At 35.5% G+C, this 72,089-nt stretch overlaps 1 pseudogene; it reads left to right on the plus strand.

Annotated features, from left to right (window-relative positions):
- Nucleotides 1-45,601: 45,601 nt before the first annotated feature.
- Nucleotides 45,602-46,002, plus strand: LOC112820860 (mitochondrial import inner membrane translocase subunit TIM14 pseudogene; annotated as a pseudogene).
- The last annotated feature ends 26,087 nt before the right edge of the window (nt 46,003-72,089 follow it).

Raw genomic sequence — 72,089 nt, forward strand, 5'->3', positions numbered from 1 at the left:
TTATTCAAATTCTTATTTAAAAGAACCCCCCTCTTTGGTGACAGTTACAAAGTGGAAACATTTTGCAATCCTTGCACAACTAGTCTTGCTTGTAAATTGTCTTCCACATAAAAACGATTACTTAATATAATAATGTTTTGCAGAAAAGATTTCAATCTCTGTCTCCCATTTACCAAACACCTTCTGACAATATGTTTATTAGCATATCACCCCTAGCCATTGTTAAAATGTGATTTTTAAAGTCATTACCTTCTTTATACGCAATTTTTTAATATCCTAGTTTCAACCAAATAAAGAACCATGTGTTTTATAAAATGCTACCTATTTATTGTCATAAGAAATTTCAGGTGAAGTTTAATCCTGGAAGACTACTACTCACATGCCTCTCTCTCTAGGATATAAAACAATGGTGTTTACAAACAAAGAACTAGTGCCAAATGGGTGTCATTTTGTAAGATTTATTCACAGTATCATAGCCTGTTATGTTGGTCTCTCTGGCAACAGCCGGGTGGGAGAAAGTGACGGATCTTTATACATTCCACCCAGCATTGAATTTAAACTGACCCAGAGCCCTGAGATTTGTCCATCTAATCATGGTAGAGAAGTTGGAGGTGATGGCCCTCCTGAATCATACCCTACTTATTCGACCTGCTGTGCAGGACCCAGCATCCATATTGACTGGATATACCTGTGAGTGTGCTATGTATGAGTAATGACCTTTATTACCTTAACTCTGTCCATCAGGCAGTGTGGCCCCATACCAGAGCTAGCACACACATTGTGGTTCATTATTATTACTGTCTCCTAGGGTTGTATAGTACTCAGCCTGCAAGGCCATATACAGAGGCTGAAACCATATACTGGTTACCTAGGAATAACCAAGAGGCCTACTTAAGAACACAAGTTTATGTAAAGAAATTTATTTTACAATAGTTGAATATTCAGTAGTGTTATTAAAGCCTGTACATTTGTGCCAATAAATTAGAAAGTTTAGATGAAATAGGCAGATTCTTAGAAAACACAATTTACCAAAGGTAAGGCAGGAATGAATAAAAATATGATTTTTCTAGATATGTTAAAGAAATAGAGTCCATAGTTTAAAACCTTTGTCCCAAGAGAATCCTATGGCAAGATGGCTATATTAGTGCATTCTTTTAAATACTTAAGGAAAGATATAGCACCAATCCACAGGAATTAAAATTTTCTAAAGAAGAGAAAAAAGAATATGATCCCAATTTGTTTTATGAGTTTTGGGCTTCCCCAAACCATACAAGGGCATTATGGGAAAGGAAAATTATAAGCCAACCTCTTTTATGAACATGTATAAAAACAGCCTAAACAAAACATAAACAAAACAAATGCAACAATATAAAATGAGCAACAGCTTTCAGTATTAAGTAGTGTTTGTTCAAAGAATGCAAGGTTGGTTTGACATTTGAAAATCAATGAAATTCAATGCATTAACAGAATGAGAGAAGAATCATTTGATAAAATCACAGTTGATAAAATTTTACTCCCATGTATTGTAAACTTCTGTAATAAAATTGGAATAGAAGAAAAAAATTTAATCTGACCTACATTTAAAAACAAACTAGCACAACTATACTTACTACTGAAATACTGAAACCTTTATCTAATTAGAAATGAGACAAGGACACCTTCTGTCCATTTGTTTTCAGCATTCTTTTGGAACCTCTCTTTGGGGACATGAAGAAAGAAAATTAAATAAAAGTTATAAAGATGTTAAAGCAGAAACAAAGCTGTCAATTGTCAACTTTGCTGTTTCTTTTTTAAGATTATTTATTTATTTATTTATTTAATTTGACAGAAAGAGAGAGCACAAGCAGGGGGAGTGGCAGAGGGAGAAGAAGAAGCATGCTCCCCTCTGAGCAGACAGCCTGATGTGGGGACTCCATCCCAGAACCCTGGGATCATGACCTAAGGCAAAGGCAGACACTTAACTGACAGAGCCACCAGGCACCCTTCAACTTTGTTTTTTATAGACAACTTTGGTTTTACCTAGAAAATCCAAAAGAACCTAATGATTAATTAGAATTAGTGAGTTTAGAGATCTTCTGCATACAAGGCTAATAAACAAGCATCAGTTGCATGACTACATTGAACTACAGTTGCATCAAGTAATGAAACTATTACTTCAGACAGTAAGAAGAACAAGTTTCACAAATACAATTTGAGCAAAAAACTCCAGAGAGAAAACAGTTCAAAACTGTATGATTTCGTTTGCAAAGTGTTAAAAATGAAAACAAAAACAAAAAACCGTGTAAAACCAATATATATTGTTAAAGTCAGGACAGTGGTTGAATCTGGGCAAGAGAGGGGGGTATAGAGGAGGCTTTGGTGATGCTGGTCACACTTTGGTTCTGGGTCATTGAGACACTCTTGTGTTCACTTTGGAAAATCTTCCCAGTTGATCATTTATGATTTGGGTAGTTTTCTGTGTTTGTATTAAAATTCAGATGAAAAAAAAATTTTTTTTTTTTTTTTTGAAATTTACACACACACACACACACACAAACACACACACACCCGTCTCGGCCTTTTTTTTTTTTTTTTTTTTTATCTTTTAACTCTTCTCTCTACTTATGCCCAAGGCTACCACTTTCTTATCTCAATATATTAGCTAACGCAATCCTGATAAACCACATCAGATCACTTGGCTCCATTGTTCAATCTAGTGATTTCCTATGCCACTTAAAAACCAAATTTCTTATTATTAGTCAAAAGATCCTCCAGGATCTGCCCCCATGCTCTCTGTGCTCATCTCTTCTGACACTGGTCATGTACCCATTTCTCAAACTCATTTACTATACTTTACCCTGGAGCCTCTTTCCCCAGATAGCCAAGGCATCCATCCCTCCTCCCTTTCCTTTTTTTACTTAATTCAGTTCTTTCAATTCTTTACTTAAATTTTACTTTTTCAGGGAGGCCTCCCTAAAGTTCAACACTACAGTGTGAGTACCACATATACTCCCCAAATTTCCTGATATCCTTTTCTGCTTCTGTTTACCTTTTAGCACTTATGTTTGGTATCCAAAACTTACAATGTTTATTTTCATTCTATTCCATAGGAATATAAGCTCTAAAAAGACAGAGATTTTTTTTCCTGTTGTGTTTTTGGCTGTATCTGCAATGCCCCATATATAGAAATGTTCAAAAAAGCATTAGTTGAATAAAGGAAGGAGCAGGACCAAGATGAGACTAATGTTAAGAATGTTTAGATGGTCACTTCCAGATATTAGGATAAAACACCTGAAATGCTGCCTCAGGTGAGAAGCATTCTAGAAACTCAGGGAGGAGTAAAGCCTTAGCTGAATCATTTGTATACTTTTTACTGTTAAAGAATAAGCCAGCAAAATGGTTTGTCCATAACTTGTAGCTCATTAGCTAGAAGGGTGCCTCCTGAAAAGAAATTTGATGACTTAATTTCACTTTTTAATAATAAAAAGGGGGATAATATACAAATTCCTGTTAATCTGGGATTCGAATCTGCTGAATTTGTTTTGAACTTTAAATTAAAATACTCACCAAAAAAAAAACAAAAAAACAAAAACCTAGCAAATTACTGTACCTTAGAAGTCTGTTCTTGGAGCTAAATACTCTTCTCACACATATGGGAGAAAAATCCCAAAGTAATTGAATTACTAGAAGGATTTTTAGTATTAAAATGATATTTTTCCAGACTCCAAAATGCCATTTTGACAAGAACTGATAATTTAGCTTGAAAAGTTATTTGCTAAGCAAAATCTTTCAAGAGTGACAATTTGGATAGGACTGAAGCAGAATTAAGTCGCAACAGGATTGAGGGGAAATAAGCCAAATAATATGAGATTTCCTGGAATTTGGTTAGGGAGTAGCTGAGAAGCTTGTCTGATTCATTTCCAGTTATAAAAAGGATTTTTGCATTGCCCTTTCATGGAGACTTAAGTTCAAAGAGTTTATTAGGAACTGTCACTAGGAAGGTGTGGGAGAGACCCTCGTTCACACCATCGTTTTCAAGAGCATGAACCCTTCACCATTTCATAACAATTAATTAGATTGTTAGAGCAGGAACTTGGCCTCTGTATGAATACTTTAAATGTAAAGCATTCTTTAGAACAGTAGTTTTTGATCCAAGATGCCAAGAGGCATGCTTAGGGAATTTAAAAAAATAGCTGATGCCCATTTTTTTACCTCTGTACCCTGATCTTATATTTTCAAGAAGTAGCATCCAGTTATTAGAATTGTTCTAAGTTCTTTTAAAACTTTGAAACTAAAAAGTGATTTTTATTTATTTATGTCAGATTTTTAAGTTGTTCATAGTTTAAAGAAGCACTAGGAATTGAGAACTACTACTTTTATTGGGGTCATAATTTCATTTCTGAATAAAATACTTGGAACTCTGACGTTAAAGCCAATTGTGGCTAATGTACCTGTACGTGTCAAGGGCAAAATGGGATAATAAATCTGTTACATTTTAATATAAAACTCAAAAGAATCTAATGTTTTCTCAAACACATTAATAATTTTAACACCTGAATACAGATCATTTCTGTTTATTGACTCTTTTCATGTGATTTTCTCAAACAGTAGATAAGAACATATTGAAGGCAAAGATGAAGATGATTTGCTTTTGTAACAATTTAAACATTTCCTTTGCTCTTCTATCATTACTCACTCTTACTTAACAATGGAATCATTTTATTTACCAGGAACATTACTTGAGTCTTGTCATAAAATTATCATAATTGATTAGGACTAGAATTTAATAAAAAACAACTTAAATAAGTGGCACAAAAGAGCACACTAAGAACTTGTTTTCATCAGAAATGGAGGGTGTAATTGAAGACGTATGTGAGGGAATAAGTCATTCGTAGTGGTATCAGTTACAACTACTTGAGTACCCAAATCTCTGCACTCTTGAATCATTCCTGGTAAAACGGTTTCATCCTTGTTATTAATTTTCTCATCATGAACACATTACTCAGGGCAAATCTTTCCCTTTAGCCAATGGAAAAACTCTTTAAATAAGAGTCTTAACACCTTTCCATGACAGAAGACTCTCTTTTGGAAACTTTATATTTTAGATCGCTTTCATGTCAAAACTTCCAAATGCCAGCTCTTAGGCCATACGGTTAATTAAGGTTCTGAACATGATTTATTCCTCTATTCTTTGGTGCATATGCTTATTCCTCACTTTATGAATGCTTTTTGGGTTGTGAATGTAGTTTCTATCTCTACCTTGTCTTTCTAAATCCCATTTGAGGATGGATTGAAGTCACTGTTTTTCTCTGTGAAGGAAAGGTTGGTATGTAGAGTAAAATATCATTATTTAATTTGGAATTTGGCCAGACCTCTGGAACTTGTGACCTCGTTTGGCTGAAGTGTTCAGGGATTTTTTTTCCTCCCTAATCACAAATAGTCATAGAGTGCTCTCTCAGGAGAGCTTAAAGGGCTTCCTAACATAGTAGAGAACTAGTTTAGTACAAATTTGAATGGGAAATTTCCAAATACAAGGCTATACATATACCATTTTTTAGAGGAGTGAACTTTCTTGTCTGAGTTAAGTGTGATAATTCACTATAGCTTATGGTATAATTGCTCTAGATTATATATCCTAGGTGCTGGGAGGTAATTGAGGATTCTAGAAGAGTAGGTCTTTTTTTTTTCTTTTTTTTTTCTAACATACATTTGCTGGGACATACAAAATTAAATAAAACAATTCAATTTATAACCAAGACTTATGATCATAAAAATACTATTGAGAGGAAATTCTATATTTTAGTAGAATTCAAGCAACATATTTGTGCTACTGTATACATTTATACTATCTAAATCTTTTTCCTACTTATTTCCCTGAAGATTGGGTCAATACAACACATAATCATAATAATAATGAACAGCAGTTTTGCTAGGCACTACTGTAAGTGTTTTGCATATATGATCTCATTCATTCTGTGAAACAATGCTATAAATAGTTGTATTTATCCGCATTTAAACATGAAAAGCAATTCTTCAAAAAGATAAAGCAACTGGCCCAATGTTACACAATTAAAAGTGGGAGACCTGGATTGATGAGTATGACTTATCTGACTCCAAAGTCCATGCACATTTCACAATGGGGTTCTACCCACTATAAATTATGTTCTGTATCTCACATTGCCAAGGGGACTAAACATTGAGTGCAAAAACTTCTCTAATCCTAGGAGCATGGTACTACCTAGTTAAAGCCTGTTTATAGAACATATAATATATTCCATAGTGGAGAATCCAGTTACTGGCATATGATATATATTCAACATTTGATTGGTTAAACAATTAACAGCAAAATAAAGTCAATCAGTTTACTTGATTATGATCACCTTCATAGTAATAGAGACAGGACTAGAATTCTGAATCATGACTTTTATTCCAGGACTTTATTAGTTTGGATAAGTTTAGCTTGTTACATGAAACTGTAAAGTACTAGCTGAAAAAAAAGATATCCTTGTGGTTTTCTGTCATGTATACACCCAGATAGATATTTCAGGGCATTCTGGTGTCAGTGACTAGGCTCTTCTGTCACCTTGGCTGATCTCTTCTTTGGAAAATCAGGGGTGATGCACATACCATCTGCTGACTCAGTATTACAGATCACAGGATGGGAAAGAGATGAAGTGAGGGCACATGCTCTTGCCTTTTAAGAGCATGACCCAGAAATTGAGCAGCAACATCATTCACATTCCAAAGGTCAGAAATCTGTCACATGGCAAATCTAAATGCAAGGAAGACTAGAAAATGTAGGACATTAAAAAAAGTATGAAGGATACAACGGATAGGAGGGCAAACAAGTGTCTCCACTAAAAAGATATCAAGCAATTGTTTTGATATATTATTTTCTGATATTTGTACATTTAATCATTATCACAGTTGTGGATCATGGCTAGAATACAAAAAAGTCATGACCTTTAGTATTTTCCCCCCTCACCCCCAGTTAATTATCATCATTGACTAACTGATTACCAGGAAGATAAAATGAGGGAAGCATTACTTTTGAGAAACTGATGAAATTTCATGTCCTAATGAAAGACACATTTACCATCTAGCTTATCTTAGCAGAGTATGAATTTCAAATAAAATTGTAATTATGATGCACACGGTGTATTAGAATTAACAATCATAAAATAACCAGTATTTGGAAGTGTTGTATGTTTACTTTTAAGTGTATAATGCCTTGAGTACATTTCTCAATTTTATTAAGCAAGGGATTTTTTTTCTGTCTTGTCTGACACGTCATTTTTTCTGAATATTTATTTATGTGTTTATTCATTTATTGAACAAAGATTTATGGAGCACTCTTCTAGACTTTGGGAGTTGAGCTGCAAACAACACAGACAAAAATCCTTCCTCTTATGAAGCTTAACAATCCATAAAATAAGTAAGATATATTTTATGTAGAAGGCGGTAGTTGGGAGGAAGAAAAGCAAAGCAGCTAAAGGGAATAGAATAGGGACATCACTGGTAGAGAAGAGGTTAGAATTTTTAGAATAAATGTCAGGGGAACTCCTCTCTGAGAAGGTAACATTTGAGAGAAGATCTGAAGTAGATGTAGTATTTAGCCGTGTGAATATCCGGGGAAGAAAAAACAGTAGGTTCAGAGCCTGAGGCTGAAGAATACCTGGAGCTGTTGTGTCCCCAGAAGGAAGAGCAGGTGGAAGAGAGAGCAGGTAGAAAAGAGAGGAGATGAGATCCAGGAGTGAATTGAGAGCTGGGTCCTGTACACAAGCCGCTGTCAGGATTTGTGCTTCTAACATGGAGTGGGCTGGAAAACCACTTCGAACAGAAGAGTCACTTGAGCACATATTTTTAAAGGCTTATTTTGCCTTTTCTGTTTGGAATGGACTTCAGGAAAGCAAGAATTGAAGAAGAGAGAATACTTAAGGGGCTATAATTTGGCTGAGAGATGATGGCGATTTGTACCAGGGCAGTAGCTGCGAACATGGTGTCAGGTCGTCTGATTCAGGATCGATTTTGAAAATAGACCTGAAGGATTTGATGGTGGCAGAGAAGTAGTCACCAAGTTTGGAGGAAAGCCTTCAAAGAATTGTATTAGAAGCTAAGGAAAGGCAGTGTCTCACAGGAAAGAACCACAGCACAAAAAAACAAGGCAAAACAAAAACCTGAGAGTAATCAAGAGTGTAGAGATACAAAGACCATATTGGTCAGTGTATTTAGTTTTCCTGTCTGGATAGAGTGCTGATTTGCAGATGATTCAGGTTTTTCTGTTTTGTTTTGTTTAAAGATTTTATTTACTTATTTGTCAGAGAGAGCGTGAGAGAGAGAGAGCACAAGCAGAGGGAGTGGCAGGCTGAGGGAGAGGCAGGCTCCCCACTGAGCCAGGAGACCAATGCAGGGCTCAGTCCCAGGACCCTGGGATCACGACCTGAGCTGAAGGCAGACGCCCAACTGACTGAGCCTCCCTGGCATCCCGATGATTCAGGTTTTAATGAGTGTGTGTGTGTGTGTGTGTGTGTGTGTGTGTGTGTGTTACATCTGAGTGATTGGGAGAGAAAGACTAAACCTTGAATGTATAATATTGACAATGATAGACAACTCGGAAAGCAAAGCAGGGAGTGGAGAGGGATGGGATGCAATTTTAGGAAGGATGGTCAGCACAAATCAGTGAAGAGCTAACAGTTGAGCTGAGTTCAGAAGGGAGAGAAGGAGCTGTGATGATTCCTGGCTGAGGAAGTGAGCCCTGTCCTGGAGCTCATGTGCCAGGAACACCTGTTGGCTGGAGTTGAGTGAGACAGCACATGGAGTCTGAGAGGTAACCTGCGACTACAGCACCACAGAGTCTTGAAGCCAGAGTGAGGACCTTAGGTACTATTCTCCTCAGGACCTGGTGAAAAGCCATCAGAGGATTTATGGCTAGTCGGTATATGATTTGAGGTATGTTGTCAGATAAAAATAAATACAATTAAAAATGCTGAGAAGCATCTTAAAATATGTTGCTATCATTTTATTAAACTCAACTTTAAACTTTTTTTTCATGAAGTTTAAAATCCTCATTAAATACTCAAGGAACAAGCCCTCTGAAGGAATTAGTTTTAGTTATTAGTGAATGTAGATAGTATGCTAGTACCAAGAGAATATGAAAAAAGAGCTGTAACAAACACCCGGTTTAATGGTTTTAAAGAATTTAATAGCTATCATTTGATAGAGCTTGTCATCTGGTCCCAGATTCCTTCTAATCAATTATTTGTGTAAAGTGCAAAAACATTCATTTTAAATGCTAGCACATCAAATACCTGCTGGTGATTGACCTGTACAGTAAAATGAATGACAAGTGAAACCCATTATGGAAAAGGTAATTGATCATTTTTCACTGAAACATGGCCTTTTTCTTCTGTTCTGATAGCACACTTCCTATGGTGTCCATCCTTCAAAATATGCAAGATATGTACTGTAGTTAAATTATTTAGTTGCTTAATGTACAAACAATATTCCTGACATAATTTAAATCCTCTTTTTTCTCTTAAACATGACAGAACTATGGCACTGCTATTTGATGAAATGTTTAATCAAATTACCACAGCTTTATATTATCTTAGATATACATAAATTTTTAAAGCTGGTTAGTATGCCATCCATTAGTATATTTTACCATAATATTGAATGATAATATTTATGGTATTACCATAATATATTTATGTTAAATAAACATATTTGTGTTAAATAAATATATTATGGTAAATTCCTTTAGAATCAACTTTGGTTTGCTTTATAACTAGTTTAAAATGTTACTTAATTTTCACCATCGGTGACTCAATAGTCAAAACTCAATCTGAACTCTGCCACTTGATCATTTGGTTTCAAAGCATATGGCTCCAACCAATGTCATAGAGGTCCACAGTAGCACAGAAAGGTACACTAAACTCTTGTCAGAAAATAAAATTTTACGCCATCTGTTGTAAAATTCTAGAAAAAGGAAGTAGTATCCTTCACTGATTTGACTGCTGTAACTTGTATCCTTGTATGAAGATAACCATACATTTTTATCACTGGCTTTGTCTCTCTATAATGGCCTTTACTAAGTTGCAGGGCAATGTTTTGTTTCGTTATATTGTAAGCCAATATGTGTTGCTTTTTTTTTTTTAACCACTGAAGAATATAGCAACAGTCTACTGATACAGAATCTATCGACAAGGATAAAGCACAGTTTTTAAAGAAGATACTATTTTATAGGTAAATCTTGGAAGAAAGGCTATAGTCAAAATCTGTAAATGATGATGAGAGTGTATGCCTACGTTCCACCTGACTTTGTGGAGGAACTGAAGTTAATATGAGGAAAGTGGTAAGGTACCTGAAGATCTGGAGCTGTGGAGAACGGGAGGAACGAGGTGCAGTATGTGAATGGTTTAGGTTGTAGCAAAAGAAATATTAATATATAATGATGGAAGAATAGCCATCTGGTTATTCAGAATGAGGAGCATGATGGTCCCATCCCTGTAGGACAAGGGGAGTGGAAGAAGAGCTTTCTCTGGAGAAGGAAAAGGAAAATTACTTAATATTTTATTTTTTAAGGATCATTGCCTCATTGGCTGGCACACTCTCATCTCTGTGGTGAAAGTGGATTTTTCATCTTTGTGTGTAATGAAGTTGAATTATCCTCTTCAGAAACAATATATTAGGAAAATGCTTTTTAAAAGCAGAGTTTTATTGTACTAGCTACCTTTCATTCTGCTGTCTTGTTTTCTTTCTTGTGAAATATTTCATATTAGTGGTTTATTTCTACTGACATTATATTGGCAAAATGTATTCTCTCTTTAACCCCTTAAAATCTTATTTCCATCCATATCATTTTGTGGAAATCACACTAACAAAATTCAACACTGATTCTTGAATACACTGATCTTCAACCTGTCCTTCAAACTCAGTAGATAGGTGTAAAGAAGGCATTTGTGAACTTTTTTGACTATGAAATCACAGTGTGCTTATTTAATTCTTACTCTTTATCCAGTCTATTTCACTCGTTTATGAGATCATAATTCTACTACTTCCAAAAGCCCGGCTAGTCTAGCGCTGATTCACTTTTTATCCCCAAAAGAAATGCATGGTGACGCTCATATCGGTTTTCAGGACTTTAAAAGTGTGCATCTCCTTTAAAACTCACTGAAACTGGAGTTTCATATTGCAACCTACCTATGGAAAATTCCACTTAAATATTAATAAATATGTCTTTTACTTATTTATTAATAAAAAATCTTTCTTACCTTGTGCTCACTAAATCTAAATTTGAATACATTATATTCTTCCTCCAAACCACTGGCCATTCCCAACTTTACCATTTCTGTTGACATCATTACTATTTTTCCAATATCCATACTTAAACAGCTGGGCATCATTTTATATCCTTATACCTCCCTTTCTAGCCTCCAATAATAACATATATTTCAGATGTGAAGGCCATATCCTCTTTATTCTGTAATGAATCTGGAAAATATTGATAGATAAATAGTAAATTACATATTTGGAATTAATATTTATTTGTTTTCTTTTTACTTCTGTGACACAGCCTAATAATGGCTTCCTTTCCACAGTAAAACCAAGATGAATTTTAGCTGCAATTTTGAGGTTCTTTTCTGATCCAACATTCCTTATATTTCCAGGCCATGCTCACTAGGCATTGGAATCAATCCAAAATTCTTGGAACATTTTAGTCTCTCATTATACATGAAATTATGGCATCTTGGGGTCTGTGTGGCAAATAAAAGGGGTCATTGCCGAAAACATATTCCCATGCAATTTCTTAAATGACACAGATTAATTTCTGTATTCAGGAGATGGAAGTTGCCAAGTCAACCTATGAGGTACTCCAAGTTCAATACCTGACCCCGCTAATTCATAACAGTGTTACTATTTTTAATGTAACAATGGAGGAGTGAGCAGCTTTTAACTGCTGCTTACCGTTTTTACAAGATGGCAATCATAAGGGCAGAACAGTTTCTAGATTCCAGGACATTTTTAGCTGGCAGACTTCAATAATGTTTCCTTCTCTCTACCACCACAACTATACCTCCCTCCTACTGTGGTTAAGATATTCAGGTCACTTCTGAATATTAATAGTAGGATTTCTAAATGGAAATCTTTGTTTTGGACTATTGGATTTGATACATTGCCTATCAAGCTATTGGGATACTATTTTTATAAATTTCAGATCCTAAAATTGTAGTTCTTGAAGTATGTTAAGCATTTCCACAGAAGAAAATATGATATATCAATTTGGTCTAATTGCTTCCTTGGGAAATGATGTGACCACAGAAATTAACAGCTAAAAGAAAGGAAAGGGTGTCATAGGTAACTTGACCCATCAACTGACTTACTTTTCACTGAACAAAACTATAAATAAATTTCACGTTTCATTCTAAATTAGGAAAGGAAATGAATCAGATAATTAAAATGAAGTTGGGTTTGAGAAAATTCAGGAAGTGAGAAACAAATCTATTTCCATTCTTATTGTTATTTGAAACAATATGTTCCTTCCTACTTTGGACTTTTATCACTCTCAAGGTAAAAAAAAACAACAAGACACAAAGCCTTTTTATAATTGAAGAATGTAAGACAAAGGCATGGCCCATTTGAAGATTTTCATAACTATGCCTTTACTTCTGGTCCTGAAATTGGTTCTTGAATGAAGAGTAACTTGTAGAAAGCTGGCCCTTTGGAATTAGAAGAGGCAAGAACTCTTAATCCCAACTTCATCACAGACATTCTGTGTGGTCTCATTTGCAGAATCCATACTGGATCTGCTTACCTACATCAGACATGGTATTTGAAAATGCTTGAGGGTGTAAAACCCTAATTACCAGAGTTATTATTTTTTAATTAACAAGCCTTTATATTCTTTTCAATTCTCTTTTCTCGATAGAGCAATCATGCTCAAAAAAATGTGGAATCTACTTTTTTAAAATGTTTTTTTCATTAACCTAGCCAGAAGACTATTTCTTCAAAATCATTTTAGTATATAATGAAATCTCTTCAGAATCATGTTCTTTAATTTAATATGACCTCATTCTTCTCTACAGTAACGATTTGTCTCTTAAAATAACAATGGTTCCAGAGAGATCTTTTCATAGGAGTAAACTCAAAAATTTCTGTATCTTTACTAGCTGGCCTTCCTTTTGAACTTTGTGCTGTCCTAAATGGTTCCTGGAGGGAATTATAAAAATAACTCAGGTCCTAATGAGAAAACAAGTCTCCAAAGCATTATTCAGAGATTGTCATCCCCTGGCTTTGTATTTATACGTGACAGAGTTCTATTGTCCAATGTCTTTATTCATGATCTCAAACTGTCTGTTCTAATTTCCAAGAAATGCTAAGCAAAGGAGGGTTCAAATTCAGGAAGAAGTTTTTCCCCCTTCAATGAAAATGAAATTGTAACTGGAAACATGGTTGATTAGATAAACACCATTTGTTTACTTGTGAATTATCTCCAAATGCTGCTGGCCACCCTTTGTTACAAAGATGAAAAGGTATCATTTGGGCAAAGGTTAGTCATAAGAAATTCTCCTAAAACTATGAAACATTACAAATGTTAAGTTTTCTTGTTGGTTTCCCATTAAACCTTTTGTTTTTAATGTGATCTTTGCAAAGGATAAGCATATGTCTTGGGAAATGTTTTGTGTCATTAGTTTTTACATATATGCTCAACTGAATCTCCAAATAAAGAAAAGTAAAGTTTCATTGTAATATAGGAAATGAGATTATATTTTTAAATTTTTTTGATATAGAAAGTAAAGAGCATTCTACATTATTTTAAGAATATTATTCGTCTTGAAGCCAGTTGTTGCAGAAAAGTGAATTTGTCTATTTCAGCAGCTATTATAAATCAGACTAAAAATCACCGAGACAATGCTGGCCAACATGTTGCTTTTTGAAAGAATTTTAATGGGTAAAATTATAATTTTGAAGGAATTTTAATGGGAAAAAATCATACCTCCATGAACATAGCTCTTTGATTTTATAACATTTGAGAACTGTTCTATTGCTGATTTTTCTTGCTGTGGGCTTGCTCCTTATGCAGGAACTAATTTTAGTTGCATGCGTACCTTTGGGGGAAAATGTAAGGAAATCATCATGTTGTATAGTCATTGGTATACAAAGCCATAAGGTGGTATATTGTTATCTGTCCTCATCTTGAATTTGTGGAATTATTACATGGCCTCCAGCATTCAGTGTACTGGAAGGAAAGGCAGTGTAGGTGAACATATTGTCCTCCATATATAAGTTTATACCCATCATGAAATGTATATTATCCAATCTTAAAAAGGTCAAGATTTATTTTAAATGCTATTGAAAGAAAGACCAGAGCAGGTTGGTATCTGGCATTGGAACCCAGTTATTTCAGTAAAACTTTCGCTCAAAGTGAAAGTTCAAGTTTCAACTTAAACTTTTTTAAAAGTATCAACCCTGTCTTAAACATTTCTGGTCACAAGATTCAAAGAAAAGAAAAAAAAATCTCTGTTTTATATAGTGTAGGTTTATCATTTTTATCTGAATATAAAATAATCAGAAGAAACTTCATGAGCATTCACTGAAAATTGAGCTTTCATTCCTGGGGATGAACTGGAAAGTTCTCAGGCTGCCTGCAACCTACCTGGTCAGATTTTTCACCCTTGGTACACTTCCACAATTTTCAACCTGGGCCCATCGTCTTGACCTGTATTCTGTTTCTACTGTTTCTGCGCCTTTAGAAGGTTCTACCAAGGCCCAGCTCAAGCGTCACTTCCTCTATGTAACCTTTTCCGGTCCCAGGTAATATTTCCCTCCTTTGTTTTCCACACCATTTGCCCCACATCTGATTTAGTTTCTGCAACAATGCTTTCTATTTATCTCTTTACATATTTGATTTGCCCACTGTCTTGTGGGCTTTCTAAGAGCTATGACTGTAACTTATTTATTTAAGTATGTATGTATGTATGTATATATGTATTTATTTATTTACTGTGACTTATTTTTTCTTTGTGTCTTCAGACAAAAACTAGCAAAATGGCTAGAACATAGAAGGTCAATCTTAAATGTTTGTCGAGTAATAAACTTCTAATGCCAAACTGTTAAATTCTTTTATTTATCCTGTTCTGTCCATTTTTAGAGTCTCACATAGACTACTTCAAAATGTTGTTTCTAAAAGTTCTCTGGATATCAAAAATTAACAGGACCTCAAAGTGAGATTGGATTCTTGACTCTTCTATCTTCCGTGGACTTGGTAGTCTTATTTATTTCTGTAACCACAGTTATTAGTACTCTGTTTGGCACATGCCTATTGCTCAGTAAGAGATTTTAAAGCAGATATTTTCTTTATATTGCTAGCCTAATACCATAAGTGCTCCCTAGTTCTTTTGAGCCATTTGTATTTCCATTACCTATCTGATCCCATTCAGACTTTCATTTTCCTACCCTTCAGGTAAGCCCTGACCTGTGTTCTTTGTACCTCACAGTGTCAGTGTCCTTGGCCAGATAAACAAAAGGGCAGCAAAGCTTTGAGAATGGCAATCATAATTACAATTTTCATAGCCTTTATCTTTGTATATTAGCATTTCCTATCCAGTTTATAGTATTTGACATTACCTAGGGTTGAAATGAAGATTTAGTCTATCAGACATTATGGATGTGTGTGTGTTCTGTATATCAGAGGTATATACAAGGAAGTGTTTAGATGTCTTTAATCTTGCATTTTATATTGAAGGCTGTAATGATGAGGATTTTATGAATATTTACATTTGTAAAGGTAGCCAACAGACTTAAATCAATGAGAGTACTTAATACAAATATGTGATTAAAAATATGCCAATGTTTTCTTAGAGTTCCAGCCAAGCAAAAACGCTCATCTCCTTTTAGATGAAAGGTATACATTGGGGTCAACATCTACTCTCTTGACTTTCACTTCACATGTTTATACATCATCAAACATCAGGAGAGTTAGATTTTCACTGCTGGATGTGGCTATTGTACAAGGACCACAAATGGATCAAGTTAGCAGATGTAGATATTTAAGACATAGTGAGCTGGATGACATGAGATGCCTGGGTCTCCTCCATGCTCATCTTCTGCTGTCTCAGTTCTATCATCCCCAAAATGTGGGATTTGGATTAAAACATTTACAAGGCTATTTACAAATCACTACATATGTGATTTTTTTTCCCATCTCTTTAATTGTGGGAAAAAACCTGACATATCACCATATTACCCAGTTTAAAGTATATAGTTCAGTAGTATTAAGTGTATTCACATTGTTGTGAAATAAAATCTCTAGAACTTTTCATCTTGAAAATCTGAAACTCTATACCCACTAAGCAACTCCTTTTTCCTCCCTCTACCCACCTCTACCTTGGTAACCACCGTTCTACTTTTTATGATTTTTGACTACCTTAGACCCTTATATAAGTGGACTCATTTAGCATTTGTCTATTTGTGACTGGCTTATTCCATTTAGCATAATATCCTCAAGGTTTATCCATGTTGTAGCACCTGACAGGATTTTCTTCTGTATTAAGGCTGAAGAATATTCCATTATAGGCATATACTGTGTTCAGTTTATTCATTCATCTATCAATGGGCATTTGAGTTGATTCCACCTTTTGAGTTTATGGATAGCACTGCTAGGAACATAGGTGTGCAAAGATTTCTTCGATGCTCTGCTTTTTGAATTTTGGGGAGTATATACCCAAAAGTGGGATTCCTAAGCTATATATTTCTGTTTTTAACTTTTGGAGGAAATTCCATACTGTTTTCCATAACACTCATACTATTTCATTAGGGTTCCAATTTTTCCACATGCTCGTTAGCACCTGTTATATTCTATCGAATTGATAGTAGTCATCCATTAGTGAGGTGACAGCTCATTGTGATTTTCGTTTTTATTTATCTGGTGATAATGATCCTGGCTGCTTGTGTATTATCTTTGGAGAAATGTCTATTCAAGTCCTTTGTCCATTTTTTTGATCATCTTTTTATATTCTGGATATTAGCCCCTTATCAGATATATGATTTGCAAATATTTTCTCCCATTCTACAGACTTTATTTTCACTGTGGATTGTGTCCTTTGATGCACGAAAGTTTTTAACTTTGCTGTAGTCCCATTTGTCTATTTTTGCTTTTGTTGCCTGTGTTTTTGATGTCATATCCAAGAAATTATTGTCAAGTCCACTATCATGAAACTTCTCTCCTGTGTTTTCTTTTGGGAGTTTCAAATGTGTGATTTTTAAAACTTTGTCTTTTTTTAATCAAAGAAGGATGCACTGAAAAAAGAAGAAGAAGAAACTACTCATTTAGTATGCATCATGAAACTAAACAGTAATGTACTTTGACAATGATTAGAATTGCTTTACATTTTTTTGTCTCAATGATCATGGCTATGACAACTAATCAACTCACTTTGCTGTGTGTATTGTAAACCTGTTCTTGAAAGTGTTGGCAATCTATTTCAGGACAGGAAAAATGCTTCAGTTGAATTATCTATGTCAGGTTGTGGTCACATAAGAAGTTTAATTATCCTTATAACAATATTTGTGCATTTCTTCTTTTGTACCTTTATTAAGTACTCTCCAACCTCTCTCTGCTTACTTAAGTTAAGCCTTCTTTTAAGGCCAGATAAAACCCCACACATGATGCTTTCTTCTTTGTTTTCATTATCTGTGGATCTTTTTTCTCTCTGAGTTAGCTGATACTATTCTTACTATACTTAAACTCTCTATACTAACTGCTATCATTACAGTTTTTTTTGAAATGAAATAAGTTCAATAAAATGGAATTTTATTCCTGGGTGGTTGAAGAGGATCTATACTATTATTTTCCCTAAAAGTTCTGTCTCTTAATTGTTAAACTTAAGAATCAAATACCAAAATATTTATAATATCCTGAGATGCTATTATGCCTATGACGGCAGCACCATTGATGGAACAAGGTCATAGTTTCAGGGATGGGGTAACAACAGATTGCTACAACAGCTGTAGCCTCTGGGGCACACTAAAATAGAAGCCATGGATAAATGGGAACATCTGTTTGGTAGGAGCAGCAACAGGTGCAAATCTAACACTGAAGTAATTGCAGAATGACAAAGAGGAAATAACCCAAAATATTAACACTAGTTGTTTTTGAATTATGAGTTCATACATGACTTTTAATTTATCTGGTTCTTTATTTTTGAAACATTTTACAAGAACCTATATTGTTTTAACAGTTAAGAAAAAAGTTAATTGAAAAGGATGCAGATTACCAGAAAAGACCTCAAATAGCCAGAGGAATGTTGAAAAAGAAAAGTAAAGCTGGCGACATCACAATTCCGGACTTCCAGCTCTATTACAAAGCTGTCATCATCAAGACAGTACGGTACTGGCACAAAAACAGACACATAGATCAATGGAACAGAATAGAGAGCCCAGAAATGGACCCTGAACTCTATGGTCAACTAATCTTTGACAAAGCAGGAAAGAATGTCCAATGGAAAAAAGACAGTCTCTTCAACAAATAGTGTTGGGAAAATTGGACAGCCACATGCAGAAAAATGAAACTGGACAATTTCCTTACACCACACACACAAATAGACTCAAATGGTTGAAAGACCTAAACGTGAGACAGGAGTCCATCAAAATCCTAAAGGAGAACACAAGCAGCAACCTCTTCGACCTCAGCCACAGCAACTTCTTCCTAGAAACATCGCCAAAGTCAAGGGAAGCAAGGGCAAAAATGAACTATTGGGACTTCATCAAGATAAAAAGCTTTTGCAGAGCAAAAGCAACAGTCCACAAAACCAAAAGACAACCGACAGAATGGGAGAAGATATTTGCAAATGACATATCAGATGAAGGGCTAGTATCCAAAATCTATAAAGAACCTATTAAACTCAACACCCAAAGAACAAATGATCCAATCAAGAAATGGGCAGAAGACATGAATAGACAGTTTTCCAAAGAAGACATCCAAATGGCCAAGAGACACATGAAAAAGTGTTCAACATCGCTTGGCATCAGGGAAATCCAAATCAAAAACCTCAGTGAGATACCACCTCCCACCAGTCAGAATGGCTAAAATTAACAAGTCAGGAAATGACAGATGTTGACGAGGATGTGGAGAAAGGGAAACCTTCCTACACTGTTGGTGGAAATGCAAGCTGGTGTAGCCACTCTGGAAAACATTATGGAGGTTCCTCAAAAAGTTGAAAATTGAGCTACCATATGATCCAGCAATTGCACTCCTGGGTATTTACCCCAAAGATACAAATGTAGGTATCCGAAGGGGTACGTGCACCCCGATATTTATAGCAACAATGTCCACAGTAGCCAAACTGTGGAAAGAGCCAAGATGTCCATCGACAGATGAATGGATAAAGAAGATGTAGTATATATATACGATGGAATATTATGCAGCCATCAAAAGGAATGAAATCTTGCCATTTGCAACTACTTGGATGGGACTGGAGGGTATTATGCTGAGCGAAATAAGTCAATCAGAGAAAGACATGCATCATATGACCTCACTGATATGAGGAATTCTTAATCTCAGGAAACAAACTGAGGGTTGCTGGAGTGGTGGGGGTGGGAGGGAGTGGGTGGCTGGGTGATAGACATTGGGGAAGGGTGTGTGCTATGGCGAGTGCCATGAATTGTGTAAGACTGTTGAATCACAGACCTGTACCTCTGAAACAAATAATACATTATATGTTAAAAAAAAAAAAGAAGGGGAAGAAGATAGCAGGAAGGGATGAATGAAGGGGGAGAAGTCAGAGGGGGAGACAAACCATGAGAGACTATGGACTCTGAGAAACAAACTGAGGGTTCTGGAGGGGAGGGGGGTGGGGGGATGGGTTAGCCTGGTAATGGGTATTAAAGAGGGCATGTACTGCATGGAACACTGGGTGTTATGCGCAAACAATGAATCATGGAACACTACATCAAAAACTAATGATGTAATGTATGGTGATTAACATGACATAATAATAAAAAAAGGAAAATTAAAAAAAAAGAAAAGGACACAGAGAGTGAAGGAATTTTAATAGTTAATAGGTTTCATAAAAAAGAACTTAGGATCACATTGTTTTACTACGCTTCAGAGAATAGAAATTTTTATTGAATAGTGATAGAGAGATATAAAGAGCGTGTGTGTGTCTGTTGGGGTGGTGAAGAATAGAGTTGTAAGACTGGAGGTTGCTAGGATTTCAGTGACTATTTTGTGTTAGTAAGGGCTCAGTTACCTGAATTTCCTCCTTATACTGGTATTTTGGTAAAAACAAGTTTAAATGTCTCCTGAGTCTCTTCATATAAATTGTAAATTCTTAAAATTAAGGCATAATTAAGACCCAATAAGTTTTAAACTCTAATACATAGAGACGGAGGGAATGAGTTTCTTAATTTATTTTACAATAAATATTGTATTTATTTGACAACTCTATCAGTTGGGGTATTTTTACAATAAATATTGTATTTATCTGACAACTCTATCAGTTGAGGTCCAATGCAAGGAGAGAAAACCACACAGTAATTAGAACAGAGAAAGCTTAATATAAAGAATTATTCACTATAACAGGGGATTGCTGTAATGAGGGGCAGATAGTAAGAAATGAAAAAGACTCTATAGAGTACAGGAGGAGAAAATGCAAGGGTAGGGAAGTACTCTCCAAAACCCATGGCTAAAATAGAGCACCCAGGAGGATGGTTCCTCCCCAACAGGATGGGATCCAAGCCTTGTTGCACATGGCTCATCGGATATCAAAGAAGATCCTGAGGTGCTATATTGACAGAAATTGCTAGAAATATGCCCTCCTTGGTTGGCAAGAAATCCTCTTTCTAGGGCATCATGGAAAGCCAATCATAAGAAGGTGTCTGTTCAGAGACATCCAACTACAAAACCACATGAGAGACGTTCAAGGGGAGGTTGATAGCCACTGGGTGCTGCTATTCTTCATGCACTGTAGGAACCAGGTGCTGGAGAAGCTGTGCCCCATGGAGATAGTCTGATGAAAGAGTACACTGGAACCAGGGAAGAAACTCCTTCTACTTCCAGTGTCTCTCCTCTCTCTCCTGACAAATCTTTACATTCTGGAAGCTATTTAAAAAGTCTCTTGGGACGTGTGGGTGGCTCAGTGGGTAAAGCATCTGCCTTTGGCTCAGGGTCCTGGGATCAAGTCCTGCATTGGCATCTTCTGCTCAGCAGGGAGCCTGCTTCTCCCTCTGCCTACCACTCCCCCTGCTTGTGCGCTCTCTCTGACAAATAAATACATAAATAAATAAAATCTTAAAAAATTATATATATATAGAGAGAAATCTTAACATATTATATAATATTATATAATATTATATATTAATAATATTTTAACATATATATATTTTCTGAGAGCAGGCAATGAATAGTGAATTTGGAGTTGAAAGACAACAAATTGATAACTGGCATAATCACCATGTTGCAGAGAACAGGTGTTTATTTTAGGATCTTTTTTAATTGCCATTTCCTTGGTTGTTTTTCTGGATTTTAAGAGAGAATTTTAATAATTAAAGAGATATACAGCATTTTCTATGTTTGAAATTCAAAATTCAAAGCTTGTAAATAGGCTAAAAGGTGAGCAGCATATACTTCTAGTGGGCGTAAGGAAGCAAAGACCACCCTGGCTTTATAAAGGGCAATAATTCTAAAAGTGTGTTTTCTAGAATAACAGTTTTAACATGACCTGGAAACTTAGGAGAAATGTAAAATCTCAGGCTCCATCCGATGCCTACTGAGTTAGGAACTCTAAGGGTGGGTCTTAGGAGTTGGTATTTTAGCAAATCCTCCAGGTTGATCTGATGTGTGCTAATAATGTTTGAGAATCAGTCATCTAGGGTAAAGTTCTTAGTTCAATTTAGTATTTACTATTGAGTAAAATTTCCAGACTTAATGAAGTTACATGTTAAGTGTAGAATTTTTTCTAGTCAACAAATCTATTACATGGAAGAGATAACCCCAAAAATTTATGGTCTTCATAAAAACAAATAAAACAATTTTTCTTAACCACACGTCTGTTTTTATACTTTCTTAATGTAACAATATTTAACATGTTAATTCACATGACTATAAAACGGAAACACTATACAGCCTAGAAAAATAAGAAACAAACATAAATAAAGTTAAAATTATATCTAGTAATCAATGTTAGCTTCTCAAATGCTCTTTGAATCAATCATGAATCTGACTCACTCACTCATCACTTACTAAGATCGATAAAATCTTTGACATTGTTGGCCTTTTATATTTGTATGACATTTGTATTATTTATTTATTTATTTATTTATTTATTTTTAAAGATTTTACTTATTTATTTGTCAGAGAGAGAGAACACAGCAGGGGAAGCAGCAGGCAGAGGGAGAAGCAGGCTCCTTGCTGAGCAGGGAGCCAGATGTGGGACTTGATCCCAGGACCCGGGATCATGACCTGAGCCCAAGGCAGACCCTTAACCCACTGAGCCACCCAGGCATCCCTGAAAGTCATATTTTGATGGTTTGGAAATTATAATTTTTATTTTTATTTTTAATTTAATTTAATTCAAGGTAGTATTGTTTTCAGGAGTAGATTTTAATGATTCATCACTTACATGTAACACCTGGTGCTCATCCCAACAAGTGCCCTCCTTAATACCCATCACCCATTTAGCCCAGCCCCTCACCTCCCTCTAGCAACCCTCGGTTTGTTCCCTTAACTTATAGTCTCTTATGGTTTGTCTTCCTCTTTGTTTTTATCTTATTTCATATTTCCTTCCCTTCCCCCTTCCCCCTTCCCTTCATCTGTTTTGTTTCTTAAATTACATATGAGTAAAATAATGTGGTATTTGTTTTTCTCTGACTGACTTATTTTGCTTAGCGTAATACACTCTAGTTCCATCCACATTGTTGCAAATGGCAAGATTTCATTTTTGATGGCTAATATTCCATTGTATAAATATACCACATCTTCTTTATCCATTCATCAGTCAATGGACATTTGGGCTCTTTCATAAATTGGCTATTGTTGAGAGTCATGCTGTAAACATCAGGGTACATGTGCCCCTTTGAATCAGCAGTTTTTTTATCCTTTGGATAAATACCTAGTAGTGTATTGCTGGGTCATAGGGTAGTTCTATTTTTAACTTTTTGATGAAATTCCATACTGTTTTCCAGAGTGGTTGCACCAGTTTGCATTCCCACCAACAATGTAAGAGGGTTCCCCTTTCTCCACATCCTGGCCAACATCTGTTGTTTTCTTAGTTGTTAATTTCAGCCATTCTGACAGATGTGAGGTGGTATCTCAATGTTCTTTTGATTTGTATTTCCTTGATGATGAGTGATATTGAGCATTTTTTCATCTGTCTGATAGCCATTTGTATGTCTTCTTTCGAGAAATATTTGTTCATGTCTTCTGCCCATTTCCTAAATAGATTATTTTTGGGGTGTTGATTTTGATGAATTCTGGATGAATAGATTCTGGATACTAGCCCTTTATCAGATATGTTATTTGCAAATATCTTCTCCCATTCCTTTGGTTGCCTTTTAGCTTTGTTTATTGTTTCCTTCTCTGTGCAGAAGCTTTTTATCTTGATAAAGTCCCAACACCCTGGCTTTTCTCTCTCCCAGTTTATGTTTCTGAACCTTGAATCTGCAATATTATCTCCCTCCAATTGAACAGATTGTTTTCTTAAGCCTCAGATCAATTTCCTAGTTTTTCAAAATGATTTGATGTTGATCTAGCTGTGTTTGAGGGATGAGACAAGCCCAAGATCCCTATTACTCCTTCATCTTAACTCTATAGTTTTTTATTTTTAATAGATATATGTTCAATCATTCTTATTTGACATATTTTGAGTTTTAATATCATTGATTTCATCTGTATTCATTTGAAAACATGCAAATTTAAAGTGTTTGGTTTTCCTATAATTTAAGCCAATTATCTCACACTGTAAAGAGTTAGAAATTCTTTCTAGTCATTTCTTAATGTTCAGTTAAGTCTTCAGCTAACTAAATTTGGTTATAAGTAATCCTATTTTTAAAGTTAGTTAATCAATTTTAGTAAGCATTTCAAATTATATTTATTTATTTGCTATTACTAGTCTTCTCAAGCACTTCAAATGCCTGACATGGTATACTTATAAATCCAATAAGTAAGATCTTTCTAAGCACTTAACTACATATTTATTAAATCAAACTTATATAGTCAATCAAATTACCTTGTTGTTAAAATAAACAAAAAGGCCAGAAAATACACAGCATACATAAAGCTACCAATGACTACACATTTTATTTTGCTTATAAAATTAGAACACATGCAAAATTATCAGTTATAGATTCATTTCTTCATTTTGAGTTTAGAAATTTGCTCTCCCAATCAAAAGGTAAAGCATCCCATGTCCGGCCATAGCAACTGTATTTGCAGATTTGGAAGTTTAAGATCCATACTAGGGTTTGGACAGTCCTTCAAGACATTTCTTTTCTTTCTTTTTTTTTTATTTTAAAGATTTTATTTATTCGACAGAGAGAGCGAGAGAGTACAAGCAGGAGAAGCAGTAAAGGGAGAGGGAGAAGCAGGCTTCCTGCTGAGCAGGGAGCTCGACGTGGGGCTCAATCCCAGGACCCTGAGATCATGACCTGAGCCAAAGGCAGACACTTAACCATCTGAGACACCCAGGTGCCCTGCCTTCAAGACATTTCTAACCAAGGTGCCAGTGAACAGACTCTTCTTATGGACAGTCTCTGCCTGCTCACCCAATGTTTCCTTTCCAGTAAATTCCTTCATACTTTTCCACTGCCTGGTTTTTCATAACGAGGTCCTTTACTCTATCTTATTTTACATTCTTATTCATCTTATCATCTATCATTTTATATTCATGTTATAGTCCTTGTTCTAGTAAACATTCAAATAATAATTTTCTATCTCAACTAATGAATGTTTCCAGCTAGGTCTTTCGTATCACTTTATATTCCCATATAAGAAGATTGGACATCAGTAACACTTTTGAGATAAGTGTATCTTCAACATAGGCCATATAATATACTTACAGGAGGAAAATATTAGGTGTCACTTTATTTTCATAATTGAAAGAAGAGCTACCTTTATTAACCATAAGATCATTGCAGTAACAGCTATGTGAAAATTGAAACAATGATTTTCATGATAGTAGCAGCAGAAATAGAATGAGGAGAAAACATATACCATCTCTTATTCAGTGTAGACACTGTAAAATTAATAATTAATAATTAGTTAGTTAAAATCTTGATTTTCCTGAACTTTAGGTTGGATTAGATTATCTCTATGATCCCTTGTGCCTTATAGCATTCTATGATTCTGTGATCAAAGAGAAGAGAAGATTTAAATGCCTAAGATTTCAAATGTTGGAGAAAAAAAACAAAATAATGGGGATTGATGAAGGAAAGGAGTAAACATGTTGAGTATAATTTTGAATTGGGTTTATTTTTTAAGTTATCTTAGGACATCTAAGTGGGAAGTTCTGGTAGACAGACTTATAGGATTGGGTCTTAGGTGAAATATTAGTTTTGGAGATATACTTCTTGGTATTTTTGTCAAAATATTTCTTAATTGTGGCATTCTCTGTAACAAAATTATAAGGCAATGAGTACAGATACCAATAATTTTTATTTAAAACAAAGACCACATGAAATAGTGCTGGAACCAAATGGAATTGGAATGAATTTCAAGGGGTTCATCTGGATCCAATCATGGAGTGTTTGAGTCTGCAAACTGGCACAAATAATGATCAGATTTGAATTGCCTGATCTTTGGTTTTTACTGAACCAGAAGCAAGATTTGCATAAGAGATAGGAGTAAAGAATGAGTATGAGTAAAGAAAACAGTAGAGTTTCACAGCTCTTCCATATATCTCTAATTCCTCACAAAGACATGGCAGACCTATTGTGTTCTCTTACAGTTAATGTCTTCCAAGTAAGGATAATCAAAGAAGTTAAGAAGCAATGACATTAATATGGTAGAGAGACCACCTTATCATTCAAGAAAAATCCCAGCTCCTTCACAATTACATACTCAAGGATTCTAAGTTGTACTGTGTCACCAGCCATGGCCTTCAAAGGGCCATACATTAATAAGAATTTCTGGTATTTGTACAATGATATATCGAAACATCTTTATGAATAAACAGATTTGAGATTTTAGTTAAAAACATAACTCTCGAGTCCGATGTCATGAATTTGAAACTCGAGTCTATTAACCTACCTAATGACCGTGGACAAGTCATTAATATTCCTGAGGCTTAGTTCCTCATACACATAATGAGATAAAAATAGTACTTCTCTGAAAGTGTTGCTGGAATCATAAAACTAGTTGACATTTGTACAGGTTTAAACAATGTCTGGCATAAAAGAAGTCTTCAAGAAATGTTCACTATTGTACTATATAACCCAATTGATAACAGTTACCCTGAATTCCAGGCTCTACCACTTCACAGACAAGGAAACTGAGAGAGGGGTTATGCATAGCCTAAGAAAATAAAGATATAAAGTGAAAAGGCAGAACAGGGAAAACTCAGAGTTTCTAGGCCAGGTGATTTTGCCTTAATAACATTCATGCTCCTTCTATCAAAATTACACTGGGGTTTTTGTTGAGACCCATTAATCCCCAGGGAAGGAAATAGTCTAAAGATAAACGGGAATCAAGAGTCGTTTGATAGAAAATTAATCAATTGTACAATTATAAAACTTGCAAATTTGTAGTTTGAACAAAATCCTTTCTACAAAAAATTATTTTAACCAATATGGGTGCTTAAGTGTTGTGCAGAATACAATAATTTGTTATGTCTCAAAGTTTCTAAATCCCAAAGACAAAACCTAAGTCAATGTAGAACATGATGTATGCCTCTGATTGGTGCATGATAGTATAAAGAGAGTCAAGAGATGTGGGCAATTTTTTCAGTTTAGGAGAATTAGGATAACATTATTTGAATTTGGTTTTGAAGACTGAATAGATACAATATGAGCAGGAAGAGAAAACAGCATGAACATATGTTGGCCACATGTAGAGAGAAAAGAGAAACGGAATGGAGAACCACAGAGGAAGAGAAAGAAAGACAAAGGAGAAAAGATTGAAAGAATGATGGATGGACTATAAAGAAGTAAGAGAAGCAGGAAGAACCAGGGAATGAATCTCTTTAAGTATTAATCAAAGAAGTTTTCTCAGGTGATACGTCACCATTATTTTGGATGGCATAGACTTCTTTTATTACTGCTTCTTTAAGAAATCATTAGCTAAAAAAACAAAACAAAAAGCACTCTTCTAAATTCTCCAACTTCCATTTAAATTGCATTAGTTTCTCTGTGAATGGAGCAGCCACTGTAGTTTTTTCAAGGAAATATTTTGATTGACTATAAGGGTATTGGTCAGAGTAATGATGGGCCTTTGTAGTTCTCAAATTCCCATTGTCCACAAATAATATATAATGGGCTAGTTCAAGATTTCTCTAGCTCTTACTTAGACCACCTTGGGCTATTGCTATCTTTATGCAAAGTATCACTGTTGTGATATATATATATATTTATGTGTATACATATATATATATATATACATATATATATATATATGGCAGATAAGCACTGTCCTTTGTAGAAATTGCATGCCATTAATACATATGAAGTATCCAGATATTGGATAGATATTTTATTTTATTCAACAGAAGGGAAAAGAACTAGCAAAAACAAATGAGAATGGGAGTATGAAATCAGAAAGTTATAAATGTATTGACTTGACTTTGCATTAGCCAGATTGCCTTGGATGCAAATAGCAGAAAACTCTGACTACACTAGACTAACATTATATTAAGGGAAGTTATCATCATACATCCCCAGGTATAAAGAGGCTCCAGCCATGGTAGTTGAAAGATCCAGCCACATTTTGCTCTAGTTATCTTGGCTTTTTACACCTCCTTGTGTGGTCTTTACCCTCAGGATGATATCAGTGTGGCTTCCACTGTTCCAAGTCTCAATTACAGACATGCAACATTCAAAGGAAGAAATACCCTTTCTTAAGCCTGTGGAAACCCTACTTAAAGTGATTCAGTGTAGCTAACTCAGGATCCCTTCTGCTCCCCTCCTCCATACTCCAAAGCAGCCTTGTAAGTATAAATACCCAGGACAGAAACTAGGAAATATATGCCCAACTTTTATTCAGGAAAGCCGGCTCATACCTCATATCTTGCAACCTCAAGGTGAGACCGTTTTTAGTGTGGAGGTGTGTAGCAGAAAATGAGTGCTGTTTCTGCTCAATAGTCTTCTCTTCTTCTGCGGTAAGAATAGCTGGCCACCATGTCTACCTGGCTTAAGATTCCCTAGTTTCTCAGATACACTGGGTCTGGTTGCTATGTGACTAAATTCTGGGCAATTTGTGATAAAAGTAGAAGTGGTGTGAGTAACTTCTGGGAAGTTTTCTTAAAGGGAGTGATTTGCCCTTCTCCTACTCTTGTCTTCCTTTCTGCTAGAGGATGGTGACATGACGGATGGAGTTGGGGCAACCATCTTAGACCATGAAGTGAAAGTTGTGTGCTTAAGATTACAAATCAAGATAGACTTTTCCTCTTTCCTGTTAATGTCCAGCTTCCATACAGGCTGTGAACTAACTACATTTGTGTGAGAGAAAACTAATATCCTGTGTTGTTTAGGCCACATTATTCGAGGCTTGCTGTCTCTGATTTCTTAACCTAGTAGTAATAAATACTTATGAATATATTAAGGAGAAGCAGGCAGGTAAATGATCAACTTCTGCTTAACAAAACCAAATCTTTAGTACCCCCTTGCAACTTACAGTAGAAGACTTTATTCAGTATACATGCACTACCATTTTTGATCACTTCAATTTATTGTTAAAGAAAACAATTATTATGGGAACAATATCATCTTGAATGATAATCATTCCAGAAATCAGTGATGCAATGTAAAACATTTCAGATCATCATTTTATAGGATCCTATTTGAAAGTTGGGGGAAATATCTGTTGTTTCTTACAAGTGAAAAATTTCTAATCTCAAAGCAATTATGTGGTACATTGCACAAGCAACCTTTTCTCTTGATAATTTTAATCTTAATGTGTATTTTCCCTGAATAAGCTTCATGTTGATTTTGGTCCCGGTTGCAACATATTTTGCTAATGAATTGGACAAAGCTATATAGCAAATAGCTCTATTAAATTAAAGTATAAGCTAATAAATGTTTTAATAGTTTAATAACTGATTAAATTGATTTTCATTCTATGAGCAATGATACAAACTTAATGAATTCTTGTTCTTGCAAAAATTTCAGATTTATTTAAAAGTAGACTTTTGTTATTACTTATATCATCCTTACATAATAGAAGTCTGGGTTATATGACAGTGTATTTTAAATATTGTGGTGGGGAACGATTACCCAGTACCTAATGTTATGTGTATGAATTTGATAATATAGAAATTATTTCTTCTTTCTAAAGTATTTTATAAAATTTTCTTGTTTAAACCAGTATGCTTTGTCACTGTATTTTTTTTTAATATTTTATTTGCTAGAGAGAGTGCAGGCAAGAGAGAGTGAGAGAGAGCACAAGCAGGGGGAACTGCAGGCAGAGGGAGAAGCAGGCTCCCCGCTGAGCAAGGACCCTGATGCAGGACTCAATCTCAGGGCCCTGGGATCATGACCTGAGCCGAAGGCAGCTGCCTGACTGACTGAGCCACCCAGACATCCCCACTGTAAACATTTTTAAGAAATAAGAAAAATATATCACCATTTTCAAATGTGAGCCCAACTGTGTACTGTTTTTTTTTTTAAAGATTTTATTTATTTTTTTGAGAGAGAGACAATGAGGGACAGAAAGCACAAGAGGGAAGAGGGTCAGAGGGAGAGGCAGACTCTCTGCTGAGCAGGGAGCCCGATATGGAACTCGATCCCCGGACTCCAGGATCATGACCTGAGCCGAAGGCAGTCGCTTAACCAACTGAGCCACCCAGGCGCCCCCCCCCCCAACTGTATACTGTTAAGTTATCATGAATCACTTGAAGGAATAAGTAGGAGTACAGCGAGGCTAGCCAGATTTACCAAATAAAAATACATTGTATTTTTTGATTTTATCAGGCAATTGTTAAGTACTGACCCTTAGTAAGCTTAACATTTGATTAGTTAGTATGACCTGGCCAATTGCTTCATATTTCCAGATTAAAAAGCATTAGTGCAAAGGGGAAAGGAAGTGAATTATCATTTATTAAAGGTTATATGTCAGGCATTGTTGTATGTGGAACTTTTAGAACATAGTGTTCTGGCCTGATCACAGCCCTATGTGAAAGGTATTGGTCTCGCTTATACATAGAAGAGACATCTAAGATAATCTATTAACACATTTATATTAAATACCCAAAGTCTACAGAGAGAGAGCAATGAACTTGGCATTTGTACCCACTTCCACTGGACTCCAAAGTCTTTTGATTTCTGAACAAAGAAATAGTCATTGTTCTTTGAGTTCTATTTTTTCTTCTTTGCCACCCTTCTGTATGTCTCAGGAGACTGGCATTTGTGAATATAAATCAGTGCCTCCCTTGTTCTTTGGCATCTGATTGCGTCCAGCTAGTGGGGGTTACCAGCAGGTGATTAGGAAGACTGACCCCAGATTTTAATCATTTACCATGGATAATCCTTTTTTGAATAGGGAAAACAGCAGGGATATGAGTAGGATATGAGTAGACTATGGAGGAAAGGAAGGAACTGGGGTATGTCTGTCCTTGGGGTGACACTGGATGAAGGTAGGCATTGTTATATCAAAGTTCTCTCTGAGATGCTGTCATTTAACACAGTGGTAAATAATTGTATACTCATATTATTCATGATAGAATGATATGATTTAAAAAAGCAAATGAACTAGTTCTCAGGGGACCTTTTGTCTAGTGTGGAAGATTTAGAATAGATTTTTACAAACAGTAATAAATATTACTTTAAACTATAATAAATGCTTTGAAGAAAGGCTGTGAATGAAATGAGCAATTTAAACACAGAAGTTTGATTTAGAAAGGGGGTATGCAGGACAGTCATTCCTGAATTCTTGTCATTATTCTCAGGCCACAAGGATGAATAGAAGTGGTTAACAAAGAATGGGAGAGGCAGTATTCAAGGGAGAGTCAAGAAACAATAGAGATGCAGGGAAATACCTTAGTGGTGCTGTGGTTAAAGACATAAACAGGGAAGAGATCACATAGATTTATTTTGGTGGGTGAGTGTGGGGAAAATAGAAGTTCGGTGGTATGCAACGAAAGTTGGATATACAGGCCTAGAATTTTAAATGAGAGGGAGTATGGAGATATAAATGACAAAGAATAATCATACTGAGCAACAGATGAAAAACAAACATGTGTATTTTAAGTTTTAGCACAAAATCTTTGACAAACAGTTTTAAAGCTTTCAAGAAGCATAGTGTTTATTCTTCTAGACTCCCCAGAGGAAAGCTTTAAGTGGAACCATAATGAGCCTGAAAATTTTGTCAGTCCAATCACAAGAAGCAATGGAAGCAATATTGCTGAGTCTCTAGCTCATCATCTGAGATGAACTATAACACATCAACAAATCAGATATCTTGGGCTCTTTGATCTTGCCATGATGTCCAAAGCCAAGTCTACATGGCTACGCAAACATTTAGTCTGGGTTCAGAAGTGTCTAGCACCTCTCTACACAGTAGCAAACTAATATGTTTGAGGAAAGAAGCAATTGCATGGGTGGCCCCAACTGCATGCTCAAACTGGAATTAATATCCCCAGAGTTCTTTGAAGCCCTGACTTTCATAACATAAACAAACAAGGGAAGATATCAGTAGTTGCAACCAGTAAAATGTAACTTAATTTAAAAAATTACCAAAGAAAGTTAAGCTGTTTCAAGTAAATATGCAATGAAAATAAACACATGGAGATAAGTGAGCAAAAGCAGTCAAATTAATGTCTCTTTTATGATGGTTTATTATCAAACACAGTAAACATAAATACACACACACTCATAGACATGCACACATGCACATACACACCTACACACACGAACAGCATTTTTAGTTGAGACTTGGAACAGTCCTGGGTAAATAAATGGCCCACACAAGAATTGGAAGATTGGAGGACGGAAGAGTTTAGAATTAGACTGGATCATAGATTGGGTCTGAACCTAAGGAACCAGAACCTGATGGAGGTTATTAATTTGAACTTTAATACAACAAATAGAGTCCAGTATAGCTGACTTTAGCAGGCATGAAGAAGGTCCAATTTAGGGAAAGCCTATCCAAATAGACAGTGATATCTATAAATTGAATTCCCACACAGATCATAAGGGGGATGATTATCATAAAGTAGCAGAGTGTCAGACACTCTGGATTAGGATTAGGACCTTAGTATTAGGAAGATACCAGGAGGAATAAGATGCTTTGATTCAGGTTCAAAGTATACAACAGAAGACCACTCGGCAAAAGTGAGGTGTACATCTCATCTCTGGAAATAGGCATTAGTACAAGTATTGCAATACAGCAAAAAGTTAAGGGGGCCTATATTCCCAAAAATGAGGGGTAAGTTTGAGTTACTCATCTTACTCCTGAATGGCCATTGTTTCCATCATAAAGATGGAAGAGAACCAAAGCTATAAATGAGAGCTCAGTGCTTCAGCCTCGGATAAAGAAGTCTGCAGAGACTGGGTGTCAGTCTGGGTCTAAGTGGTAGCTTGTGTTAAAGTGACCAGAAACTAAAATAAAAGGATTTAATCACTTTATTCATGAATTAATATTGATAGATAGGAATAGAATTATGGATAAGCACACAGACATACAGATATATTCATTTATATCTTAAGCTAGTTGATTAAATGTAAAGCATTTATCACAGTCTCTCAAATATTAGCTAGTACTTTTATGTATCTAATACTTAAAATGTCTCTAAGACAGGAAATAACAAATGTTGGCAAGGATGCAGAAAAAGGGGAACCCTCTTACACTGTCAGTGGGAATGCAAGCTGGTGCAGCCACTCTGGAAAACAGTGTGGAGATTCCTCAAAAAGTTAAAAATAGAGCTACCCTACAACCCAGCAATTGCACTACTAGGTATTTACCCCAAAGATACAAACGTAGTGATCCGAAGGGGCACCTGCACCCCAATGTTCAAAGCAGCAATGTCCACAATAGCCACACCGTTGAAAGAGATGAGATGTCTATCGACAGATGAATGGATAAAGAAGATATAACAAGTAGTGGCCAGCATAGCTGACCTGAATAGGACTGTAAGAATGTAGAGCCAGACAGAGCCAAATGATGAAAGGAACCTCAAACCAAAATTGCCACTTGGAGGGAAGAGTTGTCTTATCTCATGGATCAGATCCATATTGGACCATTGTATAAGCAAGAAATAATCTTTTATCTTGGTAAACCATTAAAATTTCAGGGCTGTTCACCCTACTCTGAACCCTGCAAGTCTTAAATTTTATTATAAAAGAAATATATTATCTATAAATTGTTTTAATAAGAACAAATTCATCTTTTTGTATTTGAAGTGGCTTTTAAATAAATATATCCTGTTATAATACAGGAAGGAAGTTTCCAGTTACATTAAATAAACTATCTATAAATTCTAAATGACCAGGTAAGGACTATTTTTGAAGTAATTTAAAAAAATATATAGGGGACTCCTGGCTGGCTTAATCGGTAGAGCATGTGACTCTTGATCTTGGGGTCATAAGTTCAAGCCCTACATTGTGCCTAGAGGTTACTTTAAAAATAAATAGCATGCAAAAATTTGTTAATAAACACAATGTCAAAGACAAGTGATTGACTAAGGAAAAATTTGCAATGCATGAAATACAATAAACATTTTATAAGTAGTTAAGAGACACACAAGTAATAGAAAAACTGTAAAAGATGTTTACCACTACAAGACCACATGAAAGGCAAAAAGACCTCAAATGTATGAAGGCCTAAACCTTCAAAAGTAGTCAAAGAATTAAGTGGAAAATGAAACATTTTCAGCTCACTTCTACCTATGAAAAAAAGTCAATTTTTTCTTCCCCCACTATTCTCAGTGCCAAAATGCTATCTTTTAATCACATTACTAGTACTTAATGATTTATTGCAATAAATGATTATTGAAAAATATGGGACTATTCCTAATGCCCATTAGTGGAATAGAGATTGAGTAAATTATGGCATCTTTATTATGTAATATTGTGTAGCTTAAATAAGAACAACAATGAGCTATCATATTAATGTGGAGGCATAGTCATAAATTATATTAATGAGTAAACAAAAGCAAACATACAAAGAAAAAAATCCATAGTATAATCCTATCTTTGTAAAACATAATGCAAAACAAATGAAAACATTTACAGGAGTATGTATCTATGTGTGTGTAGTGAGGTGTATGTGTGTATGCATTTATTGATGCATTCCAGGGCCATTCAGGGCCTCAGAGGGTCTGGGCAATATTAGAATTCATCAGTGAAACAAAAGAGAAAAAGCCCTGAATGTGGAAAATACAGACAGTAACAACAAAACCAGTGAAAGTAAGATGTAGAGTACAATAGAGAGTGAGATGTGCTATAAAAAGGAGGGAAAGCAGTATTGAAGAAGGGAAGCTTTGGGGGAGCTAGGAGTTACTATTTTGAATGCAGTGATGAGGATTCATTTCAGATCACATTAGAGGGATGGGGCCTCAGCAGATGCTAAGACATGGGAACTAGACAAAGCAAAGCCTGATCAATAAAGATAAAAGCCTGCAATCATCACAGACCACTTAAGATTGTGAATTCTTCCTTAAAAATGGTAAACTGAAGGCACATCTCAAGAAACTGCATGCTTTAAGACCCTTAAAATAGCTGAAGACTATCTGAAACAATAACAAAATTTTAGCAAGAAAAAGATTCTATAAATTATCCTTTTGAAAAGAGAGATAAAGAGAAAATAACCAGATCTGTTACAATATTACAAAATGGTAAAAGTGTTATAAAGCAGTAAAAGGAAAGATGCAATTTTATCCTAAAGATTTTTTAATGGAAAATAGAATATAAATTTAACAAATGGCTGTCATCTCTTCTTATTTAGATGTGGGGGGATGGGGTAATTGGGTAATAGGTATTAAGGAGGGCACGTGATGTAATGAGCACTGGGTGTTATATGTAACTGATGAATTACTGGACTCTACATCTAAGACTAATGATACACTATATGTTAATTAATTGAATTTAAATAAAATAAGTTATAAAAAAGAACACTATAACTTTTAAATGTGAATAAATTAAAGTCAGTAGAACAAAATGAAAGTGATAATATAGCAGAGTAAATAAGTTAAAGTGTTGATGGTTTAAAAAAAATCTAATTCAAAGTAACTCAACCTTTAGAGAACATATATTGTCTCACTTAACTTGAAAGTTCATTTAGGTCAGGCTTCAGGCAGGGTTTGATCAAAGCGCTTGCTTGGTGTCCCATTTTTCTCTGGGTACTTCTCTCCTTGTGAGTTTGAATTTGGTCTCACCTTAGCTTCTTTCAAGGTAGCCGAATAGCTAAAGCAGTTGCATCATTTACATTTATAAACCCCAAACACTGTCCAGAAAGGAAAAGTTCCCTTTCAACAACTTCGCTCTAGTCTGATTGAAGTAAGTCAGATTGAGTATCCAACACTGAACCAGTGATCCCAAGGGGATAATATTTTATAGGTTGTCTCAGACCATCAGGTTCTATCCCTGAAGCTGAGAGAAGAGTGAATGAAACACAAAAACCTCATGACTCCTACACAGTGGGGGGTTGGTGGAATAGATGCCAGGAAGTCAACTAACCATGCCCAATAAAATTAACATTTAGAACCACTAAGTAGCAAAAACAGCTTTATGGAAAGCACAAATTAAAGAGGAGAAAGACTAGAAGAGCTCTCCCAGAGAGCAGAAGGAATTAATTGGAAACAAGAGACTATTTGGTACACAGAAAAATAGATCACAAAGAGGCAATCTGCAAATGAGAAAACAGAATACACAAAACAAAAATGACAATCAAGAGCATAATGGAAGAAAACTTTCCACATTAGAAAGAGAATTCAGATAGGAAAGCAGAAACTAACAAAATACAGTGTGGTAAAATTGTTAAAATCTCAATGGAAAGAAATGATCAAATATCTCTAGAAGAAATCATTCCCTAATGAGTAGAAATTAGGCACTATACTATATATATTTCCATACATGACCTTATTTAGTTTCGATCCTCACTATCATAAACTGTGAGATAAGTCCTATCATCTCCACTTGGCGCTTGATGAAATTGAAGCTGCAAAGTATTTAAACAACACAACTGATAGAATTGCCAAGCTTCCATTTGAACCTAGTCCCACCCAAAAACAAAATCTGCATGCTTTCAATTGTCCCATTTAAGAAAGTGAAATGAAAGAACAGCTTGCCAGAAGTTTGCATAAAAAATAGAACTCTGTTAAAACACTGTTGCTGTTGATGTGAACTTGCCATGACCATGGAAACTAAATACTCATTATACAGATAAGGGAATAGGAACACTGTCCTCTCCTCTTCCCACTGAGTGACTTTCCACTAACATGAGCCAAAACTGGTTTTTAACTAATCCACACTCAGCAAATGAATAGTGTCCTAAAGTCAAAGAATCCTCTCCTCTGTGTTTCTTTTACTAGACATACCTAACAGACGGGTAGTCAGTCTTCTCTGCAACTAATAAAAGGATATATTCAGTACTATTAAGACAAGTTAAAACATGGTAGTGGGAAGATATTTTAGCAGAACTATTTCTAACGATTTCCAACTGCCAAACCACTAGCTTCCTTTAATTTGGGCTTTCCCTTGTTAACGCACAACATTCTTAGCGGTTGGAAAATGTTCAAAGAAAAACCAAGAAAGAAAAAAAAATAAGTAAAATGAAACAAAACATTTTTTTTAATGCCAAAGAGCATGAAAAACAATAAAATCTAAACAGACATAATCTAAACAGACAAGTTTTGGTGCAAAAGAAGATGAGATACAATATTCTTTCTCTTTCCCAAATCCACCAGCTACAATGCATTGGCTTGGGAGGAAAGTCTTGGCATAGAATGCAAGAGTTTGCTTGTGGTGGTGGGTTACCTAGTGTTAACGTTGACATTGAATGAAGTCTTTTTTCTGAGTCACCATATTGTGATTAAGGAATGTTTATTGTATACAGACCATTCATTGAAACCAAAACAAACCAAACCAAAAAACCCCACAAAACTTTATTCAACATCAATTGCCTGTGTTGTGGGTTGAATCCTATCTCCCATCCCGCACCAATTCTTTAGTACCTCACAATATGACTTTATTTGGAAATAGAGCCACTGTAGATGTAGATTGTAGATTGTAGATGTAATTAGCTAAATGAGGTTGAGATCTTACTGGAATAGGGTGGGCCCCTACTGGTGTCCCATACAGAGGGGAAATTGGAATTAGACATACAGGGAGAACATTATGTGAAGACGAAAGCGAAGATCAAAATAATACAGCAGAAGCCAAGGAATGCCAAAGATTGCCAGGAAACCTCCAAGAGCTAGGAGAGAGGCGTGGAACCAATTTTCCCTCACAGCCATCAAAAATAACCAACTCTATTGACATTTTGGATCTGGGACTTCTAGGCTCCAGAACTACAAGGCAATAAATTTCTGTGTCTTAGCACCCAATCTGTGGTCTTTTGTTATGTCAGCCTGAGCAATCAAATACAGTATTTAACATACTCTTCCTTGGGGAGGGGGGTGTTTATACTAAGATGATTCATAGATGTAAACAACGGACCACAATGCAGGTGTATCCAACAAATGTACTCCCTGGGTGAGAAAAAGATGAGTGAACTGGAGAGGAAAACTGAGAGGCCATTAGCTGTACACTTTGGCCAAAGAAGGGGTTCAGGGGCCGGTATCTTCAGTCACTTTTAAGATCAGGCTGTTGTGGTTTTTGGCATAATAGACTTAGTGGGCAGTGAAAAGCCAAAGAGCTTTACAGGGGCCTGTAAGTATATTTGAGATGGTGACAAAAAAAACAAAATATCAATCTATATAAGTACCATCACAAAATGAAAATCAATACAATTTTGATTGGATATGTATACATGTAACATGTGAACTTGGTTAATTTTGAAGTTGATATTCAAGAGTAGTTTATAAAAATTGAAAAGTATTTGAAGGTTAGATTATGTTTGATTCAGCATGAACTCCCACAGTTGTATGATAATTATTAAGAAATAAAAACCAAGCACAAAGTAAACATAACTCATTCATAGCTCAAATAGCAATTTCAAAGGAAAAATTACACAAAATTTTGTCAACACTTTACAGCACACATTGATATTTGATTTGAAGTGTGGTTGTGTTTTAATATGCATATATATGGTATTAAAAAGGATATCTAAAAGTAACAATGCCTAGAACACAAGTGGCTCTTAAAATGCAGCATATCTGGGGTCAAAAGGAATATTCAGTAATGAAGCTCTTCTTATAGATTTGTGAAAAAATAATTAAAAATACTTAAAAATGCTATTATTTTACAAAGCACGTAAATTATCAGCAAACGAAATGGTTCATCTTAATCCATATATGGTGACAGATGGTAACTACATTTATTGTGGTGAGCATTTTATAATGTACACAGTTGTCAAATCATGTTTTTGTACACCAGAAATTATTATAATATTATGTCAACTATACTTCAATTAAAAATAAGAAGAGACTGAAAACATAAGATATTTGTATAAACTTTAAATGAAAAAATGAAAATTTTCATGGATTTTTTTTATATTTCAGCAAGGCAGCTCCTCAAAATCTCCCCAAATTTTAAATCAATGTGACATGTGGCAAAAATAAGAAATCAAGATTTGTTTCCTAGAGTGATTTTCAGTGAAAAAGTGTTGACTTTCCAAATTTAACAGAAAGGCTAGAAGACATCTTAGACTATTTCAATTGACTGAACTTTATGTTCTTTGAATGTTTCTTGTTACTAATATTTTCATCAAATCAAGTATTTTGATTTGAAGAAAGTTCTTTTCGTCTCCTTTCCAAAAGTCTTTTCTTTGATTAAAATAATGCTGATCATAAGTATTTATGAGTATTTTGGCCTTAAAAAATTGTCATTGATATTTGGATTGGTTCTCAATCCCCATTTCATCTTCCTTCTATTTGAAGGTTGTGTCTCCAAGCTTTCTTGAAGTTTGGCTATCAGAAGTGCATTAGGGTCATCTAGGCAGAGGCCCTCAAACCAAACCAGAAGGCAGATTATAACAAACAATCTCCCTGCAACTCCTTAATGATGTTGCTCCTTTGAAAGATCCAAGAGGTAACAGGGTTCATTCTTCAGCAAACTGGTGTCAGTAAAAAGAGGCTTATTGATCTGGCTCCCTTTCTGTTAGAATGAGGCTTTAGAAATTCATTTTTTCAGGTTCTTAGTGTTGAAACGAATATGACTTCAATGGTGGCCATAAACACATAGCTTCCCTTTCGGATCCATTTTAGAACTTATTCCTTCAGCTCCTCCAGTGCCTGTACATCTACACCTAGTTCCTGCCTATGTGCCTTTTTCCATAAGATACTTAACATGGTTTATGTTTTCTAAACTGAATCCTTACTGATACATAAATTTAAATCAAAATACATCAGTGTATATCATTGAAATATTGAGAAATATATTCTCATTGTTTTATTAATCAAAGTTCCAAGTGAGATTAAAGATTGATATGAACTAAAAGCCTTTGACTCTAGACCATTGCGTCTATGTTGTGGAAATCATGGATGAACCTTTAAAGATGATAATGAGTGAAAAACAACAAGTGAGAAATAAAATATATATTTTCTAGAGACTTTTAAAATAGTTTGTAAAAAGCCGCTTTTATATCAACTCTGTTCATTTTCCAGAAAATTGTCAAGACTTCACTTAGAAAGTCATGAGATTTTGCAGTAGTCTTCCTGTAGGGGAAAGGAGGAGAGTGGGGAGAAGAGAAACAATAGTTCACGGCTACCATGCTTCTTTCTTTTAAAGAAAGACAATTCAGTAGGACCTCATGTGGCATCAATTCCAATCCAGTTCAGGGTCTCATTAAATCTACATGACTCTTGATTCACACATACAACTCAGTACTCTATTGATGTTAAAAAATGATGATTCTTATATGTCAATAACATGCAATAAACTAGAAAATGTTGATGCTGGTAGTTGACTATGATGATCACCTTGGTCAAGGCCAGAGATCTATTTAGATTCCAAGAATATTGATTTCATTCCATTGGTTCTATTAGTCATATTGTCTCCTATGGTCATCAGGCTCTGTTTAATTAATTTAAAAGAGCCTTTCAAGAATGGAAAAAAAAAAAAAAAAGAACCTAGCTGTTAGGTGCTATTTGGAAGCACAGTCACCCTTCCAACATTTGGAAAACAATGAGTAAATATGGGGCTAGTCAAGGGAAACTGCCACACAATCTATGGCTGTTCTTATGTTGCCCAAGCCCTTCTGTGACTAGACTTGGCTCACCTCCGATGGCAGGAGACATCTTAGTGTTCTCCAGTCAGCATAGTCTTGAGTCTGTCTTACCTGGAGCTTAGCACCTGAACTTCCCCACAGGCTAACAAAAATAATTTCATCACTGCCCTTCTCCCTTACCAAGTCTAAAGATCACTTTTCTAGTGCTCATTTCCTGCCCCTGGATTGGCTGTTTTCCAAGACGACTGGACTTGACATTTCCAACTCTCATCACAGAAAACAGCCCTCTCTCCATACAGAGCTTGGCTGTATCTTAGGACTTCACAAACATAATCCGTCAGAACATATGAATCTTATATACCACTACATTTGTCCATATTTGCGTTACTTCATATAAAAGTAACTCCATGAATGGGTCTTTAATTGTAGATTCTACAGTAAACGTTAGCAATCCCAGTCAGATCATCTTTAGTATATGTGCTGCCGAAACGAGCACTCAGTCAGATCATCTTTATGGTCCCTCAACTAGCATGGGATCCAAATACATCACAACACCCTTGCTTTCTGTATCTTGAGCAAATGCGAGAACAAGACCACAGACACAACACATTTGTCAAGAAACAATAAATGTTATTAGGGGAAGTGCAGTCTAAGTCCATATTTATAAAAGAAACATTTCGAAGCGGGATGCTAATCTACAGACATAATGAATGAAGAGTCTTGTATATTATCAAGTAGCACGGTTCAGTTTCTTGGAGCCAGGATGTCTGGACAGTCAACATCCCAGAATGGGAACTTTGCTTAAACATTGCATAATTGAAAGCCCATTAAAGTGATTATCTGCAAATTGAAAGCCCATTAAAGTGATTATCTGCAAACAATAAACTTCCCTGTTCTGAAGGTAACTTTGTCTCAAACTCAAAAATCATAAACCTACTTTATAGCGTTCAAGTGTTTTTTTCTGTCTTCTAATCAAAACAAAACAAAACAAAACCTGGTGTCCAGCATCAGCTGTTGCATATAGGAACCTTGAACTTTTGGAGAAGGTGAAGTATTGAAGAGAAACAACCAGGCCGGAGGCACAGAGACAGCGCACATAAAATGCATTGACCTGTAATGGTTTGGTCCTCCCAGTTTTTAGTCATAGTTCAGTTGTCATATAGAGATAGTGATTTGTATAATCAGCAAATTCCAGTCATGCTTATCTTCATATTTAGTAATTATGTTCCATACTAGCTTACCAGGGCTGCCAAAACAAAGTACCACAGACAAGGTGACTTAAACAACAGAAATTTATTTTCTCTCCATTCTGGAGGCTGGAAGTCTGAGATTAGGGTGTTAGCAGAATTGGTTTCTTCTGAGGCCTCTCTCGTTGGTTTGCAAGTGGCCACTTCTCTTCGTCTTCACATGGTCTTTTTTCTGCTCATATGTGTCTGTGTCCTAACGTCCTCTTTTTAGGGACACTAGTCTTATCAGAATAGGGCCCACCCTAACTATCTGTTTAATTTAATTACCTCTTTACATACTACTCCAAATATAGTCACATTTGAGGTACTGGGTGTTACTGTTGGGGACATAATTCAACCCATAACATGTTCCTTGTTCCTATTTGTCCTTTATCCCTCTAATTTCCCTAAAAAGGTCTGTCTTCTTTTAGCCAAATTAATGCAGATATTGAAATTAATATGGTGGTGTATCTTCTCTCAGTTTATGCAATGTCAGTGTTTAAAATTCATATTCTATAATGCTTTTTGTGTCCTGTGGTCTTTTCTCTCAAAAATGAATTATAATAATATTAAATGTCAAGACCATTGCTCAGGAAATTGGGGTATAATGAGTATATATAACCACTGCATGAGATAAATGCATTGAATATTTTTATCACCCCTTATTTTGACCATGAAAGATGTACATACTATTTTCTGCTATTACAAATAACATAATGAATATACTTACACAGACATACTTGTGAGTACATTTAATTATCCTATAAGATTAATTCCTAGGAAGGCACATTACTATTTCTAAGAATGTGTGCATTTCTAAAGCATTTAAGATATTCCTCTAAAATTGCTTTTCAGAACGAAGTTATTATACATATCACACCACAGTAAATCACTCGTAAAAAAATAAATAAGTGTTTTTTCATAATGATGTGCAAAATAGAGTGCTTATTGTTCAAGTTGCAATTTTTTCACTTAACTTGATAATATTTTGGCATTTTATTTAGTTTTTTCATATATACATATCCTTTACCAATTTTTCCATTGAAATATTTATGTTGATCTAATTGATCTGTACAAAGTTACCATAAAGGTCAATTTGAAAATCGATTATACTGGCTTGTCCACACTTCCATTTCAGTATCGAAAATTTACCCACTTGAATTATCCATAGATTATTTTATAGGACAAGGCATCATAGAATTTTTGAAACACGTTTTATAAAAAAGAAGAATTGCCTACATTTACAGAGTCTATGTACCTATTTTGTACATATTTCTGTATGAGACAAAGTTCAGGACAGTTCAGTTAAGTCTTTGTCCTCTTCATTTGCTATTTTAATAGAAAATAAATTCTCTCTCTCCCTCCACTGCTCTGCCTGCTTGTGCTCTCTCTTTGTGTCAAATAAATAAAATCTTGAAAAAAAGGGCGGGGGCACCTGGGTGGCTCAGTCGGTTAAGTGTCTGCGTTCGGCTCAGGTCATGATCTCAGGGCCCTGGATCAAGCCCCACATCGGGCTTTCCATTGAGCAGGGAGAGAGCCTGCTTCTCTCTCTCCCTCTGCTGCTCCCCGTTTGTGCTCTCTCTCTTTCTCTCTCTCTGTCAAATAAATAAATAAAATCTTAAAAAAAGAAAAAGAAAATAAATGCTATCTCATCATTTCATTTTCTTCTTTCTTGCCTTAAATCAGGGAACTCTACATTTAAGAAAGATAGAGCAATGGAGTTGCTTTATTGTCATCCTCTTAAATGAAGGTAGATCCACTTAACTGCTGACATGGGATATCTCCTTTATGAGATAGTCATGGCTATATAGTATCAGGGCAAGGGAAATATAGAAAGATTAGCTAGATGCAGTAAAAATATAAATCCCAAGGAAAAGGAAAAAGATGTGTGGCAAGGGCTGGAGGCTGCAAGAAATGTGTAGAAGTATTGATAGAGATAAGATACTTATGGAAGGGCATGATGGTCCTTAATATTGGAAGGATTGTTGTTCAAGAAGGTCAAGCTTACACTAAATGACTGCATCACTGTTTTGTTTCTTAAATTCCACATGAGTGAAATCCTACGGTATTTGTCTTTCTCTGACTGACCTATTTTGCTTAGCATAATACGTTCTAGTTCCATCCATGTTGTTGCAAATGGCAAGATTTCATTCTTTTTGATGACTGAGTGAGACTCCATTGTATACATATACCACGTCTTCTTTATCCATTTATCAGAAATAAAACAGATGAATAAAGGGGAAGGGAAAGAAAAATAAAATAAGATGAAAATAGGAGGCAAACCATAAGAGATGCTGAACTCTAGGAAACAAACTGAGGGTTGCTGGAGGGGAGGAGGTGGGTGGGAGGTTGGGGTAACTGGGTGACGGGCATTAAGGAGGATGGGCATTAATGATGGAATGAGCACTGGCTGTTGTATGCGACTGATGATTCACTAAATTCTACCTCTGAAACTAATAAAAAAAAAAGAAAAAAATGACTGCATGACTGCTAATACAAACCATCAGTAAAAATTGAAAGTAGGAATTGGTTTAATATGAGATGATCCTTCTAAAATTAGAGCTTTTAAAATAACAAAGTGTAGAGGTCTCCTTCTGGTGTAATGAAACACCTGTCACTGAAAGAATTCAAACTGTAGCTATATGACAGTCCTTCAGTGATGATTTAGAATATTTACTTATAGTCCATAGCATTGGCTAAAATCAGGATAAATGGCTATTAAGATCATTTTCAGTTCATTGATTCCCAGTTCATACTCCGATAATTTGGCTGTGTCTTCCTATGGTTTCATGGAAAATAACAGGAAGCATTTTATTTACTGCAATATATTAAAATATAGAAATTATGCCAAAGGAAAGTTTGTAATATGATTAGATGAATGCCCCTCTTTATAATTACTGAAATCTTGGGAACATGTTTTTGTTAAATCTGAGGATAATGATTTAACTGGCGATAAGGCAATTATATTAAGTTCAAAGGAAGCACATAAAACCGGCTTTTGTAAAATAAATGTTTGGAGCATGATTTTAATGGTGATATTTTATCACAAATCATTTACATAAATGATAAGTTGAAAAGGGGAATAATATTGAGTCTTTGTGTGGCTCCAAGAAAAACTGATTGTTACAAAAAGAATGTATCATAAATATTAAATCATTTCATTTTGTTTTCTCCTAACCCCATGTTCCTTTAAGCTTTCCACATGCAAAGTAAAGCCATGTGTCCTAAATATTCCAGGGTATCAGGGAGCAAGTAATGGATCCCTTTAACAAGCAAATTACTGAAAAACAATTAGGCTTGAAAATCCAGGTATGGTAGATAAAGGCTCTTCTTAATTTCCTTTGAAATATCGAGAACCGAGCCTAGAAGTTACAGGTTGTGTGTGTATTGCTGTTTTCGTCAGTATGAGGAACATACTGCTTCCATAGTGACATTAAAAATAATTTTGTTGGGACACCTAGGTGGCACGGTCAGTTATGCAGCCAACTTTTGGTTTTGGCTCAGGTCATGCTCTCAGGGTCATGGGATCGAGGCCCATGTCGGGTTCTGCGCTCATCGCAGAATCTGCTTCAGATTCTCTCTCCCTCTTCCTCTGCCCCTCCTGTTTGTGCTCTCTCTCTCTAATAAATAAATAAGTCTTTAAAAAAATAATAATTTTGCAGAATGACCTTTATATTGGTAGAAAACTATAGACAGTTGGCAATGACATTGCAACAAAAATTGAAAAAATCATGTCAATATTCAGATTAATATAAGGAGGTATTTTTTTAACACTACTGTTATAATCTAGTAAAAATTCTGTTCATTTAAGTAAATATTCAAAGCAAGCATTTAATTTTGATGTTACTACTATGTAAAGATCCGTTTTTGGTTTGGTGCCTTGCTGGGGGGGGGGGCACATGGCGGCATGCTAGAGGCATGAGCATTGGTGGCTGCCGCCTTTGGGCTGGGATGAACCGCCCTCAAAGGGGAGGCTGAGGAGCTGAGTCAGAGCTATGGCCAGTCCAGGGGTAGCAGCTGGACTGACCATTGCTGCTGCAGGATTTGCAGGCTGCTACATTTTGCAAGCCATGAGACCCATGGAACTTCAAGTAAAACAAGTTTTTCAAAGCCCACCAAAATCTGCCCTCAGTGGTGGTTATTACGGAGATGGGTTTGAATCCCAAATGACAAAATGAGAAGCAGGTAAGCCCCGCTGCCAATAAAGGAACAATATGAGATGCTCAACGACAGATTATGCTTTTCAGTCACCTGGACAAGGGAGAATCTCCTTGTACAGCAACCAAAATCAAGGAAGCTAAAGATTTACTAGAAGGTGAAGCTAAGAAATGAAGTAAATGTGTGATGAATTTTAAGTTCTTGTTAGTTTATGTAATAAGGGCCAGCTTTTTATAATAAATTACCTCAAAGCTAAGAAAAAATTCAACTTTTAAAACTAGATGTTCATTTCTTGCTGTGGCATGGGAAGGTGGTAATTTGGCAGATTCAAGGCCCAGATTTTCACGTAAGCACAGGAGAGCATCACTACTCAATCATCTTCTTAAAATCAATTACAAAGCTTTTCTAAGCCAACCTTCTCCTCCAAGCTTTATCCAAGCATCCTCTCCACATCAAATTTCATGGCAACACTACAGTTTATAGAAATGTGTAGCTAAAATAACTTAGATGTGAGCTAGGCCATTTAAAGAGAGAGAAACCTTGGAAGAGGCGAAAATCTGTGCGGATATAAGGCGATGAGAAAAAAGGTAAGTGTGCGCACTCCCAAAATGTTTCATGAGAGTGGTCAGGTTGGGACACAAGTTGCAAGAGCCTTGGTAGGAAACAAGTTTACTGTTGAATGAAATAAAAAAATGGAACTATTGTAATACTGTTGTAACTAATGGTACTAATGTAAGTTGAAGTTTTCCCCCCCTCTGTCTTCTGTTATTCTTCCTCTTTCTTTTTTTATAAGAACTACCAGACAATGTTTTAGACTTTGCTTAATATTGGTATTATTTAATATTTAAAGAATTAATATGCTACAACCATGTATTTTCTTGTACTTTTCTTTAGAGGAAAATTTTTGATAAATTCAATTGGGTTAATATAGAAGTGGATATAGACCTTTCAGTTCCTTTTTTAAAAATTCTTTCTTTTTTTCCCCCAAGTTTTTATTTAAATTCCAGCTAGTTAATACACAGTGCAGTATTAGTTTCAGGTGTACAATTTAGTGACTTATCATCTACATACAATGCCCAGTGCCCACCATTTATGTCAGTATTGATATGTTTTATTTTTCAAAGAATTGTCTTTATCATTGAAGTCTTCGAGTTTGTTGAAATAAAGTTGTTCATATATTCCACTATTACACATGTATTCTTAATAGGATTTATAAAGAGATCCCTGCTATAATTCCTGATATTAGCTATTTTCTATTTCCTAACTTGCTTTTTCCTTGACTAGTCTTGCTAGTGGTTTATCAATTAATTGATCTTTATTTTTTTCCCAGTTCAAATTACTTTATTTTTTTTTATTATTATGTTCAATTAGCCAGCATATAGTACATAATTAGTTTCTGATGTAGTGTTCAATGGTTCATTAGTTGCATAAACACCCAGTGTTCATCACAACATGTGCGCTCCTTAAAGCCCATCACCTGGTTACCCATCCCCCCACCCCCTCTCTTCTCTAACCCTCAGTTTGGTTCTTGGAGTCCAAAGTCTCTCATGGTTTGTCTCCCTCCCTGATTTCTTCCCATTCAGGTTTCCCTCCCTTCCCCTGTGGTCCTCCGAGCTATTCCTTATGTTCCAAATATGAGTGAAACCACATGATAATTGTCTTTCTCTGCCTGACTTATTTCACTTAGCATAATCCCTTCCAGTTCCATCCATGTCAGTGCAAATAGTAGGTATTTATCCTTTCTTTTTTTTTCTAATTTTTTATTGTTATGTTAATCACCATACATTACATCATTAGTTTTTGGGTATTCATCCTTTCTGAAGACTGAGTAATAGTCCATTGTATATATGGACCACATCTTCTTTATCTATTTATCTGTTGAAGGACATCTCGGCTCTTTCCACAGTTTGCCTATTGTGGACATTGATGCTATGAACATCGGGGTGCATTTGGCCCTTCTTTTCACTACATCTGTATCTTTGGGGTAAATATCTAGTAGTACAATTGCTGTGTCATAGGGTAGCTCTATTTTCAACTTTTTGAGGAACCTCCATACTGTTTTCCAGAGTGGCTGCACCAGCTTGCATTCCCACCAACAGTGTAGGAGGTTTCCCCTTTCTCCACATCCTCACTAACACTTCTTGTTTTCTGTCTTGTTAATTTTTGCTATTCTAACCGGTGTAAGGTGGTATCTCATTGTGGTTTTGATTTGTATTTCCCTGATGGCTAGTGATGTTTAAAAAACCAGACAACTTTTGTATTTCTTAATTTGTTTTCTACTTATTTAGAAAATAAATCTATGTATTTTTAATATCTGCTATCTTTATTATTTCCTTCCTTTTACTTAATTTGCATATAAATGACTCATCTTTTTCTAGCTACAGAAGATGGAAAATTCTATCACTTTTCTTTGCTATGTATTTCCCCCTCAGCATATCTTAGCTGCATCCCACACATTTTGATAAGTTGTGTTGTGATCAGAATTAAATTCAAACACTTGTGGGGAGCACAGCATATTGTACAGAGAAGTTGAATCATTGTGTTGTACACCTGAAAAGGAATTCAACACCTTTTGTAATTCTCTTGTGATTTCTTGTTTTATCATATTAATTATTTAGAGGTATGTGGCTTAGTTTCCAAAAATTGGGGACTATTCTGGCTAACAATGTAATTGATTTCAAATTTAATTTCATGGTGGATGTCAAAAACTACTCTGTATGATTTCAGTCTTTTGCCATCGGTTATTGCAATGGGCCATCTTTCACTTACCACAAGAGAATTACAATTAATATTGCACCACTTCATGTGAAATGTGAGAACCTTAAAATAATGTTATATATGCATCCCCATTCTATGTATTAATGGTGTGAGAGATTTTCAGTCTACTTATATTATAAATCTCAAATTTCAATGTAATTTTAGCATTAAACCATCACTTTTATTTTAAAGACTTTAAGAAAAAAGGTTTAGTCTTATTTCTGATTATCTTCATTCCTTCCTGTAGATCTGTAATTCTATCTGGTGTCATTTCACTACAGCCTGAAGAATTCCTGGTAACATATCTTATACTACAGGACTTAAGAAATGTATCTTCTTGGCTTTTGTTTACCTAAAAATATCTTTATTTGGCTGTTGTTATTTTGACTGGATGTAGGAATTTGAGTTGAATATTTTGTTCTCATTTTCATTAATTTAAAGATCATTAAAATCTTTCTACCTTCATTGATTCTTTCTGCAGTCAGCCATTACTTGTATCTTTGTTCCCTGAAAAATGCTGTCTTTTTCCCTCTGGCAAATATATATTTTTATCTTTGGTTTTTATCAGTTTGACTGTGATGCGTCTAAGTATAGTTTTTATTGTTCTTGCCTTGGAGTTTGTTAAGCTTCTCATGTCAGTAGGTTAGTGATTTTCTCCAAACCCAAAATATTTTTGGCGGTTACATCTTTAAAAACTTTCTTCTTCTTTTTTCTCTTTCTGGGAATCTAATTACATATCTACCAGACATGGTGATACTGTCTGATAAATCCCTGAGGCTATATTAAAAAAATTTTTTTTTCTTGATTTTTTTAAGATTGAATCAATTCTATTGAAGTTCTTTAAATTCATTAACCCTGTCTTCTGCCATCTCCAATCTGTTGTAAAGTTCATCCAATATATTTTTAATGGACTTTGTTTTTAAAGCAGTTTTAGACTTACAAAAGAAAATTGAAAATACAGTACAGAGAGTTCCCTTATAACTTTTTACACAGTTTCTCCTACTGTTTACATATTAGATTAGTATGGTACATATGTTACAATTAAATGAACAAATATCAATATATTGTTATTAACTAAAATCAATACTTTATTCAGATTTTCTTAGTTTTCACCTAACATTCTTTTTCTGTTCCAGGATCTCATCCAGGGTACTGTAATATATGTAACTGTCATGTGTTCTTAGGCTTCTCTGGGCTATGACAGTTTCTCAGACTTTACCTTGTTTTTGTTGGCTTTCACAGTTTTGAGGCGTACTGGTTAGTTTTACTGAAGGATGCCTCATTACTAGAATTTATGTGATGCTTTTCTTATGAATAGATTGAGGTTATGGATTTGGGGAAGGAAAATTTCAGAAATAAAGTGTTGTTTTTATCATATATCAAGACGACATGATAAAAATTATTTATGAGTATTGATGTTGACCTCAATCACCTGGCACCTGCCTGAAGTAGCGTTTGCCAGAATTCACGGTAAAAAGTTACACTTTGCCTCCATTTCCATACTGATTATTTGAGGAAAATCGCTGTAGCCACACAGAGAGTTACACTGTTCCTTTAGGGTGGAGTATCTACATAAACTGTTAACTATTTATTATACTATTAACTATTATTATTATAAATTATTAACTAATTCTTCTTCATGAGAGATTTCTTACTTTTCTCCTATGTGCTTATTAAATCATTTATTCATATCAGCTTGGACTCATGGATATGTATTTCATACTTTAGGTTGCAATCTAAAGCTACTTAATTTATTTTGTTGCCCAAATTGTTCCAACTTTACACATTAGAAGCTCTTTCAGTTGATTATCCAATACATTTCTTTTTTCGTTGTGTATATTGTCCTTTTCTTTGAAGTTCTTTGAGGTTTTTTGATTCTTCTTGAGATCCTCTCTTTATTAAATAATTATGACCATTACTGCCTTTATATTTTGACATATTTGTATAATAGTTGCTTTAAATTGCCTGTCATGTAATTCTAACATGCGCATCATCTCAGGATTCTTTTATATTGATTGATTTATGTCTGGGCTATGTGTTACTTTTTCCTCATTCTTTGCATGTCCAGATTTTTTTGTTGCATAAGTAATATGACATTAATATTTTCAGAGACTCTAGATTCTGTTACTTACCACTGAAAAGTATTAATTTTTGTTATAGTTTGCTAATTCAAGTAATAAGTCATTGGTAAGAGGCTTGTCACCTTTCTTCTGGAGACTTGGTTTTATATTTTCATAGGCTATGACGTTTTCAAGTTGACTGCAGATCTCTTAATTCTGGCATATAGTGTTTTCCTACCATATGACCCTCCTAGGATTTTAATGAAAAGGTTGAGATTCATCCAAGATCTTCTTACTCAGCAGGACTCATACGTGAAATGTTCTCTCTCTTCAGGGGGCAACAAAATAAATTTTTGTACTGCATTTTCACCTTCTAGTTTGGGTTATCACCAATTTGTTTGATTATTACTTGATTCCTATGTACATATTCAGTCCAGGGTCATTCAAGAAGTAGAGAAGAGTTTACACACAGATTTTATATAGATTTTCAGGCTCCTCTCTTCTGTGACTAACTTCTTTTCTGGGATTTCTTCCCTCAGTTTCAAGTCATTCTAGCTCCAGACCTGTCCCCTGATACCTCAATCAGAAATAATAATGTTTGGTGCTGGGTGGACTTTGGGGTCCCTCAGGGAGAAAAATGTATAAATGATGATTTCACCACTGACACTCTCTTTTTCAAGGGCCAAACCTCACCCAGCTTTTGCCCACTTTTGTTTTGTCTCCAGGGCCTTCAAATATTTGTTTTTGTTATATTTGTTTAGAGTTTTAAATTTATCTGCCTCAGGAGTAGTCTGATACATGTTACCCTGCAATTTCTGGAATTAGAACTACCATTTGTTTGCTTCTTCAGTGATATTCAGAAATACCTTCTAAAAACCTGGGATACAGTGTGCAAGTGAACAATTAACTTTAGTCATAGAGGTTTATAGTAACAAATGCAAAGAGTTTTTGCAAGGGAATAAAATATTATGGGTGAGAACTTCTCATGTATATTTTTCAGAGGGCATGAAAGAGATGCTGGCAGATTTCATAGCTCTGCTATTGGGTTTACTCTCTTTAACAAAATATGCATGTTTTTCTGTTTTTATTTAAAATTACCAACTTCACTATCTTTGGCTGATGTAAAGCCTTCAGTATGTAAAGTGCTATAGGTCAGAGCGAAAAAAAAATGACACATGGATTTGAATCATTGATCTGTTCATTGCTAGCTGACATTATAGCCTCAGAAAACTTTTCAAGACTCTTTGAGCTTTCGTTCACGCCTGGAAACAGGAAAAATACTATTAATGACATAGTTTTGAAGAGAAGACTCAATCCTGGAATATAATTGTTACCCTATAGTTGGTCCTATTGCCAAACATATGCCATACTACTCTCTTCTAAGCCTACTTTAAGTCATGGGAAGAATTGAAGAGTTTTGGTTTTTAATTTATATGATTAATTCCAAAGAAGGCTGACAAGCAATATACTTACTGCCTGTGTTGCTAGTCTTGCTGATAAATGCTCTAGAACTAGGGGGACTTAATCTTATATCTGAACTTCTGCCAGTTGCTGAGGAAGCAGGAAACAAAGTCCAGCTCCAAATTGGGAGGTTATCAAGTGCTAGGCAGGGTGTCAATGTCTACTACTTGGCAGGGAGGAAGGAATTGGATAAAGAAAGTCTGGGCTGATAATGGATATTGAAAATGTTTCAAAATTTAATAAACACGTAGCTTGGTCACACATTTTTGTTGGAAATTCTAATTTAGGGTGTTATTATACAATGAGATTTTTTAACTGAAGAGGAAAATTGGTGAAAGTATTTTAAAAGTCAGACTTCACATGGCATTATTCACATACCAGGATTACTGAGGCTATATCCTAAAGTAACCCCATAATCTGCCTTTGGTGAAAAAGTAAAATCTAATAAATAAGGAAAAAATCTGGATATGAGATTCACATAGGATGTGATACAGTTGTGGAAGACAAAATAAAGTGGAATCCTCAGAAAATTCTAGGGTAAAGCCACAATTCAAAACTACATAGAATTATTTGGTAAATTTACTAGAAACAGCATGCATTAACATATTAATTCTCCACATGAGTTTATTTTCTATATATTTCACATTCACTTGTTTAAATAGAGTGAGACTCGTGTATCTTGTGCTGTTTTTTTTGTTGTTGTTGTTGATGTTTTAATTATTTCAGCCATTTGAATATACCAAAGATAAAAATTCTATATTATCTTATAAGGAATTTGGCATACACTTCTTGGTTTGAAATATCCCAAAGTTAGGAAAAGCCTGCTACTCTCAGTTTAAAAACATTTACTTAAAAAATAAAAAAAAAATCTTAAAAAAAATTCTTACAATCATTAGAAGAAGATATTTAATGGAAAAGAAGAGAAAGTCAATAGTCCAGCAAACTATAAGTAAATGAGGATGAGGTTCATCCCAATCTTAATTGCTATAGAATAACAATCTTTACCAGAATGCTGGAAATATGGAAGAAGATCAAGGAATATCCAAACAATGAAAAAAAATAAATGAATGACTGAAATATGTATGGTTTCTTTGTGGCAGAATTCTAAGTGTTTATTGATGGAAAATTAATTCCTACCTATTTCTCTGTATTATACTTCTACTCTTTCTCTATGTTGGCAAAAAAGAAACTATGACTGTTGCCCTAAAAGCAAAGCTGCCAGATATTAAATCCTAAATTGAAAACGCACCAATCTGGATATGAGGTTATGCAGATTTACATGGTGGTACAAACAGACACAATGGTGTATTCTATCCCTGAGGACAAGAGAATTGAGAAAGAAAAGAGGTGGGAAACATATTTTATTTTCTCAATCCTGGAATAAACCCTACAGAGAAGAGGGAAGCAAATGTTTGAGCCCATCCTGTTGTTTGAGGGATATTAGATAAAGTGTGAATATGTTTGCTCACCATTGCTCATAGCCATTTTAGGACTGTTTGAATCAACAGACTGAAAGATGTGTAGTAAACCAGAAATTGTATGATTTGTGTACAGTTCTTTCTTCCCCTCCCACATGGTTCATTGTTGGTAGAGAAGATTCTTCACTTCATTTATGTTCGTAAATTGAGAGTTGAGAAGGATCCAAGAAGGTCGCAAAGTAAGCTGAGGCAACATTGAAGGGATCTCCAAGGCAGGTGGAAAGACATGTATCCGGGGATGCAGAATGTGAGCCATGAGGGGAATCAGAAGAGAGATACATTAGAGCGGAATATGTATCCCTCACTTATAATTCTAAAGTAGGTGGGAAATTTCTATACTTCCCAGGAATGTAGGGTGAATAAATAGAGCCTCTTCCCACCTGTCACTCCTCTTTCTCAAAAAGAAATGGTATATGGACAATGTCTGGGTGACACTGGGAATTAGAACTTGTCTCTGAGTGTGAATCTCATTCTGGGTTCTTTCTGTTTTAGCCATGTCTGCCTAGGATCTTCTTCCTCATTTCAGAAAGATTACAGTTGCTGGTTCTGAATTTTTGGGCAGGTAAATAATATCCAATGGAGTTGCATAGTTGGAAGTCCAGTTTAGCCTAGAATCATGCTGATTTCTTCAGTAAGTCTTTTCTATAAGAAAAGATAATATTTTGATCTGTCACCCATTTGACTCATTTTTACTTGTAAATTGTATTTGAATTTGAAAGTGGGGTGGACAGAGAAAGGATGATTGAATCTGACCTTTATATTGTATTGTTTATCTACTTTTTTACCCTGACTTTTGCCATACTTCACTGGACGTGGAGTGTACTTTACCACACCATTTCAGCTGTGCTTGGCCATACGACTGCTTTGGTGAGTAACTAGAAGAGGAAGAGATAATGAGCCAGTCAGAAGACCTTAAGAGCTATCATGTGTTTCTTATTCTCTTCTTGGATTTCTGCCATCCACCATGAGAAGAGCAGATCCCAGGGAGCTGCTGGGCCCTGGTCCCCATTGGAGAAGACTTGAACTCATCAAACCTCCTCTAGCTGGGCTGCCCTGGTTGACGCTACACATCCATGAGAAAAATAAATGTTTGTGTTGTTTTAAGTCAGTAAGAATATAGCGTTGTTCATGATGCAGTTAAAACTCCTACAAAGAGCCTGGAACTTCAGAGACGATGCCAAGGATTTGCCAGGGAAGCAGATGTGTACTAACAAGTGAGTTCCCGTGTGGTTCCTGCCAAAAAGCAGAAGAGAACAAGAAGCAGGCCTCTCCCTTCCCACCACCAGTGGATGAACGGTCACCTAGAAGAACTTGTCCTTTTTTTTTTGGCAACCTAGAGACTTGTAAACCTTCAGGATTGGGGCAGAACTGAGAGAAGAGAAGGACAGATGAATATGGAGTCGTGAGCCAGGCTGCCAGACAGTTCTGATCTGATCTAGGAATTCACAGAAAAGGACAAATGCAAGAACCATAATGAGCTAGTTTAAGAAATTCATATTAGGCAAACAGAGGCCTCAAGTCAGAAATTAAGTTCAGATCTAGAAATAAAATATATTACTTTGACACACCCAAATAATAAAGTATGAATCATATGCCCAGCACATTTTTAAGCACATTACAGTATCTCAAGTCTCATAGTCTTTAGATGTCCCAAAAAAGGATTTCCTAAAGTCAATTATAAGGAAAAGAATTTAAGGCCAACTACCATGGCCATGACTTACTGGTTTTCAGTGGTAACTTCTTCTGTGACCTGTTCCATATCTGTTTACACGCTCAACCATTTTGTCTTCTTGGTGTAAAGATTAACGGCCATCTTGCAGTGGGCTGGGTATACTCAGCTTTTCTGAGGATCTCAGATATTATCAGGAAATGTCAAATAAAATTGTTCCCATCGATCTGGTCAGCGAACATATTTCTTTTAGGTAAATCTATAGGTTTAAGAGCCGCACCTACATAGAGATTTTTGCTTTTCCTTTTTGAGATGTATTCCCTTTCTGTGCGATTTTGTCAGGGAAACAATTTCCTAATGGTATGGAAGGTAGAGTTTCTTAAATATGCCATATTGACTGCTACGGGCTGGGTGTGGCCTCCACATAATTTTATTTAACTCCATTATTTTAACACATAAAATTCTTGTGTTAAAATCCTAATGCCCAGTATGGTGGTATTAGAAGATATGGTCTTTGGGAGGCTCTGCTGTCATGAACAGATTAGAGTCTGATTAAGAGGATTCAGAGCCCTAGCCTCTCCTTCCATGTGAGGACACAGCAATAAAGCACCAGCTATGAACCAGGGTGAGTCCTCACCAGATCACAACCACGCTGGCACCTTGATCTTGGATTTCCCAGCCTCCAGAACTATTAGAAATAAATTTCTGTTGTTTATAAGCTACCCAGGCTATGGCACTTTGTTATAGCAGCCTAAGCTGACTAAGACATTAACATAGGCCTATTCTTGGAGTTCGTGTCTCCTTGCCTTTTTAGTGAGATGTCAAGTCACTAACATCAATCCTATTTTCAATTCAATGACCTACATTTTATCTCACCTTTTTTACGCTCTGTTTGAAGGAAAAAAAATAAGCTCTCCTTCCCCAGATGAATCACATTTAAGCCTCTGGGCATCCGAAAACAATATAAATAATAGTCAATTTACTCCCATGAGGCACAGGGCCTCATTAAGAAAATTAAGAACACACACATGAAACAATCTCAACAGTCACCATATGCTATGTTGGCAAAATTAAGCCTATTTATCATTCTATCATCACTATAATCTAAAATATTAAGCAGATCAAGCATTTTTGAGTTTCACAAGCTAAGGAGAAAAGAGAACATAAAAGTGCTTAATAGAGCATAATTGAGAAATTTCTATTTCCAGGCAAACCTTGAAGGTAATGCCACCATGGGCTGAAATGCTTATGTTGTTGTAACACTCATTTTACATGTCAGTGTGTCTGAACAATGTCATTGCCAACGCCATCCCTCTAGGAATCCACCTAGGTGTTGGCTCTGGTAACATCAGAAGAAAGGGCTGTCAGCACTGCTGGCTGAACAGATGAGGACAAATAAATATTCCTACTCTGATCCCTGCATGTGACACTTGAGTTGTGAAATCAATGTCCACATTTCAACATCGCCCAAACTTACCTCTTTTACTCCAGAGAAGAAGCCATCTAAAAATACTCTTTTCTTAGTCATTTAAGGTTTCAAAGAAGAGAAAGGAGAAAATTTGGGAATTATGAAATTTTAATTTTCTTGTTCTTAATGGAAATGCAAGGAATTCAAATGAGGATCCTGAAGATCAGTCATCAAGTGTCAAAATGTGTCTATAGCATATTATGAAGGCTTTAGAAGGAAATAAAATTTTGTTATAGACTTTTCGCTGTTGTACTTTTTATTAAGTTGCCTCAAAATACTTCGCTGCATACTATGGAGCATTTTTAGTAATCTTCTTTTCAAGTTTCTGTTAAAAACATTTTGATGAGTTGAAGAGGTATATAATGTGTATTCTATGATGTGTAGTATGGCATCCTAATAAGCACCAACAATGCCGATTATGTAAGCAAAGCTAATCAAGATATGGAGAATCTTAGATGCAGTAGAAAATAAGTTAGAATGTTCAAAAGGTAGGTCAGATCTGTCTGGTTTTCTTGAGCTTGGAGTGTTTGGAATATAGTCTTTAATTTCAGGTAGAGTTTCAAAAAAAAAAAAGAACAGTGTAAAGGCCAGGACTACACAGCCCTTTTCTCCAACATTCCATTTATAGCTCCTTAGAAAGAGCAAGGTTAGTGGGTTCCCATATGTGACAAACACTGCAAGTATGCATGTGCCTGAGAGAAAGGATGGAAAGGTGCCATTGACCTTGAGGATTATTTCACCTTCTCTTCTGGGTAGCCATTCAAAGTGGCAGCTGCCATGGAGCAAAGCCCACTTAAACTGTTTCTACACCCAAGGAAGGAAGTGGGGAGAGAAATACAGAAAGAAGAGGAAAGAAAGGGGACACCATCTATACAGGGATATTTGCTGTCTCTCTCACACATCCTAATGATTTAAACCATTGGTTTTATCCTGATAGACCTGTGAAGATATTTCTTCAACAATGGAAGACAAGGATTTCTTCTATCACCTTGTTACCTCTACAGTAAGATTTGTCCACCTAGCTCAATTATATAATCTCAAAATAGTGTGTGTTCTAATATTTACAGCTGGTGGAGATGCCTTTTGGATGGAACTTATAAAGACTTTCCAAGAGCTAGTAAACTATTATTACTGTCACACAATTCCTCAGGGCCCAGAAGATACATCTAAAGTAGTTATTGATGAAATAAGGAAAAATCTCTATGACCACCTGTGATCAACCCATTAATTAATAGTGCTGTCATTCAGGACATAGAAACTGGGTGACAAAATCCACTACAAAGAGCACAGAATGGGAAAGTATTATTTTCTTAAACAGTTGATTAATTAACATGTACTCACTACTCAGTCTAAAAATATTATAGAAGTTTATAGAAATACATATAATGCAATAAGTGAAAATAAAATGTAAAATAAGTATCTGTGTGGAGTTGGTGGACTATTCAATGTGGTCAGATAAAGGAATTGGCCTGGATGAAGGAAAGCACAGCTATCCATGTGTAGTTCAGAGCACCTGGATGAGCCACATGCCCAGTCTTCAGGGAAGCCTGAGATGAAAACAGCTATAAGTAGCTTGGGATGTATATACCATTATTATATCCTCTTACTATTTTTAATGAGTCAAATATAATAATTACACATTTGTAAAATTTATATTTGCTAAAATGATAAATTTCATTAGTATCACTTATCAGATTAAATTTGTCAAGACAGGAAACTCATAAAAAATCAGGGACTTTTTTACACCATTTTGTAAATAAATAAATAAATAAATAAATAAATAAATAAATAAATACTGATTTATTTATAAAGTTTAAGTGGAATAAAGAGCAGATAAGGAAGAGGAACCAAGAGATTGTTCAAATTTATTTGTACATAAACCTCTTTGAGATAAATATGAGGGTACATTTTTTTGAGTCTCTGTGTATAGAAAAGTGTCATTCAGACTTTTAATGAACTTGGCTTTTCAAAATTTAATATAAAATGGCATTCCCTGTCTAGTTTTAAAAATAATTCTAACAATTAAAAAATTTGTAAGCCTATGAAATATAGTTCAAAAATGTTTTATTAACATCGCCAATTTTCTAAGAACATAATTTTAGTTTTTTAAATTCCTCATCCTCTGTGCTAATTTTATCTCTTAGGAAGAATGTAAATAAAGACAGCTAGACTGTATAGAGGAGATTTAAAATTCTCTACATTAACTCAGAAAGTTCAGTATATTGCCTACATAATATTTTCCTCTTTTTAATTATAAGTGTAGGGATGCAACTGAATTGCATTAGGATCTTATATGAAGTAATTGTATTCATTTTCAGTGTTCTTAAGTAAAGCTACACATTCTTCCTGTCAGGTCTTTCCCTTGTTGCACAAGTTCACATATTCTGGCTGCTGAATTTCATATCAGAGGTGATACATACTTGTGTTGTGTACATCCTTGAAATTTTCCCATTTTAAATGGTGTCAACCAAAGATAAGGGATTGCATAACATTTTCAAGTATATGAGAGGCAGAGATCATTTCTAGGTTTTTTTTTTAAAAGTGAATAAAAACTCACACCTACAATTTTGTTGGCTTGCTAAAAGTCACATAGCTGGTCTGTAAGCATGGATAGAGCAAAGGGTAGGAAGCAGGTTTAGTAACTCCTAGTGATTTGTCTTTTCACCATATTATCATCTTTCATCTTCAAATTCACCCCTTTGAGAAGATGTATATTGGCTAGAAATATTACATTAGACACAACACACCTTAGGATTATTTACATTATAATGGCATTTTATACTTAGATGAGTAATTTATTTTATATTGGTACATGAAGTATGCATGTGCATACACACACACACATACACAGACTTTGACATGGTTTGATGAGAAATTTCCAGAGAGATTAATTTTTCCTAGATTGAAATCACACTCCTATATTAGAGCTGGATAAAACACTCACACACACACTCAGATGTAACCTGCCATAGGGCATAACACTATGTAGAAGAAAGTGCTCAGAATTTGGAGTCAGATGTTCCTGGATTCAAATGCTGTTGTATTATCCTAAAACCTATTGACTTCCTTCTTATTTATTTTTTGTCTCCAGCTTCCCTTACGTCCTCTCTACTCCTTTTTATTTCTCCTTCTTTTCCTCCTTCATTTCTTTTTCTCTTTCTTTCTTTCTTTCTTTCTTTTTCTTTCTTTCTTCTTTCTTTCTTTCTTTCTTTCTTTCTTTCTTTCTTTCTTTCTTTCTTTCTTTCTTTCTTTCTTCCTTCCTTCCTTCCTTCCTTCCTTCCTTCCTTCCTTCTTTCTTTTCTTTCTTTCTTTTCTTTCCAAATAATTTAGCCAAAAACTGTTAAATACCCTAAATGAGAAATGGGACCTGGCCTGGCAAGTTTCAGGGCCTGGAGAGAGAAGTAACTGAGCAGGGAGGAGTCCAACAGGGTCAAGAGACTTGGTACACACAGGAGGACTGAGCAGTAAGTAAATGTGTTGAGGGATAATGGGAGCCAGCCTTCTCACAATCAGAGAGGTGAGGTTAAAAATATAAGGAAGGGAGACTGCTAAAATGAGCGTTGGTGCTAGACTGGAATCAGAGATATTGTTTTGAACTCATAGTTTTCAGTATAGTTAGATAATAAAACAGACATAGAAATAGATATAGATATAAAAACGCGTGCGTGTGTGTGTGTGTGTGTGTGTGTGTGTGTGTGTGTGTGTGTATTTTCTAGCTCTGTTCACTAAGAGGGTCCTTGGGCTGTGTTGCTCCAGTAACAAATAAGCAAACCTAGGCCCATGACCTTGGTTTCTAAATACTAATCCTTACTATCACGAACAGGAATTTTTTGGAAAAATTGCTCGTCCTAGGGCTAGGTCAGGAAAAGTACAAGAAGAAACACCTCATTTGATATAAAAATAATAAAGTACTTGAAGATTGTGGGGACATGTCAAAAAGACACAGAACCCAGCTTTAAGAGGTTCCCACTGGCCAGATCTGGGAAAATATATGCTATCCTATTATATCTCTTTGAACCAAATAGAAATCTACAAATATACTATGAAATAATAAATAGATGAATGGTAGAAGAGATAGTTCTTACTTAAAGTAGAATGGCCAGTTATATACACAGAAGGAATAATGAAATTAGAATATCATCATCTGGAAATAATCATAGTTTCTTTTTTTTTCTCAAGTTTTATTTAAATTCCAGTTAGTTAACATACACTTTAATATTAGTTTCAGGAGTAGAACTTAGTGATTCATCACTTACGTACAACACCTGATGCTCATCACTACAAGTGCCCTCTTTAATGCGTGTCACCCGTTTAACTCATCCCCTTGCCCACCTCCGCTCCAGCAACCTTCAGTTTATTCTCTACATAAACTGTTTCTTGGCTTGCCTCTCTCTTCTTTCCCCACTATGTTCATCTGTTTCTTTTCTTGAATTTCACATATGAGTGAAATCATGTGGTATTTATCTTTCTCTGACTGATTTCGCTTAGCATAATACTCTAGCTTTATCCATGTCATTGCAAATGGCAAGATTTCACTCTTTTTTGATGGCTGAGTAATATTCCATTGTATATATACCAAATCTTCTTTATCCATTCATCAGTCAATGGACATTTGGGCTCTTTCCATACTTTGGTTATTGTTGATAATGCTGCTATAAACATCGGGGTACAGGTGCCCCTTTGAATAAGTACCTTTGCATCCTTTGGATAAATACCTAGTAGTGCAATTGCTGGGTTGTAGGGTAGTTCTATTTTTAACTTTTTGAGGAACCTGCATACTGTGTTCCAGAGTGGTTACACCAGCTTGCATTCCCACCAAGAGCGTAAGATGGTTCCCCTTTCTCTGTGTTCTTGCCTCTTAGCATGTCTTTAAATTAGAGTCATCTATGTTGTAGTATATCTCAGAATTTCATTCCATTTTAAAACTGAATAATATTCCACTGAATGAATGTACTACAAACATTTCATTTATTTATTCATTTGTCAATGGGCATTTGGGCTGTTTCCACCATTTGGCTATAGTGCTGTGAACATTACTGCAAAAATACCTGTCCTAATCTCTGCTTTTGATTCTTTGGCTATTTATCTAAAAGTGGAATCACTGGATCATATGGCAATTCTGTTTAACTTATTGAGAGATCATCATACTGTTTACCACAGTCCCTGCACCATTTTATATTACCACCAGAACACACAAAGGTTTCAATTTTTCTCCATCCTCACTAACACTTGTTTCTTTTTTTTTCTTTTTCACTTGAGATAGACATATTTGCTTGTTAAATCTTTGTGTTTTTTTTAAAGATTTTTAATTTATTCATTTGACAGAGAGAGACAGCAAGAGAGAGAACACAAGCAGGGGGAGTGGGAGAGGGAGAAGCAGGCTTCCCGCTGAGCTGAGAGCCCATGTGGGGCTTGATGCGGGGCTCAATGCGGGGCTCGATCCCAGGACCCTGGGATCATGACTTGAGCCTAAGGCAGATGCTTAAGGACTGAGCCACCCAGGCGCCCCATACTTGTTAAATCTTTGAAATCCCTAAAATATAACTTTTTTTTTACAGAACAAAAGAAATTAAATAGCCCATCTCCTCTGTCATTACTACCTTTTATTGTTAATCATTCTGCAATGTATTTAACTCATGCTATGAGCCAAGCACTTCTATCAGTTGTAAAAAGAATTAATGATTTATTGGCCTAATGCTCATGAAAATCTGAATCATCATTAATGACTCTCTTATCAGGACGTGAGCATCAGTGTCAAGTTTGCCACCCGTGTGCATAACAAAATCCACTTCTGATTTAAAAATTGCATTTCAATTTATTTAATAACTATTTCTTAAATGTCAGACACTGCCTTTGGTGTTAGCAAAACAATGGTAAGCAAAAAGAAAATAGTCTCTACCATCAAGGCATTTATTTATTTTTTATTTTTTTAAAGATTTTATTTATTTATTTGAGAGGGACAGAGAGAGAGAGAGAACAGGAGGGGGAAAGAATCTGAACCAGACTGCGCTGAGCACAGAGACCAACACGAAGCTCAATCTCACAGCGCTGAGATCATGACCTGACTGGAAACCAAGAGTCGGATGTTTAACTGACTGAGCCACCCAGGCACCCCCACCATTATGGCATTTACAGGCTAATGGAGACACAGCCAAACAATGACACAAGTATGCAATTACAGCTATACTAAGTGCTATCAAGAATAGTTACCCAATAATTCTAATTGATAACCTGGTATGAAAGTTTTTTCTTTCAGGTTAATAGAAACAAGTCTTTATTAAGTCACTTTTAGTATCAGGGAAATAAAACTCTTGTATTTCTCTTTATAGCAAAAATTTAATATCATTGCTTTGGTCACCTTAAGTAAAAGGCCTTTTATTATAAAATAATATTTTAACTTTACACAAATTGAATTTATAATGCATATGACTTCCCTTCACATATACAATGGAAGAGTGTAGTAAAATTAGCAAATACTAAACTATACTGATAATTTATCTTCTTTAGTTTGTGTTGTTTAGAAACAATACATGCACCTAATGTATGTACACTCCTTGGCTTACTAGTTACAGTATCCAATGCAGCAAAATACAAAGTACATGTTTGGTGAGCATTCATTCACATCTATAAGATGGCAGCTAATGATTAGGTTTCAATACTGACATTTGATTATTCTACAAACAATTATCATTACATCATAATATGCCATCAAGGCAATTTTTTATACTGAAAAAAATCAAAATAAGGCTGTTATTTACAAACACTTTTCCAAAATATACCTCTTCAAGTGGGAATAAAAAATTTGTCTATTTGCTATTTAGCACACACAGAATATCAATTTTTATTATACTGAGAAAAAACCTATTGTGTTTTGGAAAAATAATACTTTAAACAATAATAACTAGAAAAACCCACCGGTGTAACTTTTGTCCTTTCAATAACAGCTCAGATCAAACAAAGCTTTCCTAAAGAAGTGACATCGGTACAGATCTGAAAGACAAATAGAAATCTAACTGGGAAAAGAGAGAACAGGAAACAAAAAGGATTTGCAAGAAAGCAAAGGCCCTCTCCATGGAGGGCACGTGGCGGAAAAGAGCTTATACGAGCAGGGCACAGAGTGAGTGGGTGCTTAGCGCAAATGTGCTCTGAATTTAGTAAGAGTCAGATTGTACAAGGCCTTGCAGAGCACAAGGAAAGTTTCTGCTCTTTAATTATAAAATTATAAGAATTTATTAATGGGTTTTAAGCAAAATATATCTTTCAATGATCAAAGAGGAGATGTCAATTAGGCAGTTGGAGGGACATGTCTGGTGCTCAGAAGAGAAGTCCGAAAGGGGGGTGTGAACTTGGGAATACTAGTTAGTATGTGCTTTGTAGTTAAATTATGTGTATAGACAAGATTGCCACGGACAGAGCTTAGAATAAGAAGAAAAGAGCCAGGGTCCAAACCTTGAAGAACTCTAACCATTAGTGGTCCAGATTAGGAGGAGAATCGGCTAAAAAAAAATAAACAACCAGTAAGACAAGTAACAACAAAAACAAAGACAAGGACAAATCCAGGAAAAGGTGCAGGTCAAAAGTAAAAAAAAAAAAAAAAAAAAGGAGTGTTTTTAAAAAGATGAAGCTAATCATGTAATAAGGTTGGATATTGCTGGAATGTTAAGAGAGGTAACAGCTGAGAACGCTCCCTGCACTGGATTTAGGACCACACTGAAGTTATTGGTGACTTCAGCAAGAGCTGTGGGAAGAAACTGCTGAGAGAGGACACACATTGTACTAGATTAAAAAACAGGTAGGAGGTGAAAAAAAAAATATCAAGACTAGTGAGACCCAATTGTTTTTAAGACATTCGGTTATGAACTTGTCAGGAAGGTAGGGCAGTGCGTGGCAGAGTGTACTTGCTGGAGGGAGAGATTATTTTCTTTTCAGGTGGCAGAACAGGCCTTGTTTGATGGATTGGTGGGTTTTTTTTTTTTTTTTTTTTAACAAAGGCGAGTAAGGACGAGACGGGCAGGTGCAATAAGGTTTATGGTTGACCGCTCATCTCCTTTCTGGCTCTGCTTCTGTCTCCATGACTGCAAACCACTAACATGTTCAGGGCCTCTTTTCTTATATGTAAATTAAAGAAGTAGGGTGGGATAACTCAATACTTAAATTCCTATCAACCCTAAAATTCACTAAATTGTTTCTTATTTTCGATTCTGGCAATGCCAGACGAGTTTTACATCTTGCACACCACTGGATTTTATGTGAACAGTTGGTTTGGTCTCATTTTTGACAAAGTGTGCAGCTCATAAAATCCTGTGTGTGAGCTTTGGTGAACTAGTAAGATTTTTTTTCTTTGCTCCCCCCTGAGTGTACTCACTAATGTAAGGAATAGTTTGTTGTGGTATTTTGATAACTATGAAGGCTAAAGCTCTCAAGAAAGTGAAGGAAAAGTTTAGAGATGTTTTCCTTTTGGTTCTAACCTCACTTCTTCCAGGTTGGAACTTCAGACTTTGTTTCTCATAAATACTTTCCAAACAGCTTTATTGAGGTACAAGAGGCAAAACCCTGGGGTGCCTGGGTGACTCAATCAGTTGAGTGTCCAACTCAATTTCAGCTCAGGTCATGACTTCAGGGTCATGGGATTGAGCTCAGAGTGGGGCTCCTCACTCAGCAGGGAGATTTTCTCCTTCTCCCTCTGCCCCTCCCCCTTGCTCATACACTCTCTCTTTTTCTAAAATAAATCAGTCAATCTTAAAAAAAATAGACAAAATCTTGCACATTTTCAATTGATAGAATTTGATGAGTTTGGACATCTGCATGCACCTGTGACACTGTTAGGATGACTATCAAAACAACAAAAGGATGGCAAGGATGTGGAGAAAAAAAAACCTCAGTATACTGTTGATAGGAATGTAAAATGGTGTAGCCATTATGGAAAACGGTAAAAAACTAAAAATAGAATTAGCATATGATGCAGCAATCTCACTTCTTGGTGTGTATCCAAAAGAACTGAAACCAGGATTTTGAAGCAGCATCTGGACTCCCAAGTTAAATGCAGTCTTATTCACAATAGCCAAATTCTTGATAGGTAGGAACACACAGATCTTTCACTGATGACTTTTAAGAGTACCAAATCAAACCTTATTAATGGTTGTTTAAATGAACTGTTCTAGGTGACCTCATGTTGTCCATGGTATTTTTGGAAAGCAATACTAATAATGCTTAACATTCGTTTTGTGACACAGTCATAATACTCAACACTCTGGCTTCAATGGTTCAGAAAAGGATGGAATTACATGGTTCATGTTGACATTCATAAATACTTTTAAAGCCATCACAAAAGACATATGGTGATGTCAGTGTGGGCTGGGCACTTGTACTGGTGCCTCTCAGGGTGTTGATGTTATTGTCAAGTCCATTTTTGAGCCATCTAAACTGAGTCCCGGTAGGCAGAAGCCCCACTCACCACACACCTTCCTGGTTTCCTTATGATGTCAGTATCAGGACTGCCTCTCATGGAAGAAGAAACATGTCTTCCTATCTTGACATAATAACTACTCTCTGATCCAGCAATTGCACTACTAGGTATTTACCCAAAGAATACAAAAATGCTGATTCAAAGGGATACATGCACCCCATGTTTATGGCAGCATTATCGACAATAGCCAAATTATGGAAATAGCCCAAGTGGCCATCGACTGATGAATGGATAAAAAAGATGTGGTGTATAGGTACAATGGAATATTACTCAGCCATCAAAAGGAGTGAAATCTTGTCATTTGCAACAACATTAATGGAGCTAGAGAGTATTATGCTAAGTGAAATAAGTCAGAGAAAGACAAATACCATGTGATTTCACTCATATATGGAATTTAAAAAAACAAAACAGATGAATGCAGGAGGAAAAAAAAGAGAGAAAGAGAGGCAAACCAAGAAATAGACTCTTAAGTACAGAGAACAAACTGATGGTTACCAGTGGGGAGGTGGGTGGGAGGATGGGGAAATAGGTGATGGGGATTTAAGGGATGCAGCTGTTGAGATGAGCACCGGGTGTTGTATGGAAGTGTTGAATCACTGTATTGTACATCTGAAACAAATATTACACTGTGTGTTAACTACCTGGAATTTAAATAAAAACTTAAAAAAGTAAAACAAATAAAATAAAATACCAGGCAGCGTTGATGACAAAATTTTCCCTTAAAGCAAGGGGCTAATGACTAAGAAAGGGGCTAATGACTAAGAGTTGACAAATCAACTCTTACACTTTATAGCCTCATTTCACATCTCCTCTTTGAATTAATTCCCCTTCTACTTATTGTTTCTTAGAATTACACACACACAAAATACTTTGATCGACATTATGAATTGACAGCTTCTTTATGTATTTTACTTGATTTTCAAGACGCATAGACTTTCAAAAGTATGCTTAAACAATTTTCTTTGCACTTGGTGAATAAAATTGATCATTTTGTTTCCTATAAAGGATTCTCCTTCAAATTTGCCAAGTCTATAATTCCTTATTTTCTAAATTAAGAATATTTTATAGTTTACCTGAGTAATTTAGGTTTCTACAGTCCCATTATACTTTTTATTTTATCATTCGGCACACGTGTTGGTTTTGAGCCACCAATGGAAATGCCTGGGGCACTACAGGAAAGTTTACTTTCAGGATTATCATATTTTCATTTACAGGTTACTTCTTAACAGTTTTTGAAGAGGGCGCTGCCTGAGTCAGAGCAGGAATTTTCATCAACAGGTACAGATCAAGCACCAGGGGGCAGGCTTGGATCACAAAAGTTTGTCAGCATTCCCTTTCCTTGGAGAGACTAAGTGAATGGCTCATACATGAAAACATTAGTGCAATTGCACTTTGGCTTACAAATTGGATCTTTCATGAGAATAAGCTATTTGATTCATTTCCACAAATTCAAGAGATTATAATTCACATAAAATTTTACATTTTTGTAAAATAAAAAATGAGCTCTCTCAATTCCAATTTTCTATTTAATTTTACTCATCATACATATCTTGGTAGTGATAAAGAATTTTTTTTTACAGATAATACTGTACTCTAAACATTAATTTATACGACAAATATTTTTGTAACCCTAACCAAATAAATAGAAAATACTTCAAAAAAATAGAAAATACTTCATAGGATATTGACAAGATAATTTGGAATCTTAGATCTTTAAAATATATTTACTTTTCTTTTTATCTATGCTGTTATGGAAAACTTTGATATTGCTGATGTGCAAAAAAGAAGAAAATCCCCACATCCAAAGAGAAGCAATGTTACCATCTAGTGTACTTCTTTTTTTTTTTTTTTAAGATTTTATTTACTTATCAGAGAGAGAGAGAGAGAGACAGAGGCAGGCAGAGGGAGAAGCAGGCTCCCTGCTCGGCAAGGAGCCCGATGTGGGACTCGATCCCAGGACCCCGGGATCACGACCCAAGCCGAAGGCAGACGCTTAACCAACTGAGCCACCCAGGCGTCTAGTGTACTTCTTTTAAGATGTTTGTTCTCATCAAGATGTTTCTGTCTATCCCAATCTACTTGCTTCTATTTTTCATTTAACAACTTATTGTTAACAATTTTTCTGTCACTGAATATTTTTCCACACAGTGATGTGCAACAACTTCATAGCATTTATTGTATCCATGTGCATAATCAGTATGCTCAATACCTTATTTTAAGGTACTTAGATTACTTACAACTTTTGAAAAGTTCCTTTAAAATAAAAATAACATATTCTTTGGTTTACCAAGTAGGGGGACCAAAATGCATATGTATTTTCATATTTAGACATTTTTTATGCATTGAGAAGAACAACATAGTTTAACTTCAGTGTGAAAGACAAATTTCAGATGAGGACTGTACACTAACTTACAGCCTCTTGATGAAAGGTGAATCACAATTAAGAGGCCAGTTTTCACACTCATTTTAGGTATTAGTTATCTAATTCTCTTCCTATAGCATTATGTCAAACCGCATTTAATAACCACTTGCCAAAGTAAGTCATTTGAAATGTGGTTCCTCACTATGACTACGAATATGATAGATTTTTATTCCCATTATTTAAGTCATCCTTATTTAACGCCACATCACAACACTGTAATGGAAGGATTTCCCACATTGCAAGGGATGTTTCGGCATCAATGCATGTGTATGCCATTGCCAATGACAACTACAGTGCTTAGGGCCACTCCTAAACATACAAAGTAAAATTATTTAAGACTATCCTAAATAAATAGTTCTGGAAACTACAACTCAGCTTTCCAGGTTTTTGTACTGATACGGATTGTGACAATAATTGTGGAATTATACAACCAATGATGACAATCAGTGCTTGGGTACATTGTTTACAACATTTTTAAGCCCCAGATTCCTTTTCCATAAAGCAGGATTGGCCAGAGATATTTTTGCAAGATTACCGTGAGTAATAAAAGTGTTTGTTATAAAGAAGCTGTGGGGCTGGGCCCCATTAATGGACACTGAAAGTAGGGAAGAACATCATGCTGTGTAACATTCAATGCCTCCAAAGTCTTACATTCACTAACAGGGGACAAGGTGACCTGACATTTGATGTAAACCGTTCCCCTCAGATGGAGAGTAAACCCAGGCATTGGGTCTAAAATGATGTCACTTCTAGATTTTCATCCCCAACTTCAGTGGTCATGAGGGGACTCGCACACTGGAGTTAAGACATGCCTTCTCAGACCTCTGTGCCTCCATTAACCATGATCAAAAAGAGCCCTGGACCCTCACATATGGCTGGCAGGTTGTAAAATGGGGCAGTCACATTAACATACAGTTTGACAGTTCCAAAGAAGATAAACATAATTACCATATGGCCCATCAATTCCACTCCCAGATATATGCCCCCCGCTAAAATAAGAACATACATCCACATAAAAATGTGAACATGAATGTCCATAGCACCATGATTCATAATAGCACAAAAGTAGAACCAACCTAAATCTATCAACTAATGACTGGATAATGCAAATGTGTAGATCCCATAAAATGGGATTTTATTTGACCATAAAAAGGAATCAACTACTGATACAGGTTACAATGTGGATGAACCTTGAAAACATTCGCTAAGTGAAAGAAGCCAGTACAAAATACATATCTTATGATTCTATTTATGTGGAATGTACAGAATAGGGAAATTCACAGATACAAAAAGTAGATTTGGGTTGCCTATGGCTGGGAATGGGGAGGTGGGGAGGGAGAATGGAGAGTGAAAGCTAATGGGTTTAGGTTTTTTTTTTTCTGGGGTGATGAAAATGCACTTAGATGTGGTAATGGTTGCACAACTCTGTGAATATATTAAAAAAACACTGAATTGTGGACACTAAATAGGTAAAATATATGTGATATTAATTGTATCTCAATAAAGCTGTTTAAAAAAAAAAAAGATATCCAAGTTAGCCAGCCCTCCCTGTTTCTCATCCCAGATGCTTAGGCCTTCACCCAAACTTTCTATCGCTATTTGCCAGGACTGATTTTATTATGTCCATTATCCCTGTTATTTCAGGCACCACGAAACTCTCAGACTCCCAGGTCTCCCTTTACTTCTGCACCATGGTCACTGGAAGTCTCTGCGTATAGCCTGTTTCTTTATGCCCTGCACTCCTGCCTTACTAAATACCCCCTTCGCCTTCTTGCATTAACAGAAACTTGTTTCTCTTCAAGAGCACTGCTTTCCCCAAAACCCTCTCAACTAGTAGTCTTCATTCTGGTGGGTTTGGAAGGGATGTGTTATCTTTGATTCTCGTTTATATTTTCAGAACTTTCACTCTTTGTTTCCTGAAAACTCCCAACCTTGAATCTTATGTCATCAGATTATTTTAATTTTCTCTCTTCCGTCGTTATCTTCCACCAAAGTTGTTTTTCTGGGTCTCTCAATAATCTTAGTTCAGTTTCCTTTCTCTTCTTCTCTAAGATTTATTTATTTATTTTAGAGAAAGAGAGAGAGCACGGGTGGGGAGGGGCAGAGGGAGAGGGAGAATCTGAAGCAAATTCTGTACTGAGCCCGGGGCCTGACCCAGGAGCCTGACCTGGGGCTTGATCTCATGAGCCTGAGATCATGAACTGAGCCAAAACCAAGAGTCTGATGCTTAACTGACTGTGCCACCCAAGTGCTCCTTAGTTCAGTTTCTTATCTTAGGTTTTGATGATTCAAATAGCTGCATTCGAATAACTGGCTGCCAGGTTCTAGAATTTCTTGTCCAGTTCCTTAACCCAGCCACCCATTCACTGAATAAATTAGTTAATGAATAAAAATTATTTCTCAAATGTAAAACTATTGTTCATGTCACCAAAGTCCACATATGTTTAAAATAATGTGTGCCTATTTTAGAGTAGTTGGCCCGCATTTTATTTTGTTTTATCTTATTTTATCTTATTTTATTTTTTAATTTTTTTAGTTGGTCCGCATTTTTTTTAAAAAATGCTTCAGGAAAATAAGCAAAGATTTATTGATTTTATTTTTTCAATTTCCTTCTTTAACTCACAGGTGTGCACAGTGATGGAGCTATTTAGAGACATTGAGGGGGCTAGATATAGAAAATATTCATCGGATGATGAAGTATGATTATATACTTAAGGAGCAATAGGCCAAAGATGTATTAGTAATGTGTTAATATATATTCAATTAATCAATTAAAATTATATTTCTTTATAGTTTTCAAAACTAACTAATGGATAAAACATATGCTTTTCATTTGGAAATTCCAAGAAATCCAGAGCCACAATTGTAGCCTTTGGTAAAAAAGTTTTATAAAAATTTTCTGAAATTTTCAAGGGGATTTCTATTCACTAAACAGTTCCTTAAAAAAAGAAAAGTTGTATAAATTGTCTGTTATAAAAATTATATTAGTAAATGTCATTCTTGCTTAGAATGAGGTTTATAAATGGCAAATACCATTTGTTTAATGAGTAAAATCCTTTCATGCTCTTCAACACCTACAAGACAGACTCCTTTGCACGATGTTCCTGGTCCCTAGGTGTGTCCCCTGCCTAGGTCACCTGCACTCACAGTCTTCTGCTCTTATGCCATGAGAAGTTTATCTTTCACTCTTGTCTCAAGTTCTTCAAGTATTTTTAAGTTCCAGGACAATCCTGGGAACTTTGAGATTCACCAGTTTTGCCTGGTGCAGAAACCCCATAAATGGAAATGCCTTACAGATGGGAGATTTTCTCATTCTATCATCAGGACTCGAAAGAGCTTTATTTGAAATCTATAAAGACAAGGAGTTGGTGGTTATGTGGGTATAAATCAAATGATGTGACCTGTCAGCTCAGTTCCTTGCATTCAACACTCTCTTAACACATTTAGTCTTAAGGGAAGAGGTTCCAACTGCATAAAGTC

The sequence above is a fragment of the Callorhinus ursinus genome, unplaced genomic scaffold (genome assembly GCF_003265705.2).
Source record: "Callorhinus ursinus isolate GAN/ISIS: 27379988/994484 unplaced genomic scaffold, GSC_fseal_2.0 scaffold1, whole genome shotgun sequence".
Classification (NCBI taxonomy): domain Eukaryota; kingdom Metazoa; phylum Chordata; class Mammalia; order Carnivora; family Otariidae; genus Callorhinus; species Callorhinus ursinus.